This window comes from Pezoporus occidentalis, unplaced genomic scaffold, assembly GCF_034315485.1.
Source record: "Pezoporus occidentalis ecotype Australia unplaced genomic scaffold, CSIRO_AGI_Poc_V1 ctg95, whole genome shotgun sequence".
NCBI classification, from domain to species: Eukaryota; Metazoa; Chordata; class Aves; order Psittaciformes; family Psittacidae; genus Pezoporus; species Pezoporus occidentalis.
The window spans coordinates 2866531-2938619 of NW_026916315.1; the positions used below are offsets into that span (position 1 = coordinate 2866531).

General features: G+C 40.3%; 1 protein-coding gene across 1 annotated transcript; it reads right to left on the reverse strand.

The window, feature by feature from the left end:
- Positions 1-28645: 28645 nt before the first annotated feature.
- On the reverse strand, positions 28646-36660 carry PTGS2 (prostaglandin-endoperoxide synthase 2). Its single transcript, XM_062606273.1, has 10 exons — positions 36433-36660; positions 35881-35997; positions 35626-35769; positions 34992-35135; positions 34435-34616; positions 33528-33611; positions 33106-33352; positions 31789-32075; positions 31483-31630; positions 28646-31335 (listed from the first exon to the last, which is right to left on the reverse strand). Exons 1-10 carry the CDS (start codon positions 36482-36484, stop codon positions 30929-30931), a joined length of 1812 nt encoding a protein of 603 aa, XP_062462257.1. The 5' UTR covers positions 36485-36660; the 3' UTR covers positions 28646-30928.
- Positions 36661-72089: the final 35429 nt, after the last annotated feature.

Here is a 72089-nt window from a genome sequence, read left to right on the forward strand (position 1 = left end):
TCTAGTCCAGGAGGTGTGAAAACCTGTGTAGCACTTGTCACAGGTGATTGGCAATGCAAGGGTCCTATACAATAGTGGGTATTATGCAGTAGCAAATTTTTTTTCATGCAAACCCTTTTTTATTTGATTGATTCATATTTTCTTACTTTAAGTTTGAATTAGGAACTTGAAGACAAACTGATGCAGAAACCCCAAGATCTTTCTTTAGCATAATAACTTTTATCCCCAACCATTTTAGGTGTCAGCAATGGGGAGCTGTTGTTGTTGGTTGAAATCCACATTTGGCTGTAAACTTTTGAGTCAAATGCTTCCCTGATGTACTTAATAAATTGCCACTTGCTGATACGCATGCATATGTATTTATGTGTGGTCTAAACCCAGATTGGAGAGAAAAGTCATACATATTAGAAAACACAGTAAGCAAACATCTTCTCTGCAATAAAAATATTCAGATTCAACATATCTTTAGTTAGTTTTGAAAAGTTCTCAATCTAGCTTTTAGTCTGAATTTTAGAAAGGTAGCAGGCTAGATAAATGGTCATCATTGTGTTTTTCTTATGTTTATTGATCATTTCCTTTACACTCCTTATTTTCAATTGCATGTTGACAGCAGGATAACTCACATTTTGCTTGAGAAAAACTTTTATCTCAGTGAAGATTGCTACTGGAAAGGCAGAATGATGGCGTGGACCCAGACACAGAGAAACTCGGGTGCCCTGCCTGTGTGCCAAAGCAGGAGAGGTGGAAATGGAAGGCTGGTGTAGTCTCTATTTGAAGGGAGACTAAGAAAAAAACTCCTCTTGGGACTGAAATTTAGACAGATAATGGACATCTGCCCCTGGGACCGCACAACATAACTTCTATTGTAGAGTTCAGTCTCAGTGGATATTTTAGAAGATGCTTCCTGTCAAATAAAAATTAGATAAATTGTGCCAGTTCCCAGCAATTATCCTCCACTTGCTAATAGTGTTTTTCCCTTCTTGGCAACTAAGGTATATCTGCTTCTCCATGCTGTATTTACAGTAAACTTCCAGGAGTTTTAAGTTAAAGTTGAGGACTAAGATATCAATGTCTTATAAGAAGTTTTGTTGTGACAGTCACTCATGAGAATTTTTTCCTATGAAAAATGTTTGCAAACTGGGGAAAAAAAAGGTTAAACTTCATGTCTGCAGTGAGGACTGTTCCTGCCATGCTCATACAAGGAGATGAGCAGATGCCATTTGGACTCTACTGTTCCTAGTAGCAGGGAAAGGGTTTCAGCACTTCTCTTCTTGATGATTTCTCAACTGCTGCAATGCAAAAAGCTACATGTTGACTGAGTCACAAAAAAGTACCACTTCAGCTGCATCAGCCTTCAGGAGGCAGTTCTCCAAAGCATGGAAAGTTTCCACAGAATGTATCTGGGGTCTCAGCATGATGGCTTCCACTGACTGCTGCTGGTCTGTATGATGACTGTCTTGGTGACAAACTTAGTAGTGCTAGAGGTATCCAACTTGCTGAGAAGCACCTGCCCTCCTCCTTCAGACATGCTTTCTCTTGGTGATCTCTCAAGCACAAGATAAAAGAGCTTTCTGGGAAAAGATCAAAAAACCTTTGTAAAGTGGCTTGGTGTTCAACTGTCAAGGAAATATGTGATGATTCCAACTTTAAGGGTCCTGTGGAAGGCTGATCTGAGGATCTGTGTCAAAACCAGCCTCTCCAGCTGGGTCTCCCAATGCATGATGTTAGTTAGTCTGTGGCTTTTTCAGACAGGATCAGTCCACATGATGCCCTCTCAGAAGCTTCTTTTTTTCTTAGAGAAGGATACTTTTTTAGAGTATAATATAGACCCATAGACCACACAGTAGCCTTATTAAGTGACTGATGAGAATGCCTGTGCTGCTCCCAGTGCCTTGCCTTTGCTCATTGTCCCTTGATGGTTCTTTCTGCCCAGTAAAGCCTGACAGCCATCACGTGCTTTCCCTGCTCCTGCCCCATATCCCCCGCACAGCAGATTAAAGGGTGAATGAAAGCAGCTGTTTCCTCTCCTGAATGGGAGTAAGGAAGGCTTGCAAAACCCAGATGTCCCCAGAAAATGTCCCTATGAGTGTTTAGGCATGTAGCAGTGCTTTGCATAGCAGAGTAACAGTGCATTGTCAGTGCATGCATGATTCAGGCATCTTGCATCAGCTCCTCAGCTGGCTAAAAAGATCCCTTTCTGCCTGTAGGTCAAAGAAATTTGGGGGTTCCCCTTTTTCTAGTCACTGCTCATATGTGGTCAATGTGTCCAGGAACTGTTTATGTTTTTTATGTTTATTAAATAATAAAATTGTTACTTTTAACTCCTGCTTGATGAGAGCAGACATGAATAGACATTCAGCTCTGCTAAAATTCTGCTAAAATCTGAATTAGCCAGTTAATTTCAGGAAGCTTTCACCTGCTTGTTGTTCACTGTCCTGCAGTCCCAGATACAGAGGGTGGTCAGGTATTTGCTATTACTTCCTATACCTTGCTAAGTGGGGAGAATAAGTTTACTCTGTATAATGGCAAACTATGGTATATAACATATGGATTGTATTGGGAATCTTTAAAGCCTATTTCAGGGGTACCCCATCCTCTGAATGGAAATCACTGAATAGTGACAGAGCCAGAAGTACTGGTTGGTTCTTTTATATTCAGATTCACAGTGGAGGATATTTAAAATATGTTCCTAACTTGCATTAAGAAAAGGCTAAGATTTTAATCATAAAACACTCTATTGTTATTCTTTCTATATAATGTATTAGGAAAATTGAAGTAACACAGCTCTGGTCAAACATTATTTGATAAGCACCAGCACACTCAGAGGTACAAAAATTGCTGAAAAGGTCCAAATAACTTGCATCACTCTCTGCTATCTGCTCTGGTTAAGAACAGAGATAGTGGGAATGGTTTATTGCACTTTTACTTATGTGTAGAACTTGCTGTGAAAGTTCAACTCCTAATGATATGAATAACTTGATTCAAATACAGATATTAGGGAAAGATAGCCTTTAATGTCTCCTGTCTCTCTTCTGGGAACAAAATTATCCACTAACTTTACTGAATAATATGAAAAGATTTGTGTTTTGATTTGTGAAACACTTCTATGTATCTTATCAAAAACTCTGAAAAGCAAAGTGCAATTGCAGGGTTCAGAACACCGTGTTCATCAACAAGAAAATACTTCTAGCATTTTATTAGAAAGGATCTGAGAGGAAAGGCGGAGAGAGGGATATGATGCAAACCAGCATAATTAAATATCTTGTTCTCTTGAGTAACTTGAGCTTGATAACAAACTCATGCGGGCTTAATATGACTGCTTGTGAGCCTCAGTGGGGCTGGAATCAGCTTTCATCAAGTTCTGCAGATATGGTCTGTCTGTTTTAAACTTATGATCTTGAACGAGAGAGCTTTGCAAACCAAAAAAAATAACACCAGAATGCAAGGATTTCTGTGACTCAGTGATACTTTTGGGTGCAGTTTGGGCTCCCGGTTTCAAAATGTGTTTGCAGCAGATTCATGGAGTTCTTTGAGAGCAAACACTTATTTAAGCTCATGCTCCCCTTATAAGAACTATGCATCATCTTGCCAAAGCTTGCTTGTTGGTGCTATTTTTCTCTTTTTGCCCACACCACAGCACAGCTGACCAGGCCTGTGCTAGCTGCCATGTTCCTGTCTGAAATTTGAAGCAGTCCTTTTCGTCCAAGTACACAAGGTACCCGGGGATCCAAATCTGTGTGGCACTGGGCAAACTTCACCCTGTGCTCTTGTCTCTGAACCATGCCTTAATGGCCTTGCATTTCCTCTGAGCAAAGATAAGGGCTGACCATCACCACCACATACGGAAGTTTAAATGCAGCTGAGGTGAAGCAGAGAGAATTGCCTCTTTCCCACTGCTTGTCAGAGCCAACCTGTTGTCTCAGACGCTCATAAATGGCACCCTTTGGGATAGTTTTCTTCAGGTTTTTCCTTGTGTTAGCAAAAAATGCCTCTACTGTTGACTGCTGAGGTGGATCTTACAAACACACACACACACACACACGCACATACCCTGTCTACATGGACGTTGGCTTCCGGAATGCAGAGACTGCAATCTCTCCCCTCTCTGGCTGTTGCAATACTACTGTTGGGGACTTATATACACGTGTCAGTGTACAGGTGAGTATGCAGCAAATCTTAATATCTCAAGCACTGAACAAAAATTTTTTTTATATCCACAGATTTAGCTATTGCAAAGTCAGTGTTTGTTACAAAACCATGAGGGCTAAGAGAGTAGAACATCCTTGAGATTGTAATACTTAGTGAGAACAGGAAACTCCTAAGCTGTAAAATGCAGCAAATCATAAAATCATAACAGTTGAGCATAGCTACCCTCAGCCAAAGCAAATGTGTCTGTTGTTATACTGACATATCTGATCTTTTTGTGGTGTGTATACCTAAACTTGAGCAGGACTCGTGTGAGCCAGAAGCTGCTGTCACTCAGCAGCTCTCCCCAGTTTTGGTGATCATTCTGCATAAGACATGCCATAACTGTCTCTCCTCTGCACTTTTACAGCAGGTGGAATAAGTTTGCTATTTGCAATGAAACTGTAAGCCTCACAGTGAGGAGGTATTTAATAACTGCAAAAAAACCCCCACAAACTCTAACAATAATGTTGACTACTGAGCATTTCTGCATGGGTTTAGGGCTGACTGCTAACCCTGAGGTGGGTGAAGGAACTTGCACAGGTTTCATCATGGGGTTGCTCACGAGTGGTGTTACCCCTGCCAAGGTAAATGGACATTTTCCATGATCAATGTGGGGCTGCTCTCTCTGCTCTCAGAGACCAGAAGAATTCTTTAGGTTGCAATTTCGGTATTTCTTTTTCTCCATGATATTAAAAGGCTTCCCCAGGTAACATTCCTGTACAAAGCTAGTTATAACAATGGAAATGAGTGTCACCGTTTGGATCAGAGCTGTCTCCTGCTACAAAACAGGACCTGACCTTTACACAGCTATTTGTTTTGATCAATTGCAATGAAAATGGATACACAATTAACACAACACAATAACTACATGACCAATAGTCATGCACTCAGTATTGCACCATAGCTTAACACATCTAAACAGTGACTACATTTTGTCATGAGAAAAGTACAGTAAATCGAAGAATACTGGTATTTCATTCACGAAGATGAAAGAATTCGTAGTGCGTAATTCTTTGCTAAGTCACCCATTGTGCAAGTGTGAGGAAACTGTTCATGTGGTCAGCTTGATGATCCTACTAGATCTCATGGATCATATATCCTGCAGTGAAATATCTTTGCATAAGTGCAGGAAGTCTTAAAAGTTGTGTCAAATATTAGTGACATGTTTGCTGACTGATGTATGTAGAAAGTACCATTTCTACAATAGGGTCACAGGATAAGTGAGGCTGGAAGTGACCTCAAGAGGTCCCTGCCCAACCTCCTTCTCAAAGCCGTTCAGCTCTGGGGTCAGACCAGATTGCTCAGGGCTTCATCCAGCTTCGTCTTCAAAACTTCCAGGGATAGAGATGGCAAAAACTCCCTTGGGCAACATGTGCACGGGTGACAAGCTGTACCTTCCTCCTGCCCAGAGTGAGCACTGAGGGTCAGTTATTCTTGTCCAAATAGCCATTGTAGTATCCATTTCTAAAATAAATTCCTTTGCTCAAAATCCTTACTCAGACTGGGGTCATGACATGTTATGGCCCCAAATCCATTGTCATTGCTCTGCTCTTTTAAGTAGATTAAGTAGATTCTTAAGAAACTAAAATTATGAACTAAAATGTTGTGATATGTTTTGTATGGTAACATGAAGAATCCCTACCATGATAATTCCAGAGCCAGGTCCTAGGGAGTGCACTGGTAGCTGGTAGGAAAGGTGGGAAGCATGTCAGAATCTGCTTGGGGATGTGGGCTTTCTCTCTGTGTCAGGCAGTAAGACCTATAGGCTGGACTCTTCCTTCTTGAACAATATTTTTCTCTTCTATTCCCTGAGTTTCTTTCCAAGATCAAGTCCTTCTCTGTACAGATCTAGTTTATTTTAAAGAAGATGAACATTCAGAGGCCATAACTGCATTACATCATTCCTTTTGTCCTGTTGCTAAAGTCTTCAAGGAAAATAACTGGCATTAGTTCTTTCTTTCCCCTTGCCCAGGCAGGATGTATAAGAAAAAGATTCCCTAAGACCATGGAGATGATGAAAATATTTTTATTTACTCTCTTTAGGGTCATTTTTCTTGTCATCACTAACTATTCAAAGAATAAACTGAAATCCACCTGTTTTCAATGTCATTTGTGGAATGACCATGTATGAAAAATGTTGGTTATGCACGGTATAAACAAAATTGAGGTGATTTACATTAACTACTGTAACAGGAAGTGTTAGAGTGAAACGCATTGTGACATACTGCACAATGCCTCAAGGCAATGAAATTAAAGTGAAATTCTTTCTTCTGATTGCAACTTTTTTAATGCTGACATATTGCTTAAACAAATTGGGAAAGAGCTGGTGAAGTTTCTGGTCTGTTTGAATGCCTTTTTAGAATGAACTTGGTCACTTGATATATAGTGCACAGCCAAGAACAGGACTCTATTTTCTTTAAATTAAAAAAATGTAGTAACATTTAAGAAAGGGCTGCTGGGCAGCTTTGCTAATGTGGGTTTTTTAGAGTCCTCAGGGTCTTGCCACTGGCAACATGTTTATCAGCATAGCTCATAATCCATATGTCTCAGAGGTATGGATCTCATGAAAGTTGGAAAAAATTTTTAGGTCAACCTGGAAAGCATTTTTCAGGTTTAACATCAATAAGACTAAGTTTGACTGAAACATTTTGGACCTGAAATCTTTAATTTCTGTCTTAGAACTTTTAGTTCTTCAAAATAAAAAGAAGTTGCTTTCATAATGGCACACTTCACAATGAAAGCCGGCATGTGTTGTGTACTGAGTATAGAGACAAATGGTTAATGTTCCTGAAATATTTTGGCTGACAATATTTGATATTGATTTTGGAACTAGACTGCAACAACCTAAACAGTCAATTTTAATTCACTTCTGAATTGCAGTCTGAGCCTACTTTGGAGTCATGAACAGCTAAGTTATTCACAGGTGGATTCTTGACCTTCACAAATCAGTTGACCTGTTCCACAGCAGGAGAGGGCTGGGCATGAGAATTCATTGTTCTGATCTCTCTTACTGCCTCCTGCAGCCACTTGAGGACAGGTATCCCCAGGATGAGCCTAGGCAGGTTCAGTTTTCAGGGCCTTGAGTGAAATGTTTCTCCCATTCAAGGGTGAGGGTGCCCTGCAGAGGGTCAGCTCTGATACAGTGCAGCCATATGAACTAGTGACAGCAGCTGTGGGAGAAAGCTCCACTTCTGCTAGGAAGCTTGACTTCAGCTCAAGCCCCCACCCTTGGTCCAACAAGGATGGCTTTGATCACCGCCATGGGCTTGTCCTAGCCTTTCCTCCAGCAAATTGCTCTTCTGCAAAGATTCCTGGTAGAATGATGGAAATAGTGGGAGTTACTTAAATCTTTAGTGATTAATTATAGCATATTTCAGCAAATAAAAATTCTCTTAAACACAATGGATCTTCTGCAGGCCAAAGGGCTCTAAAGGCAGATCCATGGAAGTGAAATATTCTTCACAGCGTACTAAACTGTTCATACTGTTTCTTCAGCTTTGTAATGTCAAAGCATTGGCCGGGGCTATTTGTTCAATGGCTGCTGTGCACTGCAAAATGCTTTGCATTTTTTATTTTCATGGTTTTTATTTGTCTTCATTTTTTGTGTCAGCTGGTATTGGCAGAATAGCCAACCTTTCTGCACTATCTTGGCATCGAGATTTCCTTAATAAAATGGATTAAACTACTGATTACAGCCCAACAGAATACTTCCTTTCACTAAATTCCAAAGCCTAAGGATGTTTCTCTTCTATCTGTATGCATTCTCACTTTCTTTAAGAAAAGAAATTAAAAAAACACTTCTTCTAAAAGAGAGCTTTGCTTCTGCAGATGGAACTTTATGAAAACCTGTAAATCTTCTCACAAACTACATTTAACTAATATTGGCTAAAACCTGAGGTAAAATCAACTTTTTAAGAGTTGAGTAGTCTCTTCATAAAAATTAAGTTTCGGATTTCTTCTTTGGTATTCATAATAGTTTTTCTACTACAGTAAAAACCTGCATAGTTCAAACACTGGGAAATCTTGCAGATAAAATCCATCACTTTTTCTTGTTTTGGTTACATATAATGCTGAATGCTCAGTAATTCATAGAACCAGTCCAGGTGTAAAGGACTCTATTGGGTGTCCAATAGAGTGCCAGGTGTCAGGTCTCTATTGCTGACAGCAAGCATCAACACTAAGTTCAAAGCAGGTTACACAGGGACTTACCCACTTGCTTCTTGAAAACTTTTAAGAATGGATCTGGCACAACCACTCTGGGCAGCTTGCTCCCCTGCTTGACTGTTTTCATGGACAAAAAATTTCTCCTTATATTCAGTCTGAATATCTACTGTTTCAGTTTATGCTGGGTGTCCTTCCTCCTGCCAGGCACCGCAGTGAAGGGCTTAACGCCATCTTTTCATCCTCAGGCTATGTGAACTGAGTGCTCTACCTCCTCTTGCAGGTCACTGAAACAGGTATTAAAGAGGACAGGTCCCAGGACAGACCCCTGATATCCCACTGCAGTAGCCTTTAAAAGATAAGAACTTTTATGGCCTGTCCTGCATTCACAGATGTAAATATCTCACTATAGGGGGCAACCAGGCTGCATGGTCAGATATAACTCACCCTTGGTCGCCTTGTTCTCCACACACATTCAGAAGTATGAACCAAGAGGTTCCTGCCATGGCTTTCCAGGGCCTGAAGAGAGGATGACTGGCCTTTATTTTCCCCATCGTCCTTTTGCTTTTTGCAGATGTGTATAATGTATAGCGGGAGTGACAGCTGTCTTTTCAGTCATCTGGGTCCTTCCCTGGTGTCCATGACCTTGCAAGGACACCAGCCAGCACACTCAGAACCAGTGAATGCCACACATGAGGTCCCATGGACTTTCATGTGCTAAGATTTCTCAAAAGACTCTGGCTTGATTGTCTTCCACCACAGCTAGATCCTCTCCTCCTTGAACTGTGTCTCTATGCTTGAGAGCCTGGGAAACCTTCCTCGTGAACAGCACCACAAAGGAGGCATTGAGTGTCTCTGCATCTTCAACAACTGTTGTTAAATCATCTACCCCACTCGAAGTGGGCCCACATTTTCCTGGTTCAGCATTTTAGTACCTATGTAGGGATAGAAACTCTTCTCACTGCCCTTGACATCCTTGCAAGTCTCAGCTTGAGGTGAGCTGCGGCCTTCCTGATGCCATCCCTGCATGCCTGGGCCATGTTTCCACATCCCTCTTTCATAGTCTGTCACTGCTTCTAGCTCTGTAGGCTGCCTTCTCAGTTTGGAGTTCAGTTTAGACAAGGCTGCCCTGGATTACAATATCTCCAAACCACACTTCCTTTCAGTTTTGAGCAGATTCTTCTGTGTTTAGATCTAGAAGCACTTTGTGACTCTAATTTCTGTTTTCTTGTACTGGGAAAGCACAGTCTTCAGCTTCTCACCTGGATATTAACCCTGTCAAATATTCAAGATGATATTTGGATGACTGTCACCCTAAGTAATGCTACTGAATCATAAGTTGCCAGGAAAGAGTATTTATAGCTGTCATTAATGTTTATAGAAGTGAAGAGACAGGAAACTTTGCTTACACATGAAAAAAAAAAAGAGTTTAAAAAAGTGTTTATTCTAGAAGGCAGAGGTTAACTCCAATATGATTACATGATGCTGTTGATATCCTGCAGGCCTGGGCAGATCTCTGGACATTTTTTCTAGGGCCATGGTGACCTTTACATGCTGTGTTTAATGGAAAATTAGAGAAAAAGAGACATTATTTGCACACACCATGGTATAATGGATTAATCCATGTTTACATACATAATTTGTGAGTCACTAGATGAGTGCCAAAAATCTGAGGAGAACAGAAGATAATAGTCCACGGCTTTGCAAAGTTCCTTTTCAAGGTAAACAGTGCTCTGCTGCTACTTGGTGTGTGATATTTTTATTTCCTTTGTATTGAAAGAAGGGATATTTGAGAAGGATGTGCTCAACCATCGACCAGATTAAAGGATTAAAGGTTTTTCTGTGCTCTGTTACCTTCCATCTCGTGGGGGAGTGAGTGCCTATAAACATTTTATTTTTAGCTCCTAGTATGGGGTGCTTGGACAGATATGTCATATGTTTTCATACACTTCTAGGTATTTATTTCTGTTAGCTTCTCAGATACAGAGAACACGTACACAGTTAACCCCCAAAGTACTGGAAACTGGACATTTTTGTTTACCCAGATATGTCTGTTAGGGCTGAAGGCTATTAGGGGGAGGCTCAGTACCTTTGAAAACTTGAGATATATTCTGATCAGGAGACCTGTGAAGTACAGGTACTGTATCATATTAAGTTGTGTGTAAAAGTATACAATTTCTTGATCAGTATTAGAACAGCTTCCTAAATCTCACTTTGTCCTTGCGAGTTGTAGATGGACACATAAATGTGAATATGAATTTAAATTTAGTAATTTTTTAATAGTAAGTCTTGTTATGAGAAAACGTAGAGTATGATCATTACTGCACAACCATAGCAACAAGATGATGAAATATATCTTTCAACAGCCACTGATCCAGCCACTATTATTTTTTATGTTATTCCTGATGTTGGTATTTCTGAAAGCACCTTTCACAGAATTACTACTCTACAGGAAATCTTTGAATTGCAACAAACCCAAATTGAACACAAGTTGAAAATGTTGAAATTCTTTACAAATTGGAAATGCGGTGCTTTGATGTGCTGTATGTGGCAGTCTTTTCTGTTGGCCATACAAGACTGAGTCAATAGTGAGGTTCTCTGACAACGACAGAAAAACAATAGTAAGCAATGGGAAAGGTCTTATTTGGCTGTTAGTGTGCGTGTGTGTGGTGGGGTGTTGGTTGTTTTTTCCATCCCAGAGACCAGTAATTCATTTCAAAGGCTTTCTCCATTTCATGACCTTGATGGAGATGACTCAGATGAGAATATTTCTGAAATTTCCCCTGGCAGATTATTGCACAGTTTTATAGCCTGTTACCATAAACAATACTTCTGTGAACACATTAACCCCTTAAAAATACGCATTTGTTAAAGTTTTGTGTGAGCTAATGTGGGTTCTGTGATAACTTGGTGGCATAAAATGGACTTTCTCTGGGGTATGGCACTGGGGGTTCTTCTCATCCAGGGAAACAACTAGACAGGTATCACTGCAAAATGAAACCCCTACACAGCACAAGCATGGTGGTGGTGTTAGCTCTCACTTTTCTGCCCTGAAGGAAATCAGAATAGCTGATGTTGCAGACAGTTGAATTTCTTGGGTTTTTATCTATGCCAGCAGTTATTAGCAGATTTTTCTTTTGTTCACATCCCAGGGTTGATGTTTTGCTGTCACTTGTATGACTGTTTTTGATGGCACATTAAGGGATACACTAGCCATAGAATAATGGTTATCATTGACTTGCATCTATTTATGTTTACTAATCAATGAATGACCCTTCTCCCATTAATCTAATTGTTAAATCTATTTACACTTTGGGCTTTTCCAGCATACCATGGCAAAACGTTGTGTAGTTTTACAAGTTGTGTGGAAAAAGTCATCCTTTTGTTTTAAAATTGCATCAGATAATTTGAATAGGTCTAATGCTTGGTAGTGCGAAACAGTGACTACTTCAGTGCTAGTCACCTTCCAAACACCATCCGGTCACATCTGCGTCATGGATCAAAACCTGGGCAACCTGGTCTGACTGTACAGCTGACCTGCTTTGAGCCAGAGGTTGGACCAGATACCTTTTGAGGTCCCTTCCAGCTTGAGTTCTTCTCTCACTTCCCACCTGTTTTCTTCAAACTATCTTCTCATCTCATCTCATCTCATCTCATCTCGCCTCATCTTGTCTCATCTCTCTCCGTGTAGCTGCATTTCCCCTTTTTTTTTTTTTTCCAATATTTTTTTATGATAGGAGGGGACCTGGTTAAAAATCCAAGGGTCTCAGCTGCTTGCATTACTTTTTCCATAGCACCTCTTCCACTCAAATCTTTTGTCTACTCCTGCAGATTGGCTAGCACCCAACATTGAGATCAGGTCTCTTCAGACAACATCATGAGTTTTGCTGTCATATTTGTGTCAGGAGTACAAGGTAATACTGTGCTTATGAAAAGAGATTCAGTTGCCAAAACTCTGTTCTGAATGATTGTCCTGTCCTAACAGCACTTGTTCACATAGACAGTGCTCATGTAGACAACTAATCTGGAGAACTGCACAAACTGTATAATGGTGAGAGAGATGGTGTAAGGCTGCCTGGAAGTAAATCACTTCAGGTATTTAATAGCTTCTCCTGCATTTAAGTTGATGATCTATGAAAGGATTTTTTTTTTTATGCTATCACCAGTTTCAAAAGTTGGGCAGTCCTTGGTATTTCAATTAGGGTTTAATCTTACGAAGAAGCCGTTACGGATTATTCCATTTCAGCATGTGGAATATCTGCACAAATACCATATAAATACCAGTGGAATGTTTTTTCCCATCAAGAATGAGTGTAGGAATATTTGAATGAATTGCAGACTATAGATTCAGGCTTGCCTTGATGTGCTAAATTTACTTACACACACCTAAGACGTCTGTTGGACAGACCTGATGTCCATTTCTGGTAAAAGGCAGAGATTCAGGATTGATTCATAGAAGACAGATGAATCAGATATGGAAGTTAAAGTTTCTTTTAATTCAGACTATTAATGTATGCAATGTATAGAAATAAAATGGGTCAGGAACAGTGGATTACATTTACGTATGTAATTACATTACATTACATTACATATAATAATCCACTATGTTACAGTCTTCAAAAGCATTCTAACAATGTCATTGTTAGAAGTTCTTTGGTGCTTGTATGAATTTTGGTTTAGATTACAATGTGTATGTATTTTTTTTTATATATACTGTAATACAGTACTTCTTTAGGAGAAGACAGTATTTCAAATGAAGATAGTAATGGGCACACATATGATAGACAAATCACATGAAGCCAGACAGCTACAATTAGTTCAGGCTACTAAAGACTTACTTACTTTTTCATGGGCTTGAAGAGAAAATACTGGTTTGTCTTGCAGTTTCACACAGGTTTGTGTGCTGCTGTGTTAGTCCTGCCTCTCAGTGTGTGCAATGAGCACAGAAGCGAATGGATAATCAATTGGTCTGTATGGCTGCATTTCTCTGAAAGTCACACGTTTTTACCAACAATCACCAGATGATTTCAGAGTCCAGGAATTAAAAAAAGAAATTGCTGCTGTTCCAAAAAGCTGGAACAAGTGTGGTGTTACACCACTACTCAAGAGCTAGACAAAGAAAGATGTGGTTGCAAAAGCTTTTTGGGCATTGTAATGCAAGTCCTGGCTATCTAATCCGGTATACCTTTCAGTTTTCCTAGTTTTCCTAGTTTTCATTTTGCAGTGTTTTGGATGCAAGACAGAGGAATTTCACTTTGTTAGAGTTCTCATAGTTCTACTGGCTTACAATGATACGATTATAAAATACAATTATACCCTTACAAAGTGCTTTACTCTGGGTAGCTTTTTCCTGCTTGAGTGACAGCGTTAATGCCTGAGAGGGCAGGAACAGTTTCTGCCTTTACAGTTTTTATCCTTTTTGGTCATTCTACATATTCAAATCCCTCTAAAAGCCAGGAAAGTTGCTATTCCACATTATGCAAGGAGGAATAATTAATTTTTTTTATCTTATCCTTTCACTACCAAGTGACTCAGTCCATATTTCTCCCTTCTATGCTTTAGTGTAAGTCATAGATGATTTAGGTAGCCATAGGAAGCTTTATGATTTCAGACAATATAGGAATATTTTCCAAAAATCAAAGGGCTTTAGACATCTGAGATGCTCTGAATCATCCTTTGTAGGTGCACAGCTCTGTCCACTGACTACACTGGGGAGAAAAGATTCTTATTTGAGTCTCCTGAGTCACAGATCACACAGTATCACAGTATGCTAGAGATTGGAAGGGACCTCAAAAGATCATCTAGTCCAATCTCCCTGCCAGAGCAGGAACACCTAGATAATGTTACACAGGAATGTGTCCAGGCGGGTTTTGAATGTCTCCAGGGAAGGAGACTCCACAACCTCCCTGGGCAGCCTGTTCCAGTGTTCCGTCACCCTCACTGAGAAGAAGTTTCTTCTCAAGTTTAAGTGGAACCTCTTGTGTTCCAGTTTGTACCTATTACCCCTTGTCCTATCATTGTTTCAGTCAGATCAGTCAGATTCCCAAAGGAGCAGCAGGAGGAAGATCAGAAGGGAGGTGGACCATGGGTTCATCTGCTTCCTCAGAGAGGAAAAATTCCTGGGATTTGTCAAAAGGAGCCCCACTGGTCCTCCTGTCAGGAGGGAACTCGGCAGCCAGCACTGCAAAGCAGCCCCATTCAGGGCCCATAACACAAAATCTTTCTTATATGGGATGTGGTCTTTAATGATCAGTAGAGACTCTTGTAACCTATCAGTGTAACTCGAGGATGGACACTTTGTTTTAGACCAAGGGTCTTTTTAGCCACATACCCATCTTCTGTGGTGGTGCCTGGGGAAGAACAGCACAAGCCATTTCCACCCTGACGTGGCTCCCACCAACCAGCTGTAATTAATTTTTCTGAGTACTCATGCAGCCCCCTCCATGTAACACTTCCAGCTTGTTTAGAAATCGGAAGTTAGCAAACATCTTCTACCAGCCTTTCCACAAACCTCTTTCTAATCATCAGTGCTTCCTTATGCCCTATCTTGGAGCATGGTGACTCCAAAAATGCGAGTTTTCTTACAACACTTTTCTAGCACATCTGACTCAGGTGGATTGTCAGTGAGCTACAAAGCGAAGAGCTCCTGCTAATAAGGATGGGGAGATCCCAACCACCAGCGGGACAAAGGGCTCTGTCAGATATTCTCTGCAGCTGGAAAACCTGTTGCGCTCATAGGAAAGTGACTACAATGCTTGGGGCCCCTCACGTTGTTTTTATCTGAAAGAGATTTGGGTAATCTATGACAGAAATGCACCTGTTAAAAAGATAAGTTGACCTTTGCCTTAGAATCCTTTGGCAGTCTTGGTCATAAGCTTGGAACAGAGTCAGTCCCATATGCTCAGCACTCAAGCATAAAACTGCTGAAGGCACCTCCAGGATCCAATCACCTTTTAAACAACATTATCTGAGGTGTTTTTTCTAAATTTTTCCCTCATGGCTTTCATGGTTCAACTTCTTTTATCAGAGCTGAGCTGTCACCTTCTAGGGAAAAACAGCTTTAGTAAAGCAATCAAAACAAAGGGCTCTTCAGTAAAAGAAGAAGAAAATAAAAATCAGGGGAAAGAGCTGGAAAGCAGAGGCAGTGGAGGGAGGGCAGGAATTGTGGCCCCACAGCAGCCCTACAGATGTGCTGGGTGAGCACATCTGCCCCCAGGGGCAGCCATCAGATGCAGCTGGAGGTCCACGTCATATCTGCCGCTCCTTCCTGCCCCAGACGAGCATGATGTCAGGCTCCTTGCACAGCTGGGAATCTGGACACCAAGCCCACTGATGGCTGCTCATGCTTGGTGCCTGTTTACACAACCTCAAGCTACACCGCCTTTGCTTCTCTCCTTCCTGGACACTTTCATTTGCTCTCACCATAGACTTTTTTCTCCTCTTACTATGCTGTCTTTTCATCACTCACTTTCTCCTCTTTGTGCCACTACCTCATCATGTCCCTTTGCTCTATTTTTGACTCTGCCTCCGTGTGATATTTTTTTGGTTCCTACACAAGAATGTAATCCCCTACACTGCTGATGTGTTGCTTCTCTGCTGTGTTGTATCTTTCTGAAAAAGAAGCCCTTCACATGTGGGTCTGTGCTGTTTCTTTCATTTCTGGACCACAAAACCTGCTCCCTATGGGGGCCCCTAGGCACCATGAGAATATAAACAGTGATAATTAATGGAGCACTGACAGCGCAAAAGAGATAGGAGAACTGAGAACATGGGGCTGATATTGTGGAAACATGTTCAGCCATTAACAAAAGGCTGCTGAGATGTTTCTCCTGCAATTCATAGAATCACAGAATCATAGAATATTTAGGGTTGGAAAAGACCTTATGATCATCTTGCACTAAACCATGTCACCCAAGGCTCTGTCCAGCCTGGCCTTGAACACTGCCAGGGATGGAGCATTCACAAGTTCCTTGGGCAACCCATTCCAGGGCCTCACCACCCTTACAGTAAAGAACGTCCTCCTTATATCCAATCTAAACTTCCCCTATTTAAGTTTTAACCCGTTACCCCTTGTCCTATCACTACAGTCCCTAATGAAGAGTCCCTCCCCTGCATCCCTATAGCCCCCCTTCAGATACTGGAAGGCTGCTAGGAGGTCTCCAGGCAGCCTTCTCTTCTCCAGGCTGAACAACCCCAACTTTCTCAGCCTATCTTCATATGAGAGATGCTCCAGTCCCCTGGTCATCCTCGTGGCCCTTCTCTGGACTTGTTCCAACAGTTCCATGTCCTTTTTACGTTGAGGACACCAGAACTGCACACAGTGCTCCAAGTGAGGTCTCACGAGAGCAGAGTAGAGGGGCAGGATCACCTCCTTCAACCTGCTGGTCACGCTCCTTTTGATGCAGCCCAGGATACGGTTGGATTTCTGGGCTGCGAGCGCACACTGCAGCTGACTCATGTTAATTTTCTTATCAACCAACACCCCCAAGTCCTTCTCCGCAGGGCTGCTCTGAATCTCTTCTCTGCCCAACCTGTAGCTGTGCCTGGGATTGCTCCAACCCAGGTGTAGGACCTTGCACTTGGCATGGTTAAACCTCATAAGGTTGGCATCAGCCCACCTCACAAGCGTGTCGAGGTCCCTCTGGATGGCATTCCTTCCCTCCAGGGTATCAACCAAACCACACAGCTTGGTGTCATTGGCAAACTTGCTGAGGGCGCACTCAATCGCACTGTCAATTGCAGAAGCATTTACTGATTCAGACTGGTGTTGCCTCCCAGCAGTTACCCATTAACACACAAGCAAAGCACAGAGCTACAGATATTAAAATATAGAAGAAATCTACACATAAGCAAGCTTAATGAATGATAGCAGCAGATGGAAGTAAACATATTAGGCTAGATCTTTGTATGGTCTGCCCACATGCCGTTGGCTAAACACCAGCCAAGGCCTTAAGGACTTTAAATTGCTTTTCCATGCAGAAGTGCCTATCAGCATATGCCTGTTGGCAGAATGTGACAAACAAACTCACAATGCAATACCCTTTCACATATCTTTCTTCCAAAACACCCCCACCTGAAAAGAGGTATTTTTTGGTTCCCTCCAGCGTACTGTGTTGACATGCACTGATGCACTCCTAAGTGTGTTTGCGGCACTCTTTAAAAGACACAGCTGAGCAGTGAAATCTGGGCATTAAGACATATGTTTGCTTTGCACAGACTTTACAGGAAACTTCTTGAGGCGCCTGCAGAGAGATCTGCTGGAGGAGAGGGGAGTGAGGAGGTGTGGGGGGAGGGTAGGAAGGAGCAGGGAGCTCTTCCACCCATGTCCAGGAATTTCCTCCCTTCTCCAGGCTCCTGGAGTAGCAGTCAAACACCAGTGCATTTAATTCAAATCTACACAGCACAGTTAGGCTGTCAGTGCACTGTCTTGCTGCAATGACTCCTGAGATATGCCCCATTGATATTAGACAGCAGCAGGTCTCCAATTTCTGCTTCTCCCCATATTCGCTGATGCCCATGTGCACATTGCCTGACATTTAACTTGGTGTCCTGTATGGATATCCTTTTACAGGTGTATAGAAGATGTCAGGAATTTCCTTACACTTTGGACATACTGGGGTAACCCTCTCACCTGTGTTGTAACACCACAGCATTGCTGTCACTCCTTGCTGGTAGCCCCAAGGATCATGGCATCACATAAAGGTTTTTTTTCTTATTTGTATTTCAAAGTTTCTCGTAACTCTGAGATCATTTCCACGCAGGAAGCCTGACTCTGTTTTCTGTTGAACAGAAGGCTTGCTGATTTCCTGTGCGCAGACCACTCTGTGACTGAACTTTGGTTTGTTTGGGTTCATGATCAGCCTGACCCCCTGGCACTTCAGCACTCTGTTTTTCACCAGCCTCTGGGAATGAAGGGGAGGAGGGACATTTGACAGCATGACAAAGTTTGTGCTCCTTGAGACCTGCACCTGTGTGCCCTGAAGTGTATCAGATAGACCATATATGACTAAAAAGATTTGGTATAAATGCTTAACTGGTTGGTTACTGTATCCTCATGAGCCTACGTAAGAAAGTCTAAATATAATAGTCTAGAACAAACAAATCGTTTCATTTTCCCTAGCCAATTTCAATATATTTGTTTTGCTTCCTGCAGGCACTTTTGCTCTGCTGCCAGCATGGCTTTTTTTGTGCCTGACAATGACTCTACTTTGCATACAGGGTGAATTTTAAAAACTTTTACTTCTCCTAGTTCACTTGAGGGCATTATAAAATATCTCCAGCCTTCCCTTAGGCATCCACCCCCCAAACAACTTATATATATAATTTTAAACATATTTTTTCCTGTGATAATTTAAGAAACATTATTCAAGTGGTGCGATCACATTCTGGCTAGGGTGCTTCTTTTTAGAGTATAATAAACCTGGGACTACGCTGTCCTAAAAATGAAAGAGCAAGGAAGGGATCAGTGGGGAAGGAATGATCCTACAACAGTAAACTTATTGGTAGCTAATGTAATTACCTGGAGGTAATTTCAAAAGCCTATCCCAAGCACTTTCCCGAGAGCCTCCACAAGAGCGTAAACCTCTGCACAATCTATCAGATGAAGGAGAGGGGGAAGGTCTCAGATGTGTTTTGACCAAGAAGTTCCTTGCTAGACCTGAGAAATATTTCCCAAAGACTGTTCAGTTGAACTTGGCTTGTTTCCACAAAAATGCTACATTCTGACAAAAGACAGGTTTGTCTGAAAATTTCCACTGGGCTCAAGTGGAGACACTTTCTGGCTTCCCTGAATACAAAAGAGGTGAAAACAACCTCATATTTTCTTTGGAGGTGAAAAAAAGTGTCTTCCAGCTCTGAATGAGTGTGGCACCTCATGTCCACTCTTTAGCCATCATGGGTCCACTCAATACATTTAAAGCAAAATAAACTTCCCATTAAAGACGTTTTTGTATGAGATCAGGAAAAGTCCAGGACCCAGCTTGAAAAAGGTTACAAGCAAGTTTCTGCAGAACTGGTCATGGCCCATAATGTCTGAAAAAGCTGCTTTATTATTTGTGTCTGCAAACATTATTCTTTTGTTTAAAAGCTATGTTAACAGGAGAGTTAAAACTTGGCTAGCAATATAAGGACTTTAGAAATAGATTTTAGATATGTTAAAAAAAATAAAAATCGAGAATTAACTATCACATTGTTCATCTAAATGTTAAATTCAACCAAGGGTACCTTAGCACTGCCTTTTCATATATTTTTTCCTATTGTGGCCCTCTGTTATCATCAATATATTTATTTAAAAATTGGCTTCATTTCACCTCCTTTGACTTTGTGTGCATATCATTATGAAGTAGGGCTAAAGCCATTTATTGCCCAATATGCATTTCTTTATCTTAATAGGTTTATATTTCTTTTAAACATTAACTTTACTTTTATTCATTACAACATTCCTATGTTATCCTCTATTCTAAATTAGAGTTGTTCTTTTTCTTATAATATATTCTTGTGTAAACACTTAAGAAGCTTAAAAGAAGTCTTACTATATGCTACTCTGAAGTATTTTAAGTTATGAAGAATAAAACTTGGAAGATGCTTATTATAACTCCTTCAATTATATTCAGAGATGCAGGCCAATTTTTACTGAAAAGCAATAAGCACAAAACAGTCAAACTGGTTTTTCAACTGATTTTTGTTTTGCCAGGGCAGTAAATAGACCTAAATACAGTATAAAAATAAGACTGTTTTCTTCTTGTCCTTGTGTTGCTGCATTCCCCAAATATGAATGCACCCTCCTGCCTGTGGGATAGTATCTCTTTAGGATGCAGGCATGTACACACATGCATGTGTATGTGTACACCTGTTATCTGTAACATCTGTTGAGGATCTCTGGATGAATGGGCAGCTTTCACAAAGGTCATTTTTGTAGTTCTGGTTTAAACCTGGAAGTTTCTTATTTGTGGTTGATTTGCTTCTCCTTGCACTTATGAATGGTCATCATATTCCTTCTTATAAATTGGTCTGCAGACAGGAACTACCTTTAGGGCAGGGCGATAGTTTTATAGTAGAAGTGAAGGTACCTATAATGATGAGAAAAAGATTTTTCTTTCAGGCAAATGCAGAATGCATAGTTTCTAAATAACAAGAACATGCCATATGCAAAGAAGATGCTACACGGCATCTTCAGACGAAAGTCTATTTCACTACTACTGTAGGAAACCCACCCTGGTCTCCCTGCCCAACTGATACCAAGGTCCTCTGTACTGTGCTGTGAGATTTGCAGATTGAGGTAGCAAGCCCAAAGACCAAGTCCCTGCAGAAGACTCCAGCTGATCACCCTCCCCTTCTGATAATAAATGTGACTCGGCCATAAATTAGACCAATTTAGATTATACCAGCTTTATCTGGAAAAAAAAAAAAAGTGGGCTGTAAATCCAAATTTTCACATTGATTACATCAGGAAGTAAGCTTGTATCAGTGGGATATTGCTGGACAAAGAATTATGTTCAAACTTGACTTCAGTCCTTGCCAGGTTGTCAGATATCTCTGGATTGTCTTCTCCCAGTAGAAAACAAACCCTGGAAGAGTTATGGACTGCAGCTAAAACCAGAAAATATCAGGCTTTTAGAGTGGTAAAAAACAGATAAATAACAGGATTTAGAATAGTAAAAATCAGCCGAATAAATTAAGCTAAAAAGCGAAATGTTCAGAAAAGTTCATTTTTATGCAACTCATTTTATGGTAAATGCACTTTATTTCTTAACTATCTTAGAGTCTGTGACCTAAAGGTTATGAGAAACAGGGAGTGCAGTAGGGAAACAGCAAGGGATTTTGTTAAGGAATTGAAAGTGTGCAGTCATTAAATTCTTTTATATTAAATGAAATAGTGGAGTAAGAAGAACTTGACCAGTTTGAGGAGAATTGAGTGTGGTTGTGATCTGGAAGGTGGGGCTGGCTTTGTGCAAGTCACACAAATCTAGACTAGCCTAAAATCTGATGACGGATTGCTTTGTCAAAGCTTTATTCAAGTGGGTGCATTTATGGCCTTTTAATAATAAGGAATCTTATTCATAATCTCTCATGTTGCCTTCCCATTAATGTATTGAATCATAAGTAATGTAAGATTTTCTAAAGGAAGTATCTTCCTGTGAAAATGGAACTAGAAGCAAATAAATAAAAATCTTATTAGTCACTCAAGAAAATTTACATGTTTTTCTGACTTCCAGTTCCCCCAGTGAATGTTATAGTTATTGAGAATGAGCAAGCAGATTTAACATGGTGGGGACTAAGCCGTACATCCTTCTGCCAAACAAATTTTTTTCTCAAACCAATCATTATGAGAGTGCTGAAGCAAATAGATCCTCAGTCTGTCTCTGGTTCCTGGTATGTAAGTGAACGTAGAAAAAAAATAAAAATCTGTGTTAGCAGCTGGCCTTACAGTGTCACTATGACTGAAAGCAGAACTGACAGAAATCTCATGGGAACCCTTTCTAGTGAGCTTCCCTGTCTATTTTTGCAGTCAGGAAATGCAGATAAGCATAAGATTTTCAGAACTTGATTCTAAATCTGATATGCAGTCACAGGCAAATTTTTTCAAATTGCTTCAGAATACTGAGCATTCCAAAGTGCTCTTTCATGTTGAATGATACCTGCAGATGTTTTAGTTCTCTAACAAATTACATATGAAAATTGCTTTATTATTGCACTGCATCCCACTGAAGATGGAGGGTGGAAAGTGTCACTAAAACAGCTTCCTCTTGTTTCTAGGAAAGGGCATAAACTTTGCAATTATGTTTGCAGCAGAACAACATTCTTCAAATGGTGTGCAACTTCACCAATGTCAAATTTGATGTAATAGCTGAAGTCATTGTAGACCTGGCTATCAAATAAGCAATTATGGTGGTGAATGTTCACTTGTTTGCATAGAAGGTTTAAAGGGAGTTATGAGAAATACTTGCAACCAAGGGTGACTGAGGAAATGACTTTAAAAAGGAAATGAACTTCCTAAAAACCAGGGAACCTTGGAGATTTTAATTCTCTATTCACAAAGCCTTGAGAAGTGAGAAATGAGAATATTGAGAAAATATCTGAGGTATGAGAAATGGTTTTATTTTTGCTGTTGCTTTTAAAAATTATTCTGTGAAACACTACTGATCTTGGCTTACTGGAAAACCATTGCTTGCCTCTTCTTTTTCTGTATCTTATTTAAAATGATATTTTAACTGAAAAGCCTTGTACATTTGGCAAGTAATATGGAGCATTTTCCAGCACCCTGGGGGAGCCCTGGTCTTCAATATCAAACAGAAGATCTCCAGACATGCTTTCAGAAGTGTTAAAGAATTGCAGAAACCAAAACTACAGGCTCACTAAAGCAAAGTTGTTTTTTAAAGTCTCATCTCTCATTAGATGTTCTGATGTTTGTTTAATTGTTATGGGAGACTAACTTGGTCTTCACAGAGTGCGTTCATATGCCTTCTAAATTTTCCCCAAAATGAAGCAAGCAATCTTTTTCTTTCTTCAGATTGAGGAAGAATGCACGGGAACTTCAGTACAATATTTTAGCCTTCATTGTCTATTGAGTAGGAGAGATTTGTAACTGAATTAAAACCATATCTGATTTAGAGTGAAAAAACATTCAAGCTTACTTACTATACAGTAATGTGAGATTGCTTTTGTGTTGATTTTATGTATCATAGAATCGTAGAATGGTTAGAGTTGGAAGGAACCTTAAAGATCATCTAGTTCCATGGGCAGGGACCTTCCACTAAACCAGGTTGCTCAAAAGCCCAGCCTGGCCTTGAACACTTCCAGAGGTGTCACATCTACAACTTGCCTGGGCAACCTGTGCCAGTGTCTCACCATCCTCAGTATAAAGGATTTCTTCCTAATATAAATCTAAATCTCCCTTCTTTCACTTTGAAGCCATTGCCCCATGTCCTATCACTACTTGCTTTTACTAAACATCCTTCTCCAGTGTTTTTGTAAGCCCCTTTTATGTACTGACAGCTTCTCTAATAAGGTCTCCAAAGAGCTCTCTCCTCTCTAGGCAAAAGAAGCTCAACTCTCTCAGCCTGTCTTCATAGGAGAGGTGCTCCAGCCCTCTGATCATCTTCATGGTCCTCTTATGGACCTGCTCCAACAGGTCCATATTCTTCTTATGTTGGGGGCCCCAGAGCTGGACACAATACTCCAGGTGGAGTCTCACGAAAGCAGAATAGAGGGGCAGAATCACCTCCCTCTAACTGCTCCTTTTGATGCAGTCCAGGACATTGTTTGCTTTCTGGGCTGTAAGCTCACAACTTCAGGGCATGTTGATCTTTTCATCAGTCAACACTCAAGTCATTCTCTTCAGGACTGCTCTCAATCCAGACTCTGCCCAGCCTGTATTGGTGATTGGGATTGCCCTGATCCAGGTGCAGGACCTTGCACTTGGTCTTGCTGAGCTTCATGAGGTTTGTACTGGCCCATTCTCTAGCCTGCCAAGGTCCGTTTGGATAGCACCCCTTCCCTCCAGCATATTTTGGTTGATCTATAGAAGAACCTTCCATTTCACGGTCAGGTTGGGAAATCTTTTATTCACCATTAAGAGAGTCATAAGGGCAAACACCAAAACATTTCACCTAACAAACAGTGAAAAGAAGCTGGTTTTATTGTCCCAGGTCTGGAAATACATCCTGAATTTGTCTGAAATTCTACCAATTTGTTTGTCACTGAGAAAATGAAGTCAATTTATAATTCAGAAATGCATTTTTTTTTCCTGCTTTCACTGAAATTCTCTATACTCAAAAATCCTCAGCCCTGATTTACTTGTAATGGCCTCTACTTCCTTGCCTCATTCAACACAATACCTTTTTTACAGCTTCTCTAAGATGTGATTGGATCATCTTCTGTTACATCCCAGCCTTATGTAAGAACTAGTATTTCACAGCTGAGCAAGCTCAACGCAGTTTTGTTTTAATTATTACTTATGACTGCTACTTAGCAACTCTGCATTATTTGTTATGCAGGATTAATTAAAATTGTCTAGGCAACAGGCTTGAAAGCCACAACTGAAAGGATATAGAGTTGTGTCAGTTCTCAGGGTAAAGTTTTGAAGGTGCAGGAGGACGTAGCTGGAGTCAGCATTGCGGCTTTTAGCCATGTTTTGTTGCTCTGTCATGGTTCACTGAAGCTTTTCTGGGATTAAAATCATACTGAACAATCGATGCTTTTGCAGTCTCACAGAGCTGGGCTTTTATACCAAAGTAAACTTACACCAAGTCTCAGGGTCTTTGTCTTACCTCCTGTCTCTGAAGACCGGTCAGCGTAAATTCAGAAATACCCTTATTAGCAGCCACACATTATGGCATTACGCTAAAGCCAGAATGACTTGCACAATGTTTCCTTGATGAATACTTATGAAAATATTTTCTTTGGGTAGATCTTAGTGGTATAGGGGAAAGCAAGATGAGATGACACATCGTCTGGGGAACATGCCATCTCCAACTGCCACCTGGCTGCTCCACCATGCTCAGTGTGATGGGCATTGTTTTCACATTTTTGTCCATTTCAAGGGGTGTGTGCTTAAAAAGTTTCATGTGCTCTCATAGCAAAGTCTACCACAAATGCAGTCCTTTTGTGGAAAATGAATGGGTGTTAAAATTACCTGTCAGCAGGGCAGGTTTGAACAAGGATGCTTGCACACACCTATATCCACTACTGTGTAAGCCTGAAGTAATGAACTACACCTGGTTACTGTGAAAAAATTAAGTCCAGAGCAAGAATGCATTTCCCGCAGGATACTCCTTTACTTTTTGCAAGTTTTTTTGGCTTAGAGATGGAAGCATGAACTACTACTGTCCTGCATTAAACAAAGATGGGGGGGACTTGTCAAGCAGGCTGCTGCTAGTTATGTGATACTTTGTATTTTCCCAGTGCCCTTCTGGTAGCAGCTACTAATTAACAACAAAAAACCAGGAGATTACAGTTTGTTAGAAGATACAATGTATTTTCAACTTTCTGTAGACAGGCCCTGCGGTGGGCTTGATGCTCAGATGGCATGCAGTGGGTTGGTTTGGAAGTAGATGCTTTGAATAGTATTTGACTTCCACCTCCAGGTTTGGGGTTTCCATGCTTTCGTTTCTATCTGATGGCTAATACCCACTTGCTCAGAACTGAGGACAAGCAACCGGCATGAGTCAAACCTTGAGCGCTTTGTACTCTGCCCTCTCCCAATGGTAAACTGTTGAGATCTCACAAGCTTTAATATCCTTTACTGGTGGCACTCAGCTCCCAGTTTGACCAGGCCACCTGTGACTGTCTGGTTTCCCAAGCTTTAGTGTGGCTGTAAGTGAATGCTGTGCTTTTCAGTATGGATTCAGGATTTTCATTAAAGAAAATCCATGTAAGGAAAATTTGTGAATTTCTTGGGCTACCGTTTTCCTTCTCACTTTGTTGACATCTGTGTTCTTGTTTGTCTCATTCCTGAACAGCAGAGGAGGAATGCAGTGGTTGGTGGGGTTTTTTTGGTTGTGATCAGTTTCTTGACAATTTCAGTGAAAATGTCTAGAGTTACAGAGTAAGTAAGAACATAAGTCACAGGAAATTTTATGCTAATTTTAGAAAATAAGTATCAAAGGGAAAAAAGTGCAACTTGAAACCAATCATGTTGCCTATCAGTATGATGTTATTTCCAAACTGAAACTCCACATTAAAGGAAGAGGAGCATTCAGATCTTTCCAATGAGATTTTTTCCCATATGATTTTTCTTTGTGATGCTGCTGTATTTCTGCCTTGTGTGGCTCTTTTCATGCCTTTTAGCAAAAAGTTTAGGATCTCTCCATTCACTTCCTTTTCCATATTTAGAGTATATAGGTAGAGCCTGCTCCTTTCTGTCATATATATATATATATGAGAGTGTATATATATGAGTATATATATATATATATTCTTACAACTTGCAGATTCTTTTCCTTTCTGGTCTTCCAAAGGAAAGAGTACATCTTTGCATTAAGCTTTTCCAGAGCTGTTCACCTATTTCAGTGGGTGTGAGCAGGCAAGGAACGAGTGATATGTCCATTCCCCTCTACATGGGTTTCCCTCTCTCCTTCCTGTCCTTTCTGCACCTTGGTCAAACTACCTGTTAACTTTTCTGGATTGCTGCTGAAAGCTGAAGGAGTATTCTGTTGCAAAGCAGAAGCCGCTTGTGATAGAAATGCTTCCTGAAATCTAGGTGAAGCAGATGTCTTGGGAGCATCAGTGCTTCAGTCAGTGCACCTCCGGTGAGCATATCAGAAGTAATAATCCTGGTCAGATGCCTGCGGGGCTCCGACTCAGCATCCATAAAGACCTCTTACACAGTAGGCAAGCAAGCCAATAATGAAAGGCAAAAGCCCTTGGTAAAGGTGATGGTGTATAGTTACCTGCTTCCAAAGCGCAGAGCTCTTGTAGTCTTTGATGGACTTCCCCTCCAAGGGCATGACTTAAATGCTGAGGCCCCCTCCTTTACTGCATTGCCTTGGGTGAAACAGTTACCTCAGCCCAGGTTGGAGAGCAAGTATCTCATAGGGCAAGTTTCCTCTGAGGAACATTCTTGCCTTTTGTATCATCAGGACATGCCCCTGCTCAGAGGGAAGGAGGAGCTGCTCCATGATCAAGCTATCTCATCCATCGTGTGCTGAATCCATCTGGACTGGCCCTTCCCTAATTAGGGTAGCAGTCACCTGAAACACCTTCTCTGTGAATGACCTCACTGCTGCCTTCATGCTGCCACGCTTCCCCATGCAGTGCCTCGCCATGCTGGCAGCAGCAGCCAAACCCATGCTTCTCCTGAAGTTGTTTTTGCTCACTCCCTCTCTCCATTTCCCCTCAAAAAAGAAACATGTAAGAAATGAATTAACTTGTCAAGCAGAGTTGGCTGGCTATTAAAGAAAAAAAAAAAAGCCACATTCCTCATACATGGTCTGCACATGCCTCTGTTCACCCATAGCCTCCACATCCAGCCAGGTGAGGGACTGAAGTGATGCTCTTGGAAGGGTCCTCAAAACATTGCTTTTTTTTTGAGCTGAAGATGGTCACTGAAGTGATGAAGACTGAGTTTTAAGCTGAGGGGAACAGCTGGAAGTGTTTAGGTTCCTGGGTACAATAAGTAAGGGAACTGTACAGTGGTGATGGAAAGGAGCTACATGTTCTCAGGGCTGGAGTACTGTTGGGTATATGAAGTTGTGTGTCACTGGGATGAGCCTTAGACCAAAGACCATTTTGTGTGGCTGGAAGGAAGGTGGCTCTGGGTGAAGGACTGTGGCTATGGGGCTGATCACTTATGAACAAACTGTGAGAGGACAGGGCACCGATAGTGGGATGGGGGAGTATTTGACACAGTTAACAATGGGATGATAGTGGGAGCTGAGCGCAAAAGGGTGCATGAGGTGACATTTGTTCGGTGTCTGGGTGGAGGTGGTAGGAGATGACTGAAACAGTACAAAGTGCATAATCCCCTCAGTTGTCTTCTTCATAGCTTCCCCTCATTCCTTATCAGAGATGAAAACATAAGGAAGAAACTGATGACCTTGGAGATGCTCCTTGTACAAGAGGAACATATTGCACCAACTCGTGCAATTCCTGCCTCTGTTATTTTATTAAGCACACCACTGCTTCTCTTAACCCCACTGCCCATCTTTCTAGCTTGCATGACTCTGCAAAGTTAGCCAGTAACTGTGATGATGATAACAAAGCAGGACCCTTATGTAAAAGGAAAGCAGTCAGTGAAGAAGTGGATGTCACAGCTTCAGAATTTCCTGTCTGAATACAGGGACAAGCTACCACTGCTGAAAACTCACTCAAGTGCAAAGGACTTGTGCAGTGGTTGTTTGTATGCTGAAGTGGTTTCACCTCATGAAGCATGCTAAGCTTGAAGAGAAAGATCTACGGCCTGTTCTGACTTAGGAAAGTCTTAGCACCTAGAGTGGTAAAGGCAGGTTGGTTACACGAACTTGCTGTTGTGCATTTCTGATATTGTACTTCCCCTCTAAATCACCTACATCCTCAAGAGGCACCAATGGTGGCATCTTCACTGTTGGGGTATAGCAGCTGGCTTCTCTAACTCTGTCATAGTGAAATCCTGCCCGTTGGTTACCAGTGAAAAGGAAAAACCCTAGACAACATATTTGGATGATCTAAGTTACAGGCACATAGATCTGAGAATTTATACAAGATAATTTAATGCTGTTTAATTGCCTAGAATTCCCCATTTAATCCTGAGTGGCAAATAAAGTGAAAGAATTATTTCATACTAAATACGGCTGAAGGAAATCACACACAAATAAGCCCATACAGGAAATGTTTTCAATTTATTTATATAAACAATTGCATTTTAAAAACATTATTGTCCTACAAAAATAAAATGAAAAACAATTCACAGACTTTTAAAATAAATAATCTCAAACATACATATTTATCATAAGCAACTTGAACCCAGCCAAACCCAGCAGGTTGGGTCAAAGATGAGTGACTGTTGAAATGTGGCTGCAGAGTACAAAACACAGTGAACATGATTCTGTTCTGAAGCAGCTTATAACTTAACTCAAATTACATGGTCTGAGGAATTCCTCTATTACATGCCCTAAAATAACTAGATCTGTCCAGACTCGCCTCCCTTTGACTCTAAGCCAAACACTTTTCCTTGTTACTAATAGAAGGGTGCTCTGAAGTGTGTTCCAGAGACGGATCTGAATAATAATTACATATTTATCAAGTGTCCAAGCAGTTTTCACTTATGAGCAAATACAGTACTAACCACCTTTTAATACAAGGTTATTGAAAATTTTCCCTTCTTCATGCTTCAAACAGAAGAAGGAAAACAAATGACCTTCTTTCTCTCAAAGCATTCATACCAAAGACCACCTCAAATCAGTCACTTGTACTGACTGCTACAGGAGATCTTGATTCAGCTATTCACACTAAAAATTACAAACTTACACATCAAAAGGTAATTGGCCTCTTTAAATAAATGAACAGAAACAGAAGTCACAGTCAAACTATACTACTGCCATAGCCATTACAACATACAAGCCTCTAGAAATGTTTGAGAGATTCATGTGAAATATAAAAACTCAAGTCCTTTTCCAGAAGTAGTCAAGAAATTTTGGGCAGAGGCACATAATAGCGGGGTGCTGCTCTATTCCAGTCTGAAGTGACTTTTCTTTTTATCTATAGTTCCCAAGCTGCTTTTAGGGGAGGATCATCTTCTACATTTCCTCTCTAGAAATTAGAAAAAAAAAAAAAAAATACCCTTACATGCAAAGTTTAAAGTGGTGGTACAAGAACCTGTGTAGCTCCTTATGTACCCAGGCAGGACTACATAGTTTAGTGCTGGATCAGGACAAATATGTCTAGGAGATTCTGTGCTAGCTAGCCAGCTTTAAATAAGCTTAAGTCACTTAAAATGCCTTTGTTTATAAGATATAACCAAAACATTATCCCTCTTCCCCCCAGTAAATACAACTGTAAGTCACAAATATAGCTTGTGTACATAGATATAAGCTACCTTCAAGTCTTGGTGCCTTGAAGTTTTGCTAGACCTACTCTATATTCATTTCTCTGCTGTGCGACTTTACACAGCTTCTCAGTTTTTCACTATTCCCCAAGAATCTGGGGTTTGGGTACTAAAAGCTATACTATAGTCACATCCTTATCTAAAGCCATACTGTTCATTTGTCCTTAAAGTGACAAAGATCAAAATTGTATTATCAAGTAGACCAGATAACTACAGCTACAAAAAGAATACCAATAATTTGGACTAAGTTTAAGACCTCCCCAAGCTTGCATGATAAAACATCTGAAGCAAGATACAAGCAGCCTTGTATTGCAGCATGACAGTCAGTTATTTCTAAGCTCAGTACCTGTTATTATCTTCTTACACAAATAATACATCTATGACATATGCTTCAAGAACAAGTAGTATACAAAAGAAGTTCCATTTTCTTTAAATAAATTAAAAAAAGTATAATGCCACATGAAAATAGATTTACACATAAAACCAAACATAAGTTACTATACAAAGTGCCTTATTTGCAATAAGGGAGAGGTAGTATCAACAATGAATGCAACGCATTTTCTGACTTGACATGATTAAGTCTCGAGTATATGTACATTTGTTAATCTTTGAGTGCTGATATTGAATTCATAATCTTTTATGGCAGTTTTCATTAAGGCAATTTTTTCTTGTACTTTTAGTTCAATGGCCTGTGTAAGAAGTTGCTGAGGCAGTAACTTGCTTTTGTAGTGTTATGTGACCTATCAATGAAGAGACAAAAACCCCACTAACACTCTTTGTCAAGTATTAAAACAACATAAAAAAAAGTTGGAACCTTTGTCCACTTTGGAATACATAGTTCTGTTACAGAAGACTTTAAACAAGGGATTCAGCACTGTAGAGCTCAAACACAGAAAATCCCTTTTGTAAGTAGAAGCTTTACCGAGTAAGGCATCTAGGGCAACCCCCAGAATGAAGATGCTCAAGTTTTTGGGGGGTTTTCCCCCCTCTTTTTTAAAAAGACACTTTAAGCCATAAATAGAATAAATTATATAGTTAAATAAATAAATAGATGGATTTTTACAACTCAGTAGATCGTTCTTTCAGTAGTACTGTGGGATTGATGTCTTCCATTGCTGTTTTTGAGGTACTAACATTAATAGTTGCCTCTGTGGGTTCAGGATTTAAGATGTGGAAAGCTGTGAAGGGACAGCCTTTCACATTGTTGCAGATGAGCTTCTGTAAGGATGCAGTATTGATTATTTCAAATCCAACTTTTCCACCAAAGGTGCTAGGCTTCCAGTACTCAGGGGAGCAGATGGCATTTCCCATGAGTCCTTTCAGAGAGAATGGTGCTCCAATTTCCACCATTGTTTCACCGAAGATGGCACCTGGTCGTGGCTTTTCTACAAGAAGGCCTGGGTACAGCTCCATAGCATCAATGTCTCCATAAAGCTCTTCCAGTTCCGCTGCCATTTCTTTTTCTCCTGTAATTGATTAGTAAAAAACATAAGTGGAAAAATCCTATTTTCCTTGCAAGACTGTCCTGCTCAAGCCAGTAACAACACTGTAGGACTCTGTTGGCCATTTTAAGAAGAGAGCCCTTGTTTGTTAGAAAGGATGAACACTGTTACCTGTAAGTTCTTCAAATGATTTGAATGGTTTTAACATGAAGCGTTTCCTGTACTCATTCAAGGACTGGTATCTCATTTGTCTGCTTTGGTCAATTGAAGCCTTTGCTACTTTCTGTACTGCAGCAGGAACGTTTTTCCCACCAGCAACCTATTTAATAGAGATGAAAAGTAGTAAGATCTCCCAGTAAGAGTGATGATGAAGTTGTGCCTTTATAGTATCAGTTTTTGATAGCTTTATCTTACCCCCTTGTCCCACCCCTAGTTTACATCTCTGTTAGTTCACTAGCAACTTGAGAGAGTACCTACCCTGCCAGCACTTTGCTTGGAGAAAGATTTCACCATATGGGAAAGACCATGTTCCAGCATTATGGAGTTGTTGTAGAGGAACTGCTGGAAAGTGTACTCCTGGTCATGTATTTGGAAAGTGTCAGGCAGAAGTGGGTGCCAGTGGTAGAGAGTATTGAATTCAGCTGCAATTCGGTTCTGGTATTGAAATCGCTGGTTGAACAGCAGCTCAGGATCAAACTTGAGTTTGAAGTGGTAGCCACTCAAGTGTTGTACATAGTCCTCAATAACGATCTTGATTGTTTCTCCTGTTGGGCAATGAAACAGAGGAGGACATTGGTACCAATTGCCTCACAAAATTTAGATGATTCCTCTGCTCAGAGAAAATACCATTTCTGAACCGTTCTTAAAAAAACCCTCCAGACCTATAATGAGCAGGGTAACACACTCTTCAACATTGTTGTCTGTTCCAGAAAAGAATTCATCTAGTTTACATGATTAAGGGGTGAAGCAGTACTTTAAGATTCCAAATTTTTTTTTGCTGTGGTAGAGAAGCATTTTCTACAGGCTGCTTCCCTCACCCCAGACACACTTCCTTGTATGTTCCACAGAACAGCACACATCAGTATCTACACTGTGTTCAGTTATACAATACTCTCTAGGGTGGATTTAGGGGATAACGAAGAAAGTTGGTATCTAAAAGCAACTGTCAGCTTCTGAGCTGCTTAATAGCACTGTCTTGGTTTACAGTTTCAGTCAGTTTGGGCAAAGTCTTTTCAAGCTTATTGTACATCACAATGTGCAGAAGGCTAAATACCACTGAACAGACAGACAAATATGTAGAATTACATTTTACACAACTTCCTGAACATTAAACAAACACAGCTGTTCTTTTAAAGCATACCTGAACTGACTCAACTCCAAGGGAAAAAAAAAAAAACAAACAAAAACTAACAGCAAAAAACCAAACAACACAAAAAAACCCCCCACAAGATCCAAGAAACTGAGGTCACCTAGCCTTACATGCTTTCTCTGAGAAATGAGCCTTATCTTCCTGCTTTTTCACAGCTTTCAGTTCTGTTTCCATTTGATAAGGGAATTAAGTATCACTTAGCTCAGTTTTATTCAGTTCTCTCTTTAATATAGCTATACAGGAGGAAACTGTATCTCAATACAGTCCCAGTGACAGGTCAGGCAGCCTCAGATGCATGCCCTCATGTGCCAGTTTGAGTAATAGCTTTGCCTCTTACTACACCTACTGCATCTGTAGTAGATAACAGGTAGAATTGTCATGCACAAGAGAAGGTTAGAGTTGCATGTAGTAGAAGTGACACTCGCCTATCAATATGAGTCTAGTAGTCTGGAAAAGCTGCTCATCATCCCACTCAGGGTGCTCCTGTTTCAGGATGTCACAGACCCGGTTGTGCTCCCTCAGCCATATTGTAGCATACATCATCAAGCCTGGAACCAAACCAAACACTTCCTGCCCAACAGAAAACTGCAAGTGTTCTGGTATGTGAGGAGGGTAGATCATCTCTGCCTGAGTGTCCTTCACTGTTGGTGGATACATTTCTCCATCAATCATCTGCCAGAGGTAGGGAGAAAGAACAAGAGACTTGTAAGCCATGACGCTATGAGTTAACTTGTGTTGACTGTTACTACCAACTTGAGGCTTACTCTTTAGATCAGCCATGCACAGAGCACTTGTTTTAAGTACATGTCATGCAGTAAGAAGGCAGGGATTCTGAGATAAGACATACCTGGTATTTTAACTTTCCATCCTTCAGAAGTCTCAGTTTAAGTTGCCTCTCCAGAGTCTCTCCATAAATATGGTTTAAGTCAACCTATAAAATAAAATCATTTGCAACATGAAGCCAGCTCACATTTCTTGCTATTTTAGTATACGTCCCACTTCTATGGATGCCAATAGGAGTTCATCTCTTAGATGTTTACCCTTTAATTATATTATTATTACCACCTTATAAGTATCACGCACTGATATTTAAGATGAAGCCAAATTATTTCCTGGCAACTATAGCCATCTCTGCATAACAGCAAGTTTTTAAATTGATTGGCGATTTAAAAAGGACTCTGTTTAAAGTGTTGGCAGCTTTCTATTATGCAGAAAGGTCTTTATATACACACATATTTTATTGCTTTGTCTCAGACATACACATTGCTTATACTGAAGAACTCTTTGTCCAAAGTTTGCCTGTTTTATAGATAAAGATCCTAAACCAAGTCTGCTTTTGAAGTTCTTTTTAAACTAAGTCTCTTTGATTAGCAGCAGACAACATACTTTACAGTGCTGGGTACAGCTCTTTGCAACCGAGAAGTTCTAGATACTCACTAGATCTAACATGCTTTAGGTGATAGCAGAATCTTGGGAATAATAAAAAAGTCAAAGATCAATATGCAGATATTTTAACCAGAACCATGTGCTTTACATAAGTGGTTCTGACCCAGGACAAGATGTTATCAAGTGCTGGAATTTTGCCTAAGCAGAAACTACAGAGGGGATAAAGCCATTAGATTCTGGCAAGCAGTGCTGCAGAGTATGTGCACTAGTGTTTGTGTACCCTGACAACCTGCAAGATAGACCTTTATTGCCACTGAGCAGCTACAACGCTAAAGTGCTGTGTTCAAGTTACAGAGCTATGATCATACCCCATGGCCGAGACCTTTGGTGAAGCCAGGTCCTTTCTTGTGGTCCGTCTTGAAGAACTGATGAGTGAAGTGTTGGGCAAAGAATGTGAACATCACATTTGTGCCTTGTGGGTCAGGAATAAATTTTTTCCTTAGCAAAAACTTTTCCACAATCAGCTTTGAATCTGGGAGCTCTTTCTTACCTGCAAGAAATAGTGAAATATTCCAGACAACTATGTTTATGCAATACATAATTTTGTTCCTAACAAAAAGGCTTAAAACTGTCAATATATTATCAAGGGATAGCAGCATTAAAATGAGAGGAATTATCTGCTTCTCTATGATTACTTTCTTGATTTTGTTTGAAACTTCTGAATTCCCCAGTTTTAACATGTAACGCAGTGAGAGCCAACATAGTTATCTTTTACATCTTTACACAGTGTATCCAAACCAATGGCTATTCTTACAGTAACCTGCACTGAAAGAAGGCTATAAAAAGCAGAACTCATGGTATTTTCCAAGATAAGATAAATTGAAATTCCTAGAAGTGAACATTATGCATTTGGTTTTTTCCTTACCTTTCACACCCATTGGTGTTGGACAGTCAAGTCCTACTGGTGGAAGGCTTCTTGTGTAATAGGAAAGGTTGGAATAAGCTTCCCAGTTTTTGTAATTATAATCACTATTGTAAGTTGGTGGGCTGTCGATTAGATGTGATCTTGCTGAAAAAGAAAATGAAAAAAATTGCTTGGTTGTTTGTTGGTTTGTTTGGTCCCACCCCCCCTCCGCAAGCTGTATTTTAGTCTCAAAAAGTCACAAGGCCATATCTTTTCCATGTATTCTGGAAGCAGCTGCATTCATTGAGAAATTCCACACATATCTGCTACTGCTGGTAAATGGGATTACAGCTGCTGAATAACAGTACTGAGTCTCTGATTATCCACTGAATCCAGCAATTAACATGAGTAATTTAGTGCAAAGTTTATGCTAGCAAAATCCTGAATTCTATTAGAGATCAGAGCAAAATGCATCACCATTTCAAAGCATGTTTCATACAAATCTGCATCATGCAGGAGTCTCAAGTTGAATAGAGTGCTTTTACTTCAGTGCGATTTAGGTTGCTGACTTTATATACAGACTAATCAATCACCCTGGAGCTCTAGGAATGACTTCTGTCAGTTAAGAGGACTAGAAGAGAGAACTCATACTTACATGTTAATACATATCTCATAATAGCATCCCGTAAGAAAGGTATGTTGTTGATGATATTCCAGGCTCCTTTGAAGTGGGTGAGGATGTAGTGGACAGTGTTTGGTGAAGGTTTCAATGTCAGCCTCAGCCACGTGAAGAATTCCGCTGTGAGCATTAATGAAAAGATTATTGTAAATTAGCTATTGAGGATGACCTGCAATACTGGAATTTAATTATCAAATTTCAATTCCATGAAGAGAGATTTAGGATACTTACGTGTTGTACAGTTTTCCCCATAATACCCCGTCCTTGTACAGTCACATTCATACTGATCAAATCCTGTTGTCATACATACTCCTCTGTTCTGACAAGGGTTTGAGCAGCAAGGGTTGGCTAGAATGAAACCAAATGCTCCAATTAGCATTTTATATCCTTATACCAGTATTCTTATCTCACTAAGATAACTTATCAAACTTAGGTAGGCAATACCCTGAAGTTCAATGTTTATTGGGAAGACAGAGACCGCACAACGATTCACCCTAGCCTTTAAGCTGCTACAGGTAAGGGTTATTAGCAAAAGCATAGGAGTTTGTTTCCTGGCAATAGTAAATATCCTCAGAAGCGTTGGATTATCCAGCAAGAGGCCTAACATACTTTCTACTATATAGCAAGCACAGGAGAAATCACAAGAGACTACAGAACATTAGAAAAACCTTACAAATATTAATTCATTCGCAGCCGAAAAGAAACGCTCATCGATGGCTTAGATCAAGATTCACCCGGCGCCGGACCCGCTCCTGCCCCCGTGAGGGGAAGGAGGGGACTCACCTGCGTGGCTGGCAGCGAGGAGGACAGCCACCAGGGCGCAGGGTAGGATCATCTCCAGGCGGGGCTGTGGCGGGGGCTCTTGCTGTGTCTCAAGCTCTGCGGGTGCTCGGCGCCGAGAGCCCAATGCCGCTCCCAGGTAGGCGCCCGCCTATTTATGCCTGGCGCCGCCAGTGAGTCACTGGCTGTCCGTCCGCCCTCAGGAAACTACCACGAAATGGGATATTTCGCGCCGCTTCGTGCCTGCCCGCCCCGCCACCGCCCTCTGCCACCTGCAGTGAGCCCCGCCCCCGGGATGCCGTCATGCTGCTGCGGGGGGCGCTTGAGGTGGCGGCGAGCATGTGGAGGCCCCGTCCTCTTACCTCGGCTAAGCCTCCTCCGCGGCGGGTCGCGGTCTGCCAGCCGGGAGCCTCGGAGGGCTGAGGGGAGCCCCTGGGGGTAGTGGAGGACCCTGTCGGGAGCCCCCGCCCCTTTTGAGTCTCCGGTGGCTTTGGGGAAGAGGTGGGAGGCTCTTTTGGGGAGGCGGCTCCTCAGCGACCGGGCTTGCCCTGTACCCATCGCCGCCGCCGCCGGCGTCTCCTCAGGGCAGGGCGGCGGGAGCCACCCACGGGCTCCCCAGGGCTGACGGCGCTTCTCGGCGGCCGGCGTTGTGCCGAGCGACACAGGTGCGTGGTGTCTAGAGAGGTGCTGAAATACCACCCCCTATTCCCTCCTCTCCCCCCAAACTACGACTTTTCCCGGTAATGTTTCTTAATGCCTGTTCTCGCACCTGCCCGCTGTCGCCCCGTTTTCCCGGGAGAAAATGCGCTTTTCTGACTGAAAAAAACTGTCACCCTGCAGGAGAAATCTAATGGGCAAAAGGCACCGTGCCATTAGTATCCTGCTGACCTCCGGGTGCCCCCCAGTATGACATATCATTGAGCACTTTGGGGAACGTGGGGGTTAGCTTGTTAACGAGGTAATTTTAATATGTACGTTAAACAAGTGGTTGGAAGACTGTTTTTCCCCATATGTATGGAAGGAGGCTCACTGCAAGACTCTTGTGTTGCAAATGGATGTATGGGGAGAGGGGGATTAGAAAGGAATACTGAATGTATTTATTTCTAGGTATGTTTATGATGATACCAAATCCCGTTATTGGGCATCTTATTTTCAAATCACCAGTGACTTCTCTGCCGGCACTTTTGCTTTAAAATACCCCCCCCCCCCCCCCCCCCCCGCTGCTCTGTATAGTCGCTTTGTAAGCAAATCTTTGCTCATTTCCGTCAGATTTTGCCATTTGAAGATGCTTTACCTTTTTGTCATAGGTTATTTATTTTTTAATCAGTACGCTCTACTACTATTTTTAATCTTCATTGCGTGTGGAAAATGTCTTATGAAACAAGTAGGATGTAAGGCAGTTGTGTAATTCTCTACAGCGTGGTGCTGGGGGCTTGCTGCAGTCTTCCCATTGCTTGTACTTTCGCTCTCAATGTCAGTATTAAACAACAAAAAAATCCATTGCTGTTTCAGTAGCGGTATCTTTTGAGGTTCAAAGCTGATGGTGTTTAAAATTGCAAATCGGTGACTTTACAGAAAGTGGATTTGGTCCAGTTTAAACAAAATCTCATTTTTTGGCCCAGAAGAGCTGTGTTGTGGTTAGTGAATAATTTGTATACATCAGCAGGAGGTCATCCTAGATGTTTTAGACGATAGTGCACGAAAGTCTGTAATCACACGATCCTTCTGGCATAGGAAAAGGCTCATATTATATATTTATATGCGTATGTGTAAGAAAACTACTGGCTTTGGTCATACACTTGAAGCAGAGGATAGCTGTAGGCAGCCTGTTCCTATGTAAAGCATAAGTCGCTGCAGGTTGCAGCTACCTGTAAGTCTTGTAACTGTTACTCAGACTTATCAAGTGTGAAAGGGGAATGTTTTGTTTTTGCACTATGAGGGGTCATTAGCCAAATTGACTAACACAAAGCACTGGTAATGTCCAGTGGAATAGAGTATAGAAAGGGATATGTAGTAAGCACAATGCTGTAGATCAAGGGTTTTGCTTGGTAGATTTTAAATGTCCATTTTACAATGATTTTATTCTGTTTTACAAAGTTTTTATTGATGCTGTTAGGTAATAAATCTTTACTGAAATTACTAGGTGAGATACTACATTTTAATAAGGTAAGCAGGAAAATGTAAATCCAGAAAATGTTTCTAGGGTGTAGAACCAGCAGTGTTAAAGGGAAAAATGAGCTAATTATGTGCAGCTAGAGAATTATCCCTAACATGATACTACAGTGCTAATTATGTTATGGTTTGGAGTACCCTGAGGATATAGGTAGCTGATATTGCTTAAAGTTTTCAATTATGATAACTAACCAATGTGCAAACTGAGCAATAGAGCAAAACTTCAGTCTTGGCAGATGCTTCTCCTTAGGAAGCAGCGATTTTTGCAGCTGAAAAAAACAGCACACTTCACCTTCCACTCCACCCTACATATGGTACAACAGGAGCTCTCTGCAAGTCTGTTTTTGGTTGAGGAACTTCAGTTACACACCTGATAGCTGCAATATAACTGGAAGGATTCTTTAGCTTTCCAAGATGATGGAAAATGGGGTAAATATGATAGTGCTGTTTTTTATTGAAGGCTGCCCTTCCCCCCTTGTTGTTTTGGGACTGTCTATAGTAAAGAACTGGCTCTATGTTGGAACGGGAATTTCTCTTAAATTTGCTGTGGCAGATTTCACCACCAGGTGGAGATTTTAGGCATCAGCCAACAAATGCCTTTTTTTTTTGGTTTTGTTTTATTTGTTTTTTGCATATAAACTATCTTTGAAAAAAAAAACCAAAACCAAAATCCACACACATACACCCCCCCCAAAAAAAAAAACAACAAAACAACAAGAAAACCCACCAACAACCAGCGTTATTTTTACTTCTGCAATAGTTATTTTAAGTACCCTTTTGTCCAAATGAAAGCAGCCTGTTGAACAAGTGTAGCTAATTTTATATTGGATTAAATTTGTGGAGGAGGTGATTCTCTGAAAGCTCTTTGTTCCTGTTTCTATTTCAGGTTTAACTGCATACAGAGGTTACATATGGAATATACCGAATTCACACTTCTTTCCTGAGATCAGGTTATTGCTTCCCTAAGGTGAAGTTTCAGGATAGTATTAGCAGAAGATACAACAACCCATAAGGGTCAACATGCTTCAGTAATGCCACTAAGAGAAGCGGAGGTGGAGCAGCATCCCGGAAATGTTGTCCCATGGCACTGGTGCTACTCCATTTTTGCACTGACCCCTGTAAAGATAAGGCAACTGCCGTTGTTTTCATAATAAAGATTTTTCAGAGATGGCATTTCTGTGGAAGGGAGATGAAAGCTTTGTAAAGCCTATCATGTGTCCTCTTGCAAGGCATCTACAACCTTTAAGCACATATTTCTAAGAAAGAAGATCTTTCCAGCAAATACATTACCTACTCCCCCCAGTTTATTTTTCTTAGTATTGTCATGTAGCCATGTTTCAGTGGGAAAAATTAGTACATTCTCCTCAGAAATATTTGCACTCCAAAACTGAAATTCAGCTTTGCTGTTCTGGGACATTTTGTAATAACTGCAGATGGAAATTATACTTCTATACATAGTGAATTACAAGCTAATACAGATTGGGTTCCCCCCCCCCCCCGTCTTTGACAACTTCTAAAGAAGCAGGATTCACTGAGTATTACTGTCCTATTTTGCTGGATGTTTGTTTCTTATTGTACGACATGATAAATGATGATATCCAGCTCATTTTTGCTCTTTTTACTATTTAGATTATAATTTATCTCAGAATAAGCTCTATTAATTTAATAATTTACAGTCCAAGCCACATAAAGCTGTGCTTTGTAACTGAACTTTGCAAGGTTAAGCTGTCATTAGAAACTGTTAAATAATAGACAGGAAAAAAACCCCAGAATTTCAAGGTGTAACTATCAGAAATGGAGTTAAACAAATACTTGTACTAACAGATTACTTCGCACACTTAAAAAACAATAAAAAAAAATCCCACTTTGCCATCACATGCATGGGAATGACAGCTCAATGTGATCTGGCAGCTGAATATATCTACAGAAACGTGCTAAACTAAAAGACAAGATGAAGTACGATTTATGATTTTCTGGGGGAAAAAACACAAGGTGTTTATAATATTGCTACTTCATATTCATAAATTACCTCACCAAATTGTTCTAATAAACAAATGTTAAGACTTTTTAATGTGTTTTTGATTGTCTGTTGTTTTCTAGCTGTCCTCTCTTTCTATATGGTCTAAGAACTTGAGGTTCTTAGAGGGCATGTGACTATTCTTATTTTGCTTCATATTTGGTGAAAACAACAAAATAATCTGCCTTTAAGTTGTAGACCTGTTAAGATTTTGTCCTTAATGAGTGAAAGGATTTTGTGGCATATGTTAAAGTATCCATGCAAAAATTGCATTTTCAGAAGAAAAGCTACATTTTCTTGCTTATTCTGTTAACTGCTGAGTTGACACAATATGCTTTGGAGTTGAGACAAAGTAGAGCATGAGTAGCTGTCTGGATGCCAGGATGATTTTAACTTCTCCTGAGTTTCACCTGCATAGTGGGTGTCTGGTCATATCCAGGATATGCATGACTAACAAATGCTCTGATGGAGCAGTGTGGTGTGAATATTCTGGAGAGAGAGCATGAGACTGCGAAGACTGCTTGTAGTACCCAGTGAGATGCTAAGTGAGCTTTTAATCTCTGCTTTAATGAGCAGCCAGTATTTTTATGAAACATTGAGTAGATGATGCATGGCATTAAATGAGCACAAATACAGGCTGGGTGGAGACTGGACTGAGAGCAGCTGGGGTGTTCGCTGACAAGAACCTCCATGTGACCCGGCAATGTGCATTCGCAGCCTAGAAAGCCAACTGGGTCCTGGAGTGCATCAAAGGGAGTTTGACCAACAGGCTGAGAGAGGGGCTTCTCCCTCCCTGCTGCGCTCTCACGAGAGCCCCCTGCAGTCCTGCGTCCAGCTCTGGAGCCCCAAGCACAAGAGGGACATGGAGCTGCTTGAGTAAGTATAGCGGAGGCCACAAAGATGCTCTGAGGGCTGAAGCACCTCTCCTGTGACAACAGGCTGACAAAGTTGGGCTTGTTCAACCCACAGAAGAGAAGGCTCTGGGCTGACAAAAAAAAACTGGAGAGGGACTTTTTACAAGGGCATGTAGGGATAGGACAAGGGATAATGTCTTTTAAGATGTAAGAGGGTAGATTTAGATTAGATATTAAGGAAAAAAATCTTTACTGTGAGGGTGGTGAGGCACTGGCACAGGTTTCCCAGAGAAGGTGTGAATGCCCCATCCCTGGAAGTGTTCAAGGCCAGGTTGGATGGGGCTTTGAGCAACCTGGTGTAGTGGAAGGTGTCCCTGAAACTAGATGATCTTTAATGTCCATTTCAATGCAAACCATTCTGTGATTCCATGATAAAGGCATATTTCTATTTGTAGTTACAAAGATCTGCATCAGAGCTTTGTCGGATTTAGGTTCACCATGAGCGTGAGGTGTGACATGCAGTATATGTACCTGTCACAGCAAATCGATAGAGTATGTATCTCTCCTCCAAAGAAAACATGGTATTTGTGACACATGCACAAAACCATGAGTAAGTATCGATAGGTACTTTATAAAATGGAATGAAAACCCTCACATTATTTCCCTATCCATTGTTTGCATTTTCAAGTTTCTAAAAAAAGAAAAAATTGCGCGGCTAATAGGTTGTATAGTATCTGTGTATCACATGGAAAGAACATCAGTAAAACAAGACACTCCTTGTATCAGCTGGTTCCGTGGAGTAAACTGAATTCAAATCAGGAGGGCTCTTTGCTTAAGCCTTTTTAATATGTTTTGAATGTTTTCCCTTCCTTTGTGATTGTGAGAATATCATCATCATGTTTAATAGTGTAGTAATTCCCTGGCAAGTGGGCAAGTTTTGTTTCTTCAGTCTGTACTTTTCTGCTATTTTATTGCAAAATGTGTCCAATCTGAAGTTTGCTATCACAGAGTTTTAGTATGTTGCATTTGAAACAAAAGCACACTCCAAGGCTGGTGAGTACAAAGATATGATAATAATTCTGGATGTTCTGAAAATGTTCTTGAAAATCTAAGGACCTTAGGAGGAATTCAATATCTTTAAGCGTGTTAGCACAAATGTTTGGTTTTGTAGTTGCTTTGAACTTTCATTTAATCACACTCTGGTATTTCTGGCCAGGTGGTTGGGCTGCCAGTTCTCTTTTTCTTTATTCTGTGTCCTCATGGGCTGCTTCAGTCATTTGGGCCCCAGTTTCAATGGTACTCCTCAGTTTTGCTGGGAAAAAAGCAGTCTCCATTAGTTGGGTTTTGAAACAAGGGAAGTTTGTTTATTTTTCCAGGAAAATCACAGTTCAAAGGTGCCTCATTTGTGGAGTTTCTAGACTACTGCAATTTTGGTATTACTGTCTGGAACACAAAAGAAATTTGTTCCAGTTAAAAATATGTATGAATATAGAGCATGTGAGATCTGGGAACTGGATTGCCTTGCACTGAGCAAAAATATCATGGACAGTGCTGGGCAAGAAATGCTTGTGCACTGGCTCTGGCTGACTGTATAGACCTGTTTCAGGGAGACGCAGAGCATGAGATTGAGGTGGGAGGTAAGATAATTGGGATAAGTATGGGCACTGATCATTCCTTAGGAAAATAGAAGTGTACCTTTTCATCCAAATCAGTTTGGGTTGTTTGTTGGCTTTGTTTTTTGTTCTCCTGGAATTAGCCCACACCCCCCAAAAAAGAAAAAAAATAATAGTACAAGAAATAGGCGGGCATGAAAAACTAAAGCAAGACCTGAACAAGTTTGGGGCCCATTTTTTATCTCTCTTTCAAGGATGCTTACCTTTTGCACTCCAGCTACTGAAGGAAACACGTAAATCTACAGTTCGTGTTTTATTTGGAAGCCAATAGGGGTTTGTGGGAATGCCTTCCAATGTGAAAGACTGTCATTTCTATCATTAACATCTGCTTAGAGTAAACCCTGTTCAATTAACTCTTTCCATGCTTCTGTTTTTATTAATGTATCCCAAGTTTTTGTTTTAATCCTCTCACGTTCTTGACTTAGTTCTTCAGTTAAGAATCAAAGTCTGGAGTGAAACTAAGGTGAAAAGAGGGACTTTACATAAAGGTTAATGAGTGAGGACACCTGTTCACTTCATTATTCTGCATCACAGCTAGGTTTCTCTCAGGTAGGCCTCTTTGCTTTGCAAATTCTTTGTCAGTTACCTGTATTATAATGTGGGTATAGGGCATCTGAACACTTCTTGGTGAGTGGTAAACATCAATTTGTTACAAAACTAGAGAGAAAAAGAATACAAGAATTGCTTATTAATAACAGCTAAAATTTAAAATCTCCACCTTATCCAGAGAAAGGTTGAACTCTGTTTTGGGAGGTGGCAAGACATGAATTCACATTATGTTAAATGAAAGTAATGAATGAAGCTTCAGCAGAATGGCTTCCAGAATTGTGTTTTGTTTTTCAATGAAGCGTATTAGACAATATTATTCTTTTCCTCATTTGCAAACTTGGTAGTCACAAATTCAGTCCTGCCTGACTAGTTCCTGAAAAACAAGCCCCAAATGACTTAAACTCAGCTCAAAGCATTCTAGGACGAACTTTTTCCAAGGAGTATAGATGAATGGAGTATGAAAGACAACATTTTTATCCCATATGATAGTTTGAGGCAGAGGCTGACTCTGAAAATTTCATCCTAGCTGCTACCTGTCCCACTTTTTTAGGCAGCAAGACTTTTTATTAATTTTTATGGTGACTTTAAAGGAAAAAGCCATAAACAAGCTGTTAAGTTTGTCAGCCATGCTCTGGATCAGATATATGGATTTTTTTTTTCTTTAAAAGAATTGTTCAGAGACCTTGTTCGAATACACTCATCTGTGAGATTTTCTTCCTATTTGAACTTAGAATGGAAAATATTTTTCATTATTACTTGACTGAAGAAAACCAAGTTTTCTTTATTGGCAGCTGGCTACCAAACTTAAACTGTGAACTCCGCTATTGTGATTCAGTTCTCTGGGATTCCTTTTTTTAGTAGAGCCCTTGTTTTATTTTTTCCCATGCAGCCTCAATATGTTCTTCATTTCTTATGTAGACATTTGATCACAGTTAGCTCTGAAAAACACGTCATGGGGTTTTGTAACTGCTTTACAGAAAGAAGCATCAGCTGACATTTTATCTGCTTTTTATCTTCTCACAAAATGTCTGTAACTCATATTAGGGTAATTGCTTCTGTTATGCCTTTTATAATAAGCATTGTATATCAAAACAATCAAAAGGCTATCTTTCTGTGGAAAACCTCCACAGAAAATCTGTCCATACAGAGATTTGCAAATATTATGTTCCTCATTGCAGATGCTGGAATTTTCTGTTAACTACTTCCTGCTTAACTTTTAGCAAATTCTTTCATCCAGTCTCACACTCTTTTGTTCTGCAGCTGAAAGCTGGCTTGCTGTTATGCAGCTAATATCATGCTTTGTAATTTTCCATTGCTTTCCAGCAGGAGGATTTGAACTGGATAAAGGAAACAGAAAATTGTTATCTCATAATGCTTTTTTACATAAAACACCTCTTAGGGTACTGAAGTTTATTTAGTTTTATTCGTTAGTCCCTTTTCTCATTCAGCTTACAGAAAGCAAAGCATAATTTCTGTAAAAAAAGAGATTTACTTTTTTTCCTACAAAAGCATTTACCAGATCAATTTACAACAGTGAAAAAACTGCTGTTCCATCTAGTAAGCTCTACTTAGCAGGGTTTTGTAATGTTTTGTGAGAACGCATCATTTCATAAGGTGGGATGCCTTTAGTCACTACAAGAAGTCCACAGATCCTGCAGATACAACATACGTTTGTATCAAATGCTTAAATACAGGACCTGAACCCAGGATGTGATACAAATGCTCCTTTGTCATGTAGTCAAAACTCAGTCTTTTGTTATGGCGATGCATATCATACCTCAGATACAATCACTTCTCAAAGGAGAAAAAAGGAAAAAAAAACAACCCAGCAGCACTTTGGCATAAAATGCGTAAAACAAACTGTAATAGGGTTTACTGAAGAGAAGATTGAATCTAAGGCCACTTAAAACATTTATCCACATATGTAACTACATGCAGTGTATATAGTTATATGTTGTCCACATATATAACCATATATAATGATAAATTAACTGTATTCACAGAATATTACCAAGTGCTCAAAAGAAAAGAAAAAAATGATGCTGCACAAAATTAGCACTGCCTAAGTGCAGCTCATGTACTTCTAATGAAGACGTTTATCTGATGGGATGCTACGTTGTTTCCTGGAAGGCTTTGATGTGCGAGGCTATGCAGATGTATAAAGTTCTGTGGGCAGTTACATCTATGAAGGTAGTATCTGAAGGGAGCCAATAGGGATGCTGAAGAGGGACTCTTCATTAGAGACTGTAGTGACAGGACAAGGGGTAATGGGTTAAAACTTAAACAGGGGAAGTTTAGGTTGGATATAAGAAGGAAATTCTTTCCTGTTAGGGTGGTGAGGCACTGGAATAGGTTGCCCAGGGAGGTTGTGAATGCTCCATCCCTGGCAGTGTTCAAGGCCAGGTTGGACGAGGCCTTGGGTGATATGATTTAGCGTAGGGTGTCCCTGCCCACGGCGGGGGGTTGGAACTAGATGATCTTAAGGTCCTTTCCAACCCTAACGATTCTATGATTCTATGTGATTCCAGTGATTATGCAGAGATGGATTTATTAACTCAGACAGTTCACTGTAAGCTTCTGTCCTTAAGACAATGCTTAATAGAAGTATGGAGATATTTTTTAATGTGAGGCACACAACTATAACATTTCATCATTTTTTACTCTCTTAGCTATGGATGAGTTTTCATCAAGGTCTAATATATTACAATAAATTTTCTATGTGCAAAACTCACATGTGAAAAATAATTGTGAAAGTGCATGTGTACAGTGCAGTAAGAATTCGTTAGGGCTTTTACATTTTCAGTACATAATGGGATTCTGATGTTTAACAGCAGGATCTCACGAGGTGGATATACCCACCATGCGTATAGTAATATTCAGTGGAGATTTATTTTGGTGCAAATAAATGGATGCATGCACTGTCTTCAACTTGTCCTCTAGTTTTCAAATGCTGCTTTTAGTTGCTGTGTTGGTTGCTGTGATGCTGCTGTATTACTGTGATCAGCAAATTAATTTTAAAGTAACTCAATTGGGGGTTGTAGTATGATCAAACACTAGTTAAGTAATAATATTCAGAGAAGAGGGCAGCTCCACTCTGTAACTTCTTGTTGTGAGCCTTCACTCAGTGCCTACAGAGGAAGATGCCAGCACGGTATATTCTTCAAGGACTAGATGTGGATTAAAGTGTTGATATTAAGATGTTGAGTTCACTAAAACTGGCTTTAGCTTTTCACAGCTGAGAGGCTGGAGGAGTCATCTGGTGTCAAACCAACAAAAACATTCCATGACACAGATCCATGGCAGCCCTTCGGGGTGGACAGTGGACTGTGCCTTCACAAATTGTAGTAATAGTTTGAGCTGGGGTGGGGAGGTTCCTGGAGCATGTTGGGTCCAGTGCAGGCTACGCAAACTCCCAAGTCTCCTCTCTAGTCATTTCCATTTCCAGATGTAAATTGTGTTTTCCAATATTCTTGTAATGTCTTGCTCTTCTGCTACACTTCCAACATGCTCTTAACAATTGAAAAAAAAAAAAAAAAGGGAAGAAATTAAGAAATAAAAAGGACGAAATTATATTAAATGAGCTGATTACTGGTGAGTGAAATGGACTCAGAGACCAGATAAAAAACTGTTGCCCATGATCCTTTTCCTTAAAAGGCTTTGAGAAAATCAATCAAGTGGATAACTTGGTGTAATTATTTGTAGTTACCAGTAGGAATTGAAGGCACTTTAAAACATATTGCAAATTAAACCATTCAGGTTGTAATGAGTTTTAATCCAGGAAAATTCTGTCAAGAAAATGTACATCTCAGAAGAGAAAATCTGGAGAAATTCCTGCTGTTTTTCAAAGTGAAATTAGATGATTGCGAAGGAGACATCACATCATGTTATGTCTTGCCAAGACATATGACTCTACACAAAGGCAAATAATTTAGAGATTGTTCAAATGCTTTTATACTTTTTGAGACAGCCAATTATGTAATGACATAAAAAACTGGCTGGCTCACTGGGCTTAAAACTGAGCCTCTGAGGGAAATAATGCCATCACAATACTTGTCAGGAAATAAAGTCTCACGGGTTTTAATTTCTTTTCCCTAGAATTTTCAATTAAGGAAAATATATAATGATCAAACATATAAAAATAGAAAATAATTAAGGAGATACAAACACTGCAGTGGATGTAAGAAATCAAGCCCACAGCTCAGCTAGTTTAGTATGTGCCAGGGAAAATATCTGACATTTCCTTTTAGTGCTTGAGCTGTTACAGGTTTCAGCCTGTGTGCTGTGAGTGGAATGTCATCCACTTATCGTTTCTATCTGTGTATATTAGGGAACCAGAACCTGGCAAACCGCAACACTGCAGAGTACCTTTTGCCTGTAGGAAACCCCCTTTACAAAAAGCAAAATAAGGGATTACCTATTGAAAGGCTGTTTTTTCAGAAAACGATATGTGTTAATTTGATCCTGAATTGTCAGAATACAGGTTAAAGGACTAACTGATTTCCAGCCTAACATTTCGGTACTGTTTGTAATAGCAATGCATATGATCTTGTGAACAATTTTTATTATTGCATTCCACATGATTCATCTTTTATCATGACTTTTGACTGCATTACTTTGTGGAGGAATTGTAAACTTAGTTTAATATTGACATGACTCTCTTCCACTATTTTTCTGCTTATCCAGTGGTGGTCTCTAATCTAGTTTTGGATTTGTTTTTCATCTTAACACTCAGTGAAGAGAAGATAAATCGTACAAATCCAACTGAAAACATTTCAGCTTTCCTTGTTAGTTTTTTTTTTTTTTTGCATCAGCTGTGGAAAGTCTGTGCTGGTGCCACTCTGTACCTTGCTGTGTGCTCCTTATAGGTAGTTCATTAAGTCAATGAGGGCTTTGCAACATGTTCTGGCAATGCATGTTATTTTGGGTTTTCATTTTACATGACAGTTTTCCTGGGATTGTTTTGGGGAGAGTTGCCAGAGACCTCAGGCCAGTCAGCCCTCAGCTTTGGCTTGAGGACAGGTTTGGCTGGAAATAGCAGGGTATGTTGCACCATTACAGGGTTCTGTCTGGGGAGTTTATTTTGTGCTGGTGCCCCCACAGAGCCATTGTTTCTTTGCACCACCCCTAGTTCCTTTGAAGCAACTGGTTCCAGACCATTGCAAAGGCTATCATTTTCTTGTGATAAGCCTTCAAGTGGTTTCTATTTCACAGGGCCAATGGGGATTACTATTCCCTTTTGGCTCCCTGAGAGCTTTCCTTCTTTGCCTGCAGCTCCCTAAGAATTTCAGCTGCTGCTGAGTAAAAAAAACTGCCTGACATGGTGCAATGTGTGCCTTTCCTCTTGACTTGATTTTTGTAGGGAAGGGCCATAGCTCCTATGCAAATAGCTCCCCCATGGCTCGTTCTAACCACAAACTCAACTCTCAAAAAGGCTCCTCCACCCCCTTTCCTGGACTCGGTGAACTCAGATGATTCCGGGTCAGGCCCATGGGCATCTTGGGGTAGCTGTTAATGGCAGTGTGGATGTGGCAAGCAAGACTTTGTGAACTTCCTCTTGGTGAACTCATTTTAAATAGCTGGCACTCCTGCCCATATCAATTAAATATGGAGCATTTCATGCAAAGTAGTTCTTAGGTGTTGTAACGTAGCTCTTGGGGATTTTTAAATGTTTATGGACTTTCCAGAGGGTAGGAAAGGGAGAAATATTTATGTGTAGAACATTTTGTTGTTTCACTTGGCTGGTAAGAATGATTAGCCCCCTTGCCCAAGGCTCCTTGTCCCCTGCTCTTTAACACTAATGAATGTAAATTACATAAAGGCAGTACTGTGAGAAGTCATTTATTATTGTCACACTATGAGCAATACTGAATGGGGAAGAAAAAACCCCAACAAATGCAAAGCACTTCACACAGCAGGAATTACTAGGTAATCTGGGTAACATCCTTTTTCTGTTGCTGTACTTCACATACTGCATTATGGTATCATTTGATTTGTTATCCACTCCCAAATAAGTCTCTGCAGCTCCACAGAGATTTACGTTGCAATGTTTTGGATAATCTCTGAGTCTTATCCTGGGGATGGAATATTTTAGTGATTGTCAATTTTCACAGTTACCTAGAAGTCCTCCTCAGCACATGACAGTGTAAGATTAATGTGAAAGAACTTATACAACATCAGAATTTAGACAGTGAAAATGTTTGTGGTGAATAGGAATGAAACAAGCTTCTAAGCAGAAATCAAATTCAAATCCAAAACATTTCTTACACTGATACAAGCCTATCAACTGGATAACACTGTAACCTGGGACCAGTTCCTATGCAAAAACTGTGACTTGAGGCATCAGAAGTAGGGTTGATTGGGATAATGTGTTTCATTTTACACCCTAAACCTATTTGTATTTCATACAGCTGAAAATTTCAAAACTTCCACTTCCCAGGTTGTTCTGATTCCAGCTTAATTAGGATTGTAGTTCTAATTTTCCTCTTGCTAAACTGTTCCTTTTTCTTAGATGCTTAACCAAAATATTAACAAATTGTTAATCTCTTGAGGATTAAAAACAGGCTTTTTCACCTGGCATAGCTATTTCCTTGTCTTAAGGTGAATCTATATCTCTCACTTTGAATTTCACATTTCATACAGACATTTTAAACCATCTTCTAAAATTACTAGTGTCTAGCATCAATAGTATCACTCCAGATACTGGGGCTGTGTGCTGAGCCCTGAGTTCTAATCCTATTGGATTTTTTTGCCCATGATCAAGCACTCATGAACAGGAACACTATTTGGAAGTCTGCCGTTAGCATATCCATATTCATATCCAGGTCTAAAAGAGTACATTTGAAGCTTGCAGAAAAACAGTGTATTCCTCATTTGCATAATTTTTGTTTAAAATACAGCACAGTGCTTTTTTCAAAACAAAGCACTTTGTTCTGACAAGAGCTGAAAGTGTGTTAGTCCAGCCTGATATACAGACTCACCCCTCTGCTCATTCCATGCCTCTGTCATAGCTGAGAAGCATGGCTCCCTGGAGAGGTTTTTTAGGAGTCTGGTTTATGTTTTTTTGGTTGTTTGAATTGATGATGGAAGACAATGGGCAGTTAGGAAAACATGAAACCCAGAAACTGTACAGACAGATTTGAAAGAAAACTTGCCATTATTTGATGTCCAAGAGCACATTTAGAGCAGGAGAACTATTCCGGTATGGCAGTGCTCCATGGCTTTTCAGACACAAGCTGAACTGTGGCTGAAGAGCTTCCAAACTGACTTTCATGGATTTGTGTAAGGACTCACATAACGCATTTCATTATGTTTTGCACTGAATGGAGGATTTGAAGGATTTCTCTTGTCCTGTGCTCACAAAAGTTATGGAACAAGAAGCTGCTAGCATATTTGATGATAATTTGTGCCTGATTCCTTTGATGGATTTCATTGGCGAAGAGCTGGTTTATTTGCTGAATTAAGAACTTCAAAATTGAAGTTCTCTGTTCCTGCTACTTTGAGAACAAGTCATAATTTTGTTGAGTTCTGTACAAAATGGAATAGATAACCGATCTCCTTTTTTTTACAGCCTTCCAGGTTGTACCCTTATCTTTCTCCAGTGAGAAAAAGAGGAAAATGATGATTTTGAGAGTTAGCATACCTGCTGGGTGTTGCAGCTGAGGGGGAAGATACATATAAAAACCTGTAGGGGAAAAATAAAAAGCAAGCAAACTTTATTTAGGTAATTCAAAAACCGAAAGATAATAATTAACATTAAGGTGAACAACACTAACAGAAATAAATGTGGTTTCTTTTTGTTACTGAATAAAATAGCATTAGGCAAATTGGATTACAAATTTTAATTGACATGAAATTGCAGTAATGTTAGCCAACTTTCTTGTTCTTTGAATTCACACCACCTCCTTTTGCCCATATAACGTGACATGGCATTGGAGTTGTGTGAAAGACGATTGTCTGCCTTCTCTAGTTACAAAGAGTGTTTAACTCAGAGGTTACCAAAATCCCCACTTCTTGAAAAGCTTGGGGATTATGGTGAGCTGCAAGCTCTGCAACAGCAGAGTAGCTGGGGTAGTGTCATCAGCTCAGAGACGGTACTTAATAAAATATGGGCATGGCTAGCTGATAATTTTTGGCTTGCTGTTGGTCTTTGTCTGTTTCAGAGCCCAGAGAATAAGGGTGAAAATTTGGTAAGACCAAAAATTATCATCTGTTTGCAGGTCTTCTGCTTTTGTCTTCCATTTCTTTTTAAAAAAGAAATATGCTGGTTTTCAAAATATCTGTGAACTGAAAGTACACAACAGGTTGCTTTTGGCTAGGTTTGTACACAGATGTGATTCAGGTCCCTTTTTGATGAAGTTCACAAGAGTGTACAAGTGTTGAATAGCAATGTGTATACATGCCCTCTTCAAACTCCTGTCTCTGGTTCTGACCTCAACAATCTCCTTTCTAGGTTTCCATTTTTTCATGTTTTATGAACTCTACTAGGCAAATATGTGTAAATTATTAAAAATGCAATTTTTTTTTTCATTATCTTCATGTGTAACCTGGTGAGAATTGTTCAGGCTCCTGTGCTAAACTCCTAAGCAGAACAGGACTTGTCACCTTTGCCTTGTCTTCTGGGCAGGGGCACTCTTCGAAGTTCCTACAGAATTAAGCAGCACTAGGTGGCACACACAGTCAGGTCAGAGCACCTCACCTCAACAGCCAGGGTTTACCTGCTCTCTTGGCTAACCAGTTGAAATGACTGCACTGAGCCTGTGGCATGCAGACCAAGGCCCCTTGCCCAAGTCTTTCAGCTTACTGCAAAGTGCCAGAGATGCTGAAGCTGTTCTTGATGACAGCTGCATTTATGTGCAATAGCCATTTGCCACACCTGGAATTACTGTGCTACCTTCCTACAAGCACAGTTAATTCTACTCAAATTTTAAAATGAAAAGTCACCTTAGAGTGAGGTGCATATAATCAATAAAAAGCACTCTCAACGTGGAAGTTCATGCATTCTTAATTCTCATCACTTGGAAGATGAAGACTTGGTGGTCTGTGGAGTTGCTTAGATGCTGGAGGGTTCTTGCTAAGAGAAAGCTGTGCACAGAGTCTGTGCAGTGAACTGCTGCTGTAGCTAGGTGTGTGCAATCAAGGTGAGATCCTGGTGGGGAAGATCATTAAGGGACCACAAGTTAACACCACCACTTTGACAGAAGCTGTTTTCTGGCTCCATTACATGACATTTGCATTGTTTTCTTGTACCTTAGTTTACTAGTGCCAGTCTTGTAGCATACTTCAAAATAAATCCTAAAATCAACTAGGTTGGAAAAGACCTTTAAGATCATCAAGTTCAACATTTACCCAGGTGGGTAACAGTTGGGTAACTGCCAAGTTCACCACTAAACTGTGTCACTGAGGGCCTCGTCTGCACAGTTTTTGAACACTTTCAGGGATGTTGATTCCACCTCTTCCCTGTGCAGCCTGTTCCAATACCTGATCACCCTTTTGGTGAAGAATTTTTTCCTAATATCCAGCCGAAACCTCCCCTGGTGCAACTTGAGGCCATTACCTCTTGTTCTATCATTTGTTGCTTGTCAGAAGAAACCAGCCATCTCCTGTGTCTATCTCCCTTCAGGAGGTTGTAGAGAACAATAAGGTCCACCCTGAGCCTTCTTTTCTTCAGACTAAACGACCCCAGTTCCCTCAGCCATTCTTTGTATGACTTGTTGCATTTCTATTGAGTTTAGCTATAAAGACTTTTTTTTTGGCCTCACTATCTTTGTGAAGATGTGTATATTTTTGTTTTATACTGGTTGCTGCTGAGAAACTTGCAAAGGAACTCCCCAAAACTCCCACACTCACCCTACCTCAGTGCAAAAGGGTGATCAGCATGAATCCAACAACTGCCAGCCAAATTTGCTGGGGGCTCAACATACTTCATTACTCATGAACAAAAGGATGGACCTAAAGGGGTGAAGAGCCAAGGTCTGCATTTTTCTTGGTTACTCAGATCAGTTGAATCTAAAACTGAATGTAAAGTTGAAAATGAGTTTCTGATTATTGACAGCCTTGGCAAGATCTGGTACATGAAATTCAAAATAATACGTCTAAAGAGAATCTATCTTAACTGTACTTAGTGGCTCTCTCTGAGGCAGACACTACGGAGTTCCCATACTCTGAATATTTGAAGCCATAGGAAAAATTTAAGAATGTTTTTAAACTTAATGTAAGTGCCCTACCTGTGAAAGTATTACGCTAATGTTTGTTCAGGTACATCTGTACTCAAACCCAGCTTGGTTTTTCAGACATATATACACATGACATTCATCCTTCCAGGATGACTGTTTGCTTACCTATGCTTACTCTGCTGCTTGACATGTTTTTGACAGAGTATGACCTCTGTTTTTTCAGTTCTGACTCATAGCCAACATATTTCCATCTGAATTTTTATGATCCTGATATTGATACCTAACTATTGACTTATGTATGTCTCACTTCCAGAAAATGTTTTAGCTTTGTCTTGTATCTTTTTTAGTGATAAACACAATGCAATGGCATTTGTGTCTCCAGTACGTGCCTGTCACTACCCAAAAGATCAGATTTCCCCAGTCCTTTAGGCAAATAGAGACAAAGGGGTGGCTGAGAGGGTCACAGCTAGGAAGCTATGAGATGTCAAGGTAGGTCAGCAGATAAATCGTCTGAGAGAAGAGCAAAGAATAAAGCTGATAACCTACTCAAGCCATCTTTCCACATGGTGAAGAGCTGGACAAGACTTTGCCTTGGGGAAATACGCAAAGATTGCAGGCTGGTGAACATTAGCAAGGTGAAAGTTAAATCCAGAATCAACAAGGACTCAGAGAATGATGAGTAAGCTGATGTGGAGACCTCTTTGTTATACAGAAGAGCAGCTTTACATTACCATTTTTTTAAATTGTGGTCATCTCAATTTAGATGTAGATTATTTGAAGCTAATAAACTGAGTGATCTATGTGGATGCAGAGGCTTTGTATGGTGCCAATAGTTTCAGAGTGTCACCATGCTCTGTGGATCCCATTTGTACCAGGTGCCTGTTGCACTCAAAGAAAGTAAAAGTAATGATGGCAAATCGGTTCCCTGGCCTTGCTTCTCACCCTTTCCTCCGCATTTCATCCAATCACTTCAGTCTGTGGATGAGAAAATGGTACAGATATTTCTCTAATTTGGGAAGGAAGTGTAAGATATATCTGTGTGTGCTGGGAAGCATAATTGGAGGCATTGCAGAATGACATTTAAAACATACAGAGCTGTTCTGGAATTGCCAAAGTTGGCATCAAAGATAAACAGTGTGCTTTGCTAGAACAAACAGTTCCCTATTAAGACACAGTGTAAGCATAGGGATGTCCTCCTCCTTGAGATTCTTTCAATTCTGTGGAGCATTTATCACTGTGCTAAATTTAAATTGGAAATATAATTTCCATTTAATGATTAGGGAAGGAACAGTTAGGTTTTTCTGCCTAATCTTTCCTTGCTAATGACCCTCTGTGTCTGCTGGACTACTTGGTGTTTTCTCTGAGTTATTGTACCTGTCTGGCAGATGAATAAAATATACCGTGTATGTATAAAATTTAAAAATCTACTGATAATGGGTATTCCTAGCATGAAATAAGGACTTTTGTGGGGGGTAGGAGTTAGTTATTTCCATGCAAGGTTTTCCTAAATTTCAGCAAGCACATCAGGAAAAGTGGATTCCCGTTGGCAACCAGTGTTTTCTGACAAGAAAAGCAAGCACTATGAACCTGGATTTAAAAACTGAACTCAGTTTGAACTGTAACAGTTAGGACCTTCAAAAATGTTAGAATTATTGTTCAGTTCTTGGAAGCACTTAAACATCTGGATGTTTTACACTGAAGAGTAAACATTTCAAAAGAAAAATGTTTAGATCAAAGGGGTCTGGATTCAGGATATATTTTTAAGACTTGAAAAGTGAATCAAAATTTCAAAACTTCTGATATTGTGTGGTTCAAACCTTTCTTCTTACGGGAGTTTTACAAAACTAGTAGATGAAGAGATGACAGCATATGACTGTGAAACAATGTTCGAGTGAAATATTGTCAAATGAAATAAAAATTAAATCTTGACATCTCAACTGCAAAACTCCTTGAAATTTCCAGTAGACTGATTATAGGCTAATGAACAGTAAATTAAAGATAATAAAAAATAACTGTTTTCTTACAGAAGTAACTACCTGCTCAGTTGTTATTAGTAAGTTAATTGTCTATAAGTGATTACAAATTAAATTTTGGGCATCTAGGAAAAAAAAAGTAGTAAAGATTGAATTGCTTTGATGAGTGTGGTTTTTCTTAAACTCATAAACTTCTTACTTGGTGGCTTCCTAAGAAGATGTTGTCCTTGTTTGAATTTTTGGTAATATAAAAAAGGGCAGAAACTGTAAAAATATCATAATATTTCATTATGGTTTCCTGCTACTTCTGGTTTTAAGCTTCAAATAGCTAAAGTGTTACAAATGTCTGTACATGGAGAAGCCTGAAATGACACGAAATGGCAGGAGCCTTCAAGACAGAAAGGCATAGAAGTAAACATGCTGTGGTGAATACTGGAGACATCATGACAAGAACGTTAAAAATAAATATAGGATGAGAAATACAAAGATTTTCAGACAAAAGAATATTATTTGAAAAGTATAGAAAAAATAGGGAAAGAATTATTCCACTGAAATTATAGTGTGACAATTCAGAGCAAGATTCTCACAAATCCCCAGAGAAACCCAGTATGATTTTTAGGTTGGTCCCATTGCATACCAGAATGGGAGATAGTAATTTTTAGTGCAATTACACTTAGATCATGGCATTCCTTCTGAGCAGAGGAGAGCTGGAAGAAGTTAAGAGCAGATGCAGAAATAAAAAAGGTAAGTGGCTGGAAGGTTTGGGTTATGAGAAGTTATTGAAGTAGATAAATATACTGCATAACTTGGCTAAGTGACAACTCACTGGATAGCTATCTATGGACATTGGAAGGGTATATACAACAAGATGAAAGAACAGTTCCAGGTGTCTTCAAAAATAGCAGGCAATGTAACAGGGGAAACGTTCATCTTGCTAAAAGGTAATCTCTTGCTAAAACAGTAACGTCTTGTAGGCCATTCACAGTGGTGGAAACATAGGAGGGTGCTGAACAGCACATGGGGGACAAGGAATGGGAAGGAGACGGCCTGGAAGTGAGAAGTAAAGCAGGCATAAACAACAGGCAGGAGTGGTGGGAGAAATGTCCTGTTCTTTCCTCTTCCTAGCCATGCTTGTCCTGTCCTGTTACTGCACTGGAACTGACTTCTAGAGGACAAATGTTCTGCTGAGCAGAAGCGGTTTAATCTGTTAGAGCCCTTCCAGGTCCAGCTTATTTGAGCATTTTATCTCAGTGACTGAGAGTTCATTGAGTCCTGCTTAGAACATACATTCCATATGAATGACAGTGGATTTTTAGTTAGCAGCAGCCACCTTAATTGCCTTTTTCTTCAAGTGACTGGTAGCAAGGAGCTCTGATCTTAAGACAGCCTGAACTCAAGGTTGGCATGGGACCAGAGGGGATGCATGCCCATCCAGAGTAGTGAAAGCAAGAAATTCTCATTACGTACAGTGGAGAAGGACTTGGAGCTGTTACAGCAAGTCCAGAGAAAGGCCATGAACATGCTCAGAGGGCTGGAGCGTGTCTCCTCTGAAGACAGGCTGAGAGAGTTTGGTTTGTTCAGCCTGGAGAAAAGAAAGTTTAGGGGAGACCTTACAGCAGCTTTCCGGTATCTGAAAGGGCCCTACAAGTAAGCTGGAGAGAGACTTTATATAAGGGCATATAGTGATAGGACAAGAGGGAATGGCTTTTAAGATTGAAGACCAGAGATTTAAAATAGATATTAGCAAGAAGTTCTTAATTGTGAGGTTGGTAGGACACTGGAACAGGTTGTCCAGAGAAGTTGTGCATGCTCCATCTCTGGAAGAGTTCAAGGCCAGACTGGATGGAGCTTTGAGCAAGCTGGTGTAGTGGGATGTGCCCCTGTCTGTGACAGGGCAGTTGGAAATAGATGATCTTTAATGTCCCTTTCAACCCAAACAATTCTATGATTCTATGATACAGTGACACCAACTAACTGGGTAATTGTTTCAGAAATTATAATATTCCATGTCTGTTCTTTAATGATGTTTTATGGGCCAACAGAAAAGAAACCAGAAGGCTTGAGAACATAACTGGTAAGAAGGAATATGAGTGGGAGAGGTTTATGGCAGAAGGATTTGTTTGCTGACCTTTAGCCACTGGTAGTGTTAAAATAAATTCTAAGGAAATACACCTAGGAAATTGGTGTCTGAAACAATGGCCTGAAAGAGCAGTTTGCTGCCTTAGGCAAAGCTTAAAACCAAAGACGTAGTAAATTAATCATTAACCACAGTAATGATTTGTTTTCGACAGTTTATTATAAGAAAAACTATTTTAATGTCATGTCTGAGAATTATTACTCAAGATTTAAAAATTTCTCCTAATTAGGCTTAGGATAGTTTACACATACAGAATGGAGAAAGGATTTTGTCTTGAAAAATGAATGTGTGAGCACGAGAATTAATTCCCCTGAGGGAAATGCAAGATCCCATAGGATTTTGAACAAATGTAGGAGGTGGCCATCTGTGACCCATTTCACACCAGCCTTTAAGCATACAAGTAAAAAAAAAGCATATGCTTAAATTTCTTTGACGTCAGTGGGACTTCAACAAGGCTTAAATGATGTCCTGATTAGAGAAACTTCCATCACCTGTGATTTCTGCTGATTTAAAACAGGACTGAAATGAAAGTTCTTCGAGCCTATATGCCCTCTTATGGGTATTAAAGTTCTATTTGCAAATATATGCACAATAGAATAAAAATGCAGCTAGAAGTCATATTCAGAAACAGAGGTAGCTGGATTATTTATTGCAATTTTTTTATCTAGCAGTTCACAAATTTCAACACAGGAAGCTTCATTTGGAGATGTAGAGAAAGGTGTTTTATTAGGGGAGAGGCAGCAGGGAAGATACTTTACATTCATTGAATTAGATGCTGTCCTGCCACATGAGAAAGGAGGGAAGAGGTGAAGAGGTAGCCAGTAAGGAAACGAGTTTTATTCTGATAAGCAGATAACCAGTGATAGGCTGGTTTGTCTTGCTGAAACATTTCACTGTCACATATTAACAAAAAACGTAGTTTATAATTCATAGACTCATAGAATCATAGAATCGTTAGGGTTGGAAAGGACCTTAAGGGTCCATGGACCTTAAGGACCTTAAGGACCATGGGCAGGGACACCTCAAACTAAGCCATATCACCCAAGGCCTCGTCAAACCTGGCCTTGAACACCGCCAGGGATGGAGCATTCACAACCTCCCTGGGCAACCCATTCCAGTGTCTCACCACCCTAACAGGAAAGAATTTCCTCCTTATATCCAATCTAAACTTCCCCTGTTTAAGTTTTAACCCATTACCCCTTGTCCTGTCACTACAGTCCCTAATGAAGAGTCCCTCCCCTGCATCCTTATAGGCCCCCTTAAGATACTGGAAGGCTGCTATGAGGTCTCCACACAGCCTTCTCTTCTCCAGGCTGAACAGCCCCAACTTCCTCAGCCTGTCTTCATACGGGAGGTGCTCCAGTCCCCTGATCATCCTCATGGCCCTTCTCTGGACTTGTTCCAACAGTTCCATGTCCTTTTTATGTTGAGGACACCAGAACTGCACACAATACTCCAAGTGAGGTCTCACGAGAGCAGAGTAGAGGGGCAGGGTCACCTCCTTCAACCTGCTGGTGATGCTCCTTTTGATGCAGCCCAGGATACAGTTGGATTTCTGGGCTGCAAGCACACACTGCAGCCGGCTCATGTTCATTTTCTCATCAACCAATACCCCCAACTCCCCCTTTGCAGGGCTGCTCTGAATCTCTTCTCTGCCCAACCTGTAGCTGTGCCTGGGATTGCTCCGACCCAGGTGTAGGACCTTGCACTTGGCATGGTTAAACTTCATGAGGTTGGCATCAGCCCACCTCACAAGTGTGTCAAGGTCCCTCTGGATGGCATTCCTTCCCTCCAGCGTATCAACCGAACCACACAGCTTGGTGTCATTGTCAAACTCGCTGAGGGCGCACTCAATCCCACTGTCCATGTCAGCGACAAAGATGTTAAACAAGACTGGTCCCAGCACCGATCCCTGAGGGACACCACTTGTTACTGGTCTCCAGCTGGACATTGAGCCATTGACCACAACTCTTTGTGTGTGGCCATCCAGCCAGTTCTTTACCCACCAAGTGGTCCACCTATCAAATTGATATCTTTCCAATTTAGAGACAAGGATGTTGTGTGGGACAGTGTTGAATGCTTTGCACAAGTCCAGGTAGATGACATCAACTGCTCTACCCCTGTCCATCAGTTCTGTAGCCCCATCATAGAAGGCCACCAAATTGGTCAGGCAGGATTTCCCCTCAGTGAAGCCATGCTGGCTGTCACCAAGCTCCTTGTTGATTTTCATGTGCCTTAGCATGCCTTCCAGGAGAATGTGCTCCAAGATTTTGCCAGACACAGAGGTGAGACTGACTGGTCTGTAATTCCCTGGGTCATCCATTTTCCCCTTCTTGAAAATGGGGGTTATATTTCCCTTTTTCCAGTCATTGGGAACTTCACCTGACCGCCATGATTTTTCAAATATGATGGCCAGCGGCTTAGCAACTTCATGTGCCAGCTCCTTCAGGACCCGCGGATGGATTTCATCAGGTCCCATGGACTTGTGCATGTTCAGATTTTTAAGATGGTCTCGAACCAGATCCTCCCCTACAGTGGGTGCAAGGTCTTCATTCTCACAGTCGCTGCGTCTGCCTTCCAAGACTTGGGTGGTGCAGTCAGAGCCTTTGCCAGTGCAGACCGAGGCAAAGAAGTCATTCAGAACCTCAGCCTTCTCCAAATCCTGTGTAGCCAGTTCTCCTGAGAGCTTCCTGAGGGGGCCTACATTGTCCCTAGTCTGTTTTTTATTTGCTATGTACCTGTAGAATCCCTTCCTGTTATCTTTAATACCTCTAGCTAAGTTTAATTCTAACTGAGCCTTAGCTTTCCTATTCACTCTCCAATTATTTTTATTTCAGCTGCTTTACTTGGCAACTTCACAGGAGTAAGCCTTGTTGTATTCATGGTAAATATGGAGCTATGTCCTTTAGGAGAATTTAGTTTGGGCATATCAGGGATATAAAGAATTATAATCATTGAGGACTAACCTGTGGCACCCATATAGGATTATGCTCTATCAAATAACAACATCCTCTACTAATTCATGTATAAGGTTTGTTTTATTTGGCAAAGTACTGTATATTCTTTTCCACTAGATAGTGATACTTGCAAGGGGCAAGTAGATTAAACACATTAAAATGTGTTTCAAAAATTGCAAGACTATCCTCTGATACATTCAGTCTGTATTTACTGAATTGGAGGTTTGCAGTCTTGTTCTTTTCCAGGCAAGAAAGCTGTTTCTGTGGTCTTCTGCATTATGAGTTTTGGTTTTCCCCCCAGACAGTGAGACTTGCAGTTTAAAAGAAGGATTATGGAAGGAGGCCCTCCCAGAAGAGTGAGAGACACTCCCTGGTGGGGTCAGGAAGCCACTGTATTCTATGAGGTCGTGGTGCCTTTGTTCACTGCCACCTCATTGGATTGGTCAGTAATATACGCCAGAGAAAAGAAAGTAAGAAAAGGTAGAATATTGTGTCCAGCATTCAGCAAGCAATGTTTTAAGAACTTACTGAGGCTGAGGTAATTCCTGTGACAAAGCATTTAGTGTCTGCACATGGACGTACCTTTCATGTACTTCTCTAAACTCTTGAGTTTGCTTAGTATTTGGACCTTTGCAGTATCTTCTGTTAGGGATCTCCAAAATTTTCTTATGTGACAAAAAACTACCTGATTCTAATAGGATACAGTTCATTAGTATAAGATATAATAAGTGAAAAGCATAACCAGTGTTTATTTAGGAATCACCCATCTCAGAGATTTTAATTCTGTATTAATTTAGCTACAATAGATTCTACCTGATCACTTTATCCCAGTGCAGAGCATGCATCTTTAGAGCTGCAGAACAAGGTTTGTAGGGCTGAAAGGCTTGTCTTGTGTTATACAGACATGAGCTGCAGCATTAGGGATTCAAAAGCGGGGTGTGGTGACCCACTTTTTGCTGTTACTGATGTATTGTTACAGTCTGAGGTCAGTCTGCATTCCACACTGCACAGCACTCCTCCCCGTTCTTGCCTCGTTAGACTAGATTATTTGAGGAAACACATCTGCTAGCTGTGCTTTTGGAGGTCAGTCACACTGGGGCCTTACGCTTGGTGAAAGCCTAACAACTCAAATAACAACACAATAATAATAGAAATGACAACTTTGTAGAGGAAATATATATACATATATATATAAAAATTAATTTGACTCCAGAAACTTTCAGTCTGCTCTAGTATTGCATCAATGGCACAATGCACATGTTGTGTCAGTCTGCCTGCAGGTTGAAATAGCCTCTGCTGTATAGGTTCATGCTTTAGAGATTATCTCTAGAATTAAAAAATTAAATAGAAGTTTAAGAGAATGAGGAAAGCTATAGGAAAATTATCTAGAGTGTATTTGTAACTCAGCTGTGCAAAACAGCAAATCAAGATATTCCCAAGCCTCAGCTTCTGAGCCATGCAGTGCAGCCTTTTTCTTCCTATATTGGGTTGCCCAGGTTTGTCTGTAGGATTGTAAAAAAAATATTTCTGAATATATCATGTGTTTATCAGCTCTTCTGCGTTGGTCTCTGTTGCTTTGCATATTTCCTGGTTTTACTTTCATTTCTTAACTTCTACTTTATTTTGAGGAAAGTGACAGATTGCCACTGGGGTGATGTTGGTGATGTTTGTTTAGTTTTAATATTTTCCAGCCATTTATGGGAGGAGATGTCTTTAATCATTAGGATACTTTGCTTCAGAAATAAGTAACAGAAGTATTCATAACAGTACATATAATTAATTGCCAGGGTCAATTTGATAAGTAACAGCAACTCAAAAATTCAGCTTTCAAACAGTAAGAAGTCTTTGGGTTTACTCTTATTCTGGAGTGCCTTTGACCATTTATAAAGACAGGATTTCTTGGGTTCTCAGGAGAGATGTGTAAGTCTATCTAATCTCTGAGAAACAGCTGGCTCCTGAAGTTCTTAGTTTTATTTATATATTAAGACAAACATCTGAGACATGTTTAACTTACAAATGATCTATTCCTAGTGGTGCAAAACAGAAACAAAGCCAGAAAAAGATACAATTTTCTCATTTTGCAAGTGTAAAAATTGATTACATCTGAGTGTATTCTACAAATTTGGACTCTATTCTTCCCAAGCTTTAAAAATTGCAGATTGAGAGATTGTTCCATACAAGACTTATTTTGATTATTTGACACCTGTTACCAGATAGCATTTGTACATTCAAGTTCAGCTGTCCTAGAAGTATTTTGAAAATTCACATTCAGCCTCAGTACACCAAAATGCTTGGTTTCCTTGTAATGGAAAATTAGTGCAGGTCCATAACTCTTACAGGTAGAACAATCTCCTATTTGAGTTCAACTTCTTTTATAGAATGCTTCTTCATGGTTAGAGAATATTCTTATGTGCTTTGCTATTGCCATAAGAGTATAATAGATTTAGGGCATAAGGTTTTCTGATAGCTGAAGATTCTTTGATGGTATCTGGAATCTTTACTGAATATTAGAACATATTCGATAATAAAGACACCAGTCTGTCTTGTGCAGTTTCTCATGTTGGTCTTTGGTGCAGGTTTTTTACGCCTAACTTACTTTATGGACATGAGAAAAAGTAATACTCAGGAGAATGAATGCAAACTAACTCAAATTGATTAAAGCAGAATGCATCAGCTGAAGATTCAATACTTAGCAAACACATTTCTCAGGAGCTTCTTAATTGATCTTGCATACCTGGATTCCTGGGCGGTGAGCAGTCCCTGGAGATGTCTCTGCTCTTTAGCAGCAGAAGGCACATTTTGGAAACAGCACCTGAGATTTTCACTACTCATGGGTTATGGTTATAAATTCTGATATAGTTGTAGAGTGTCTTCTTGTGGTCACACTAAAACTCAGATTGGTTTTAGTCAAAGAAGCAGCGGAAGAGTAATGGACATTTGGGGGTAGGGGGCAGGAGGAATCCCCTAAAAATCACTTTCTTAAATGCCTGAGCAAATAATTCCACTAAAACCATAATTGTATTAATCTGAATAAGAAATAAATTTCTGGAGTATTTAAAATGTTTAAATGAAACAAAGTATTGCAGAAGAAGAAACACTTAAAAAAAAAAGTCAGAAGAAAAATGAATGCCAAAATGAGACATTGGAGATTTTCTTACAGTGCAAAGTTACAGTAGTGGAAATTTTGCTGTAAATAACATGATGAGAATCTTTGCCATCAGAAAAAAAAAAAAAAGCAGAAAGGAAAAAAGGAAAAAGCCCATTATAATAGAAATGCACTCATTTAAAAGGGGAAATGTGCAAGTTACCCTTTAACTGGAGTGTTTCTTTGAAGAACCTGAATGAAATATGCAGAAAACCAGTGACCTGTGATGTTAATAATAGTGTCAAGAGAATGTTTATTATGCAATAATTCTCAAAAGGACAAACAAGGTTGTCCAAACACTGCTTTCAACTCTTTAGCAGAAATATTTTATCTCCTGAAAAGTGTTTCTCAAATATAAACTATGGATTTCTTTCAGGTTTTTGGTGATACTTATGTGAGTTCTTTGGAGAAATCATAATTTGCCTTAGCCCTCCCCAGTACTATCTGCTCAAGCACAGGAAGTGTTCAACCTGCTCCATTTTTTTGAAGTCAGAAACTTATTTTTAAAACTTCCTTTTTTTTTTAAATCATACATTTTTTCCATAAATCCTCTTAGCACACAAAACACTTAAAAAAGTAGAATAGCAAATACATCCTGCAAATACCTATTGCCAAGAGTAGTAGCATTTTCTTTATTTGAATGAATTCCATAGGAAAGGTTTGTGATAAAGAACATGACTGTAAAGGACGGGACATAATGAAGTTGATTTGTATTCTTGTTATGCTGTGACAAAGAGAGTACAGCCCCTATGTGTACTTCTCTGCTTTTCACTGATGTGGCCTTCCACACTCCTGGATATTTTTCTTTGAATATTTTGAACCACTCTGCTGCTTAGTAGTGAGGTTGACTTAACTTCTTTTGATTTCTGTGTTGATGCAGGTTTTTTCAGATCACAAAGTCTTCATTAGTTACTGATTTTTTTATGTATTTCATATAGTTTTCTGCTTGCATTGTCTTTTTTAATTCTTTTAGATGCATACAAGGTGTAATAGGAGCACTCAAGGATGATGGCAAATTGTAGGAAATCTAACTAAATTTAAGGCTCTGTCCACCATACAGCAGAAGTCAATGAGATTCCCACAGCGGAGTCATTATTCATGGGATGCGGTTAGAGGGAAAATCTTAGTAGATGAATTTTGGAACAGATAGATACCAGAACTATAAGCGTAGCTCATGTAGCAAAATTACAAACTGCTAATTTGAACGTCACTCGATTCAGTTTCACCATGAGGCCAGTAACTGGTGTACTACTCATTTTTTTAACAGTGGTTGTAAGGTAGAGCCGCAAGATTTCAAGGGGAAATCATCCTTACAAATACACTTTGAAGATGTCTGCCACCTTTTAGGTGATCCAATTTGATAAACTGGGCTTTTTGAAAAGAAGGTAGAATATTCACAGTCCTCTTATGGGTTAATAACTGGTTAAAAGAAGGAAAAAAAGTATAGGAAGGAGTGTTGACTTTTTGTAACAGAGCGATAACCAGTGGAATCTCTTGCTGCAGCCCATGCTATTTACTGTATTCATTCAGGGGAAAAGAAAGTTTTAATAGTGAAGGAGCCAGCTTCGTAGCAACTCTGTGGCTAGAACAGCAGCACATATACACAGATGAATATTCAAATTCAGTATTATTATTTAGGAAGGAGAGCTGGTAATCACTGTGGCTAGCTCATCAGTCAGCAAAAGGAAAGTAGGAAGTTAAAAATAGGAAGGGAACTGAAAACAAACAAAGCCATTGTTATTGTATGAACTCACAGCTAGCCCATGTTTTGAATGACACACGTCATTCTACTCCACTGTTTTACAAAGAATATAGAAGACAGAAAATGTAAATGGAAGACCAGTGATTTACACGCCTCAAGAAAAAAAACAAAACATAGATTCTTCAGATGGAAAAGAGGTAACAGTCATAAGTCTGTAAGTGATTGGTGATTTGGAAAAAGTGTATAAGAAATTACTTGCTGTTAATTGCAGCATGACAACTCAGCTTCCGCTAATAAACCTGTACACAAGCAAGGAAAAGAAAGTAAGCTTTCTATCAACTCAAGCTGTGGAATTTCTAGACATAGGAAGGTATAGAGATTGAAGGTATTCCATCAAAAAGATTAGACGGGTATGATAAGAGTAATGTCCACAGACAGATATTTAAAAATCAGGGTCCTGGTGCAACACAAAGGGGAGTAAGTCCTTAGGCTGCGCTGTCACTGTCAGAGAAAGGAGCACGTTACATCTTTTCTCATTCCTACAGTTTTTCTTTAAGTCCCACCACTGGTCACAGTTGAAGATAAGGTACTGGAAAAGAAGGAAGGTTGGCAATTATAATAAGGACAGCAGATTTTCAGAGTAATGAACTCCATACCACTCATGTTATTAAAATGATTTTTTTTTGTCTATTTCTTCTTTTTTGTGACTGATTTTTGTTTAGACGGAGGTAACTTTATTTACTTCTATAACATAAATGGTACTCCATGGTATAATTTAATAAAATATTTGGTGGTATTCTCGTCTCCTTTAAAATGAATAGTCCTAGTATAAATAAAATCAGCCTTAGTGTATAATTATTCTAATTTTTTGGAAAGTCACATGATTTTCCTGTCAGGCATGTGGCAAAGAACCATGTATGAATTTTAAATAATATAAAACTACCTTGAAATATTAACTGCTTTGAGATTACTTAAACGGACCTGGTAACTCACAAACTGGCTATGTGCCCCATTCAGCTGGCCCTTTGGGTTCCACTGATTTGGGGGAATGCAAGTGATGTGTCACTTTGTGATAGACACAGCTGTTCACCAGCTCAGGATCTGATGTGAAGTAGAATAGCTCTGCCTGCTGGAAGGTGATTGGGAAGATGGAGCCAGGTCCTGGGTGGAGCCGGGTCCTTCACAGATACATGACTGGGAGACCTTAGATAGTGGGTGTGAGCAGAAACAAAAGGAGTATGTAATGGATTTGAAGAGAAACTTTTTCTCCAGAGATATTACAGTTATGGCACAGGTTGCCCAAAGAGGTTGTTAACCCCAACCAACCTTGTCTGACTTCAGAGATGCCCCTGCTTTGATCAGGAAGTTGGACCTGAAGACCCTTCCAGACAGAGTTATCCTACGATCCCATCATTTTATGAGGTCAGAAGTTACAGATATAATAGCAGACAATTACAGAGGCTAACTTCTTCCTTAATATGGAGGTTTCACCCGACGTGCTGTACTTCAGGCTCTCAGAAGATATTTCAGGATCGCAGGATTGTGTCTGAAAGTTATTTTAGCCCTTCATGTTTGTTTCCATAACTGCCATGGGTGACTTGGCCGCAGCCCCAGAAAACCACCATGTAGGTGGAAGGAGAGACAGAAAGAAGGGGCTTGCCAAGGAATCAGATACCTGAGCAGAATTCCCTTAGAATTCAAACTCACCTCATTCACAGTGGAAAATCCTCCAGAATAGTTATTTTTTAAGTGATAGGAAAAATGTTTGTGTGTGCATGCAAGGGGCTAAATGCAGAAGTAAGCTCGCTTAAAGGAAATTTTACTTTTCTGATGTACCCATATGTCTGATATATCATCTTAGAGGAAAAAAATGGAAATTAAGAGAGCATTTATTCCGCCAAAATTTCAATGATAGGAGATACTGGACAGCTGCTGTAAGCTGAAAATCCAGCTTTGGCCAGGGCCCCAGCAACACCATTTGAAGTTATGCAACTGATAAGCAAATGGCTATTTTTTACTAGAAACAATCTCAATAGTAAGATTTACAATTCCCCCTGTGGAGTTTGTAAGCTAGAGATCAGAGTGGTTTTTTTTTCTGATACAGTGTGAAATGTCTGTGCTTAAAAATGACTTGAAGAAAATACTGGATTTGTGTTAAGCATCTGACAAAATACCTCTGTTTACTTAGTTGCTTGTTTTTCCTGGTATGCCCAGTCTCACTATTCTATGGTTTCCCTGAAGTTGCATCTGAGCTTTGATGCTCTTGAGCAGCACAGTAAAACAGCCTCTGTAATTTCTCATATCTTCCCTTACAAATCTGCTTCAGAAAAGACCTTTGTCTGCTTTGTACTTCTCAATGTCATTTTCCACCCCCTCTAATCTGCAGTTTCCTCACTGCAGTTCATGGCTTGTTTCCATAGTGGACCAGTCACTGTCAGGGAGGCAGCTCATGGTCTAAGGAGGCAGCTCATGGTCTGGGGCTTCTGGCAGATCAGAACATATGGAGCACATCTTGATCAGTGAAGGGGAGAAATGACATCTCACACCATGGGAGAAGGTCTTTAGTGGGTTGAAACTGCCTGAAACAAAAAAAGCAAAGCAAAACAAAACTTCACATAAAAGAGAATGAAAGGAGGATTCTGAACCCTTATCCTTCACAGATTAGTTGTTGAAGCACCCCACAAAATCTTACACAGGCACAATGAGTTAAGTAAGGACCTGCAGTGTGCTGGGAAGAATGAGAGATGGGGAAAGGCATCCGCTAAACTTGTTTTGTCATAGGAAAAAAGATATCATAAAACTCTACCCATAATTTTCTTGAAGACATAGTATTAACACCAAAAATAACTTTCATAATATTATATGAAACAGCAGGAACAGTCATAATGTAAAAGAAAACTTTATTTCTTCTTGCGTCAAAAGGAAAGAGGAATTTTTGCTCACTAGCTAGTCAGCTTCTTATCAGGAGTCTGTGTTATTTCCTTGGACAGGGAAAAATTATAGTTTGGCTACTCAGAACTTAAGTTAGGGAGTTTTAATAGAAATACTGGAGTTCCCCTATTTGTTGGGGTTTGTGTTTATTTTTGTATTTGCTATCTGTAAAACTACAAAGAATATAAGCAGAGACATACCCTGGGGATTATGTTTTACATAAATTTAAAATGCCAAGAAAGAGAGTTGGAGATTAGCTTTGGTTTACAGACAACCCTTCCTTGGCACAGTTCAGGAACAGATAAATGTGCCTGTGAGCAAGATGTAGCTCCACAGAAGTTTGCGTGTGGCTGGAGCAGGACTGTGCCAGAGTGGAGATGCCTGAGACAAGGTCGAGCAACAAGACCCCTGGGAACACAGCTCATATCTGTGCTGGAGTGGTGGGTGCTTAAGGTCACCTCTGGGACAAAAGCAGCTTCTGGGAACTCTGCTTTTCCAGCACTCAGCAGTATGTAGTACATGTCTTGGACACTTCACAGTAAGAAAATCTGGGGGATTTAGAGCACAGGAAAGGTGATCATACCCTCTACCTTGCCAATCAATCACCAGTCAGAGGGAAGAAAGTAACTAACTTCCTAAGAAGCAATCATACCCATGCCTCTTGTCATTTCTACATGTCTCAAGACCATTGTTGAGCTCTTCTGACACATGTTAAAGAGTACTTTCCTACCAAAACATGAGTTGACGGTGTTCTTCAGACAGTAGTTTACGTGGAAGTCAAAAAGGCCTGAATAATGACACCGCGATGGTTTTGCTGCATTTTTCTGGTTGATGTTCCCTCAAATAGGCACGATGAGGAAGTGGGTGAAGAGGTTGTCCACATCAAATAAGTGCTTTCTGAGCTGGCAGTCCTAGTTTTGTTTTCTAAACATAAACTTGCCCTTCTTTGTGTCGGTACTTACAGGACAGCACTTTCTTACCATGCCTATTTTCCTTACAAGATTAGATGGAAAAATTGGTTGAAAGTAATGGGCAGAGTTGCTCAGCTCTTGCAGTGCATCATAGCAGGAGACCAGTAAATGGTGGAGAAAATGAGGTTTCTGGCTTGCATTGGTTTGCACGGAGGAGTGGCTTGCTGTCTTCTAATTGTGGCTACAGTTTAGTGCACATTAAGGAACCTCATTAAAAGAATGTGAATTGCCACTTATTTATCTCTCACTTGTGGAGATGTGCCCTTTGTTTTTCTTTGCTTTGAGGAGGTCCTAGTTGAGTCATTTAAACAATTTCCTTTATTTTTCCTTTATCTTTGCTTTTTTTATGGCCACATTTTCAAAGAAGTTAGTTCCTATTTAGATAATAAGTATGTGCAAAGCCCCAGCAAATTCCCAGCAATTTCAAAAGAGCTCGATGTCAATATCAAAGTGAAACTCAGTCTTGTCTTTTGGTACATCTAGAGAACTAGGTTCTTTGAGTACACAAAGAGTTGTGGTCAATGGCCCAATGTCCATCTGGAGACTGGTAAAGAGTGGAGTCCCTCAGGGGTCTGTGTTGAGACCAGTCATGTTCATCATCTTTGTCGCTGACATGGACAGTGGGATTGAGTGCATTCCCAGCAAGTTTGCAGATGACACCAAGCTGTGTGGTTTGGTTGACACTCTGGAGAGAAGGAATGCCATCCAGAGGGACCTTGACACGCTTGTGAGGTGGGCTGATGCCAACCTCATGAAGTTTAACCATGCCAAGTGCAAGGTCCTACACCTGGGTCGGAGCAATCCCAGGCACAGCTACAGGTTGGGCAGAGAAGAGATTCAGAGCAGACCTGCGAAGGGGGAGTTGAGGGTATTGGTTGATGAGAAAATGAACATGAGCCGGCTGCAGTGTGCGTTCGCAGCCCAGAAAGCCAACCGTATCCTGGGCTGCATCAAAAGGAACGTGACCAGCAGGTTGAAGGAGGTGACCCTGCCCCTCTACTCTGCTCTCGTGAGACCTCACCTGGAGTATTGTGCGCAGTTCTGGTGTCCTCAACATAAAAAGGACATGGAACTGTTGGAACAAGTCCAGAGGAGGGCCACGAGGAGGATAAGGGGACTGGAGCACCTCCCATATGAAGACAGGCTGAGGAAGTTGGGGCTGTTCAGCGTGGAGAAGAGAAGGCTGCGTGGAGACCTCATAGCAGCCTTCCAGTATCTGAAGGGGGGCTATAAGGATGCTGGGAAGGGACTCTTTGTTGGGGACTGTAGTGATAGGACAAGGGGTAACGGGTTAAAACTTAAACAGGGGAAGTTTAGATTGATTATAAGGAAGCAATTCTTTCCTGTTAGGGTGGTGAGGCACTGGAATGGGTTGCCCAAGGAACTTGTGAATGCTCCATCCCTGGTGGTGTTCACAGCCAGGTTGGAGAGAGCCTTGGGTGACATGGTTTAGTGTGAGGTGTCCCTGCCCATGGCAGGGGGGTTGGACCTAGATGACCTTAAGGTCCTTTCCAACCTTAACTATGCTATGATTCTATGATTCTAAGTTGAGAGTGCTAGATATGGGCAAGCAGCAGCTGAGGTTCCAGCCTGCCAGGTTCTCTGACTGACTCACTGTGAAGTCCACTCACCCAGGCGGGAAATATTTTTTTTTATGTTAATGGTGCAGCAAATAATACAATACTTCAATTTATAAGTATGCTTCAGTATATTTCAAAATACTCCAATTTTAAATTCTTTAAGGAAAACAGAAAATGCAGACAGAAACTTAAAGGTCATCTTAATTGTTCACAAAGGGCAAAAAGTGATAGAATTAATAAATATTAATGTGTTGTTGTAAAAACAACCAAAACCAGACAGCTGCTTTTCTTAATCCCCTCCTTTGCAATTCCCATTCCTCCAGGAAAAACCATTGCACGCAGCCAAAATCTTCAACTTTTAATTTTGCATGTACCACGTGGGAAGCCAGTGGCATAATTTGAATAAGGTGTGATGGGAGTGTTGTTCAGACTGAAATCTTTAATAATGCTGAAGTGTGAAGGGAAGCAGTAGCCTGACAGTGAAAAGACTTACAGTGTCAAGGAATGACTTCCATGTGTACAAGCTCAGGTGCTTTGCGCTGGTAAACCTTAGGGTGGTGAAATGCTACCTTGAAAGTCAGATTCTGCACTGTAGAGGCTTTCTTATCACTGAACTGAAGGATTTCCGTGTGGACCAAAACACAGAGACTTTGCCGGTAGCCAGCAAGCCCATGTGCATGGCTCACTGCAGAGCCATGCAGGTACATTAGGCTGGGAAGTATAGCCCTGAGTATGGGGGACTGATACCAAAATAATACGCTGTGTCTCTGGTTGCTAGCGTACACTCTTGATATAGAGCTTCTGGATTCAAACTCCCTGCTTACTGA

What these genes read in the sequence shown, in the direction of transcription:
- PTGS2 (XM_062606273.1), bottom strand. Translation starts at nt 36,484, where the DNA reads ATGATCCTACCCTGCGCCCTGGTGGCTGTCCTCCTCGCTGCCAGCCAC. An exon ending in TGGGGAAAACTGTACAACAC is followed by an intron (nt 35,770 to 35,880) that starts GTAAGTATCCTA and finishes TAATGCTCACAG; the next exon opens with CGGAATTCTTCACGTGGCTG. An exon ending in ATCATTTGAAGAACTTACAG is followed by an intron (nt 31,336 to 31,482) that starts GTAACAGTGTTC and finishes AATCAATTACAG; the next exon opens with GAGAAAAAGAAATGGCAGCG.